General features: G+C 41.9%; 2 protein-coding genes across 2 annotated transcripts; both read right to left on the reverse strand.

Annotated features, from left to right (window-relative positions):
* Positions 1-2,199: 2,199 nt before the first annotated feature.
* On the reverse strand, positions 2,200-41,471 carry LOC115665646 (protein TIC 62, chloroplastic). Its single transcript, XM_056305070.1, has 15 exons — positions 41,248-41,471; positions 40,201-40,318; positions 40,046-40,118; positions 39,907-39,958; positions 39,569-39,745; positions 39,144-39,225; positions 38,985-39,057; positions 38,797-38,907; positions 37,825-37,968; positions 36,604-36,737; positions 36,212-36,286; positions 4,494-4,610; positions 4,009-4,200; positions 3,248-3,420; positions 2,200-2,344 (listed from the first exon to the last, which is right to left on the reverse strand). The coding sequence occupies exons 1-14, from the start codon at positions 41,423-41,425 to the stop codon at positions 3,324-3,326; spliced, it is 1,623 nt and encodes a 540-aa protein (XP_056161045.1). The 5' UTR covers positions 41,426-41,471; the 3' UTR covers positions 2,200-2,344; positions 3,248-3,323.
* Positions 41,472-52,327: 10,856 nt separating this feature from the next.
* On the reverse strand, positions 52,328-54,454 carry LOC115667339 (GATA type zinc finger protein asd-4-like). Its single transcript, XM_030588933.1, has 2 exons — positions 54,101-54,454; positions 52,328-52,507 (listed from the first exon to the last, which is right to left on the reverse strand). Exons 1-2 carry the CDS (start codon positions 54,452-54,454, stop codon positions 52,328-52,330), a joined length of 534 nt encoding a protein of 177 aa, XP_030444793.1.
* Positions 54,455-72,089: the final 17,635 nt, after the last annotated feature.

Raw genomic sequence — 72,089 nt, forward strand, 5'->3', positions numbered from 1 at the left:
TGACCTGCTGTCTATCATTATCATTTGGAAATGAGTTAAACATTGTAAAAGTAACACAGAGGATTTAAACTCGAAAGAGACCCGTTTGTTGACTATAGTAGATGAAAGTTTTCTACATATACACCTGGGAGTTGTCAAAATATTTTCCTCGATCGACTTAGACTGCAATGGAGCAAACTCACTGCATTTAATCCAATGGGGATAATTACCAAAAAGTCATTAACTTATTGTACGGTGGCCAATTTAGTCCAAAACTTTTTAATTTGTACAATTTAGTCTTAAACTTTTTGGTGATTTGCCGATGTGGTCATTTCAGCCAATATTGATCAGAATTGCTGATGTGAATACTAGTTATCCTAAATGACATGAGCGCCTACTTACCAATTTCCAAGCAAAATTCGTCTAAAGAATTACATTAGCAAATAGTCAAAAAGTGTAGGACTATATTGGCTAAATTGAAAAGTTTAAACTGAATTGTCATACGAGCAATAGATTTAGGACTTTTTTTTTGTAATTTTCCGTAATCCAATGTGTTTAATTACTTTTGCAGACATAAGTTAAAAGACGGAAGTCTACATGATCTGTCTCGCGGGGTGACTATTCCTATTCATAAGACTTAGGTTTGTAGTGGAACATCATTATGCCATGTGAACTCGTTTTCGGAGGCTTGTAGCAAGGAATGGTTCTCCCGCATAGTCCTGACTCTCCAAGACGGACCATTACTCAGGCCTTGGATCCTATATAGTCCGCTTCTATATTTGATGGACCGATCTAATCGATAGACTTCATTCATCTGGGAATGAGTTCTGATGTGCTAATCGATAGACTTCATTCATCTGGGAATGAGTTCTGATGTGCTTTAGAAATCAGCTAGTTGATCTGCGGAGTAATCGAGGAATCCGGCAATGAGATCTAAACCCGCAACTGGGACATCACATACCTGTAGGCCTCCACCACTTTTTGGTCCGCGATCACAAGATAGCCAAAAAGGGTTGGCTTCATTGCTTGGTTTTGGAAGACCGGAGAGATGAACTTTTCCACTACTTGGTAAGAAAGTCGATTGGACATCCACATGTGTAAGTTCTCGAGTTGAGCAAGGTATTCAGGTTTGGCATGATCGAAGTGCCTCTATGTGCGACTGCACAAGGAATGAGATAATCTGCTTTTCTAAGCAGCCAAGCTTCCTTATGATTCTAAGATCGTCGTCTGTCGATATATCAACTCTCGAGTTACCGAAACTTTTAGATCTCCCCACTCCCTGTATGTGTCCGGAGTGCGTTTACCGATCCACCCAGGATATTCTTGAGTTTTTGTCCTATGCTTGACATCCAAACACTGGATCTCACGAATTCAAGCAGTTGCTATCTGTACTCAATTCTGCTAAGACGAACACAGACCAAATACATGTGTAATGAAATGTAAGCAATGCTCGTTGCCTTGTGTACATCCATTTAAATTGCGAATAAAGTGCTAATTGTGATGCATGAAACACTCATATATCGACAAAATTTGTCGCAATGATACGAAGGCAGAAAGGAAAATTGAGCTCACAGGTAATTTCAAACAATTGAATGATGATCAATCTTCGACGGCCAGCCCCACTCATTCTTCTCCAGCATGAATGGCCCTGCAAAACACAAATGATCCCAAGGTGCAAGATGCACTTACATTCTGGCCATCCGGTTGCAATAACAAGAGACAAAAGTTACAAATAATATAAATTTTAACTGATTGAATGAGCATAATCTAACTGCATTACCTAATTTGGAGCTTAAAAGTGAATATATGCGAAGATTCAACAGTTTTTCGGGAATGGTGTCGGGGTTGTTGGAGGCTTCAGGTCTTCATACCTGCTCAGGAGAGAAACAAAAGGCAAATACATATTTTATTAACATGATAGCAGAGAATTTGCATACAGTAGTGTGTTGATACAGAAATTATGATCATAAGCAGTTCAAACATAAGGTAACATTCAACTAGTTCGCTCTGACAAGCCAAATCACATTTATTAAATACTGAGCAAGCAAGAAAGGGCAATGCACCTAAAGGGCTGCCTGCTGAGGTATAAGCAAATATTTTTCATTATGCATCTAAACCCTCAAATCATAAAGGATCTCAATCTCCAAGAAGCACGTATTGAGACTACTAAAAAGCTTACGCTGTATATGGAGAAAGTGGCCCCAGTTTTCTCTCTTCATGTTCCTCCCGGTCTTCGGGATTGTTTGTCATCAAAGGCTGAGGCGGTGGTGCACCATTTCCTGATACGTTCACAGAGACTGAAGATGGAGGCTGTGTGATTGGTACACTGGGAGATGGTGAAGTTGGGGGCTTCAAATCTTCATATCTGATGACAAGGTAAAGATAATGTACCAAGGCTAGGGGCAATTACGACATAAAGTACAAAAGTAATGGTTCCAATAGATCAGAAATCCAAACATTACAGGACAAAATGGAAGATCGGACAAATAGAATTCTTTCCACTCAAGTGAAGTGTTTAGAATAGAATGAAAGGAGTAGAGCCAATTCCTGACAATGCCAATTGCAAATAATATCATGTAAAGGCACTCACCAAGGCTTCAGATTGTGCCTTACCCAGTCCAGGCAGAATTCAATGTATTTCATTGGGTCAAAAGTTTTGCTACCTTATCCTCTGATCCAAATGAAGAAGATAGGTAGAAGTAGAGCAACATGAAACTTAAAGGTGGACACTAGAAAGGAACATAACCAGATGATGCTCGCGGTAAGAACTTCGGAAGTCGCTTTAGCTGATGGATCTATGGATTAGCTTTTCTAAATGCCCTTATTTCTCACTGTGAAGAATATAATCTCAAAATCTTACTATAACTTGGTTTACAATAGCTTTTGGTGGCAGAACCTCCTATGATAAGTGCTCTAACCCAAGAACTCATTAGAAACTTCCATCAGATGTGGAACGAAACTAAGTTTCCTGTTCTCGCGACTTGCTTCTTCAGCATAATCATGTATTTGCTGGTGCATGCAGAAGTTGATTCACCACATCTCTCCCATCTTATGATGCATACAGGTCGAATAGAGCTACAATGTTAATGTAGCTATAAGAATTTAGCAGGTGCGTTATACGAATTTCACTTAACAACCAAGAGCTACGGGTAAGAGATCAACCAATACTTATCATCATAATTAGAAAAACTAAAGGGATTGGCAGTACAGTCACACTGAGCTGATATGAAAATTGTGGACAACTTGTAAGAGCAGGAACAGCACTTACACATAGTAGGGTGACCCATAACTTTCAACAATCGTAGCACTTTCAATTGCCACATCGTTGCCTCCAACAACAGGGGTCAAAACGTCATCTGTTTTAGCGATAATGGGAGAGGCATGGTTGTGGGACCACTTGGTTTGGGACTAGGTGAGCTTGGTGGCTTCAGTTTGTTGAATCTGAAGATAATTCAGCCATTAGATGCAATTATTGAGTGACTCAATTGGCGGAGGAAAAGAAAGAAATTTTGCTTACATGACGTAAGGGAGAAAGCAGTGTTGCGGTTTCTCAGCTGCTACTTTCATTTTTATTTCATCAATGCTAGATAGAGATTCTGGTCCACTCATTGGACTGTCGAGGAGTGCAGAAGGGTCACGCGCCGTGTAAGGGAGGAAGGGTGGGAGGACCGAGGGCGAGGGGAGGAAGGCCGGCCAGCTTGCTGAAGAAGAAGGTGAGGGTACGCTTTGCTGAAGAATTTTTTTTTTTTTTTTGGGGAACAGTCAGCATTCCAAATGCTACCAAATGAGCATTTGGAACTCCAATGCTGAACCAAACGGTTCAGCAATTTGGAAATGCTCATTTACCCGGGCCGGTTCCGGGCCAAAACCGGCCCGTGGCCATGTCTAAATGGAAGGCACTGTTGTGGGACCACTTGGTTTGGGACTAGGTGAGCTTGGTGGCTTCAGTTTGTTGAATCTGAAGATAATTCAGCCATTAGATGCAATTATTGAGTGACTCAATTTGGAAAAGAAAGAAATTTTGCTTACGTGACGTAAGGAGAAAGCAGTGTTGCTTTCTCAGCTGCTACTTTCATTTTTATTTCATCAATGCTAGATAGAGATTCTGGTCCACTCATTGGACTGTCAGAAGGATCGATCTTAGAGACAGTATCAGGATTTTCTTGTTGTCCACTAGATGGAGTTGGAGCAGGTGATACAGGCGGTTTCAGATCTTTGGACCTGCAACCAAAAACAGAAAAGAAAGGAAAAGAAAAGATAAAGGGGTCCTTCAGTGCTTCTCTTGCAGTTATACCGATGAAGAGCATGGGAGATATGATAAGTATGTGCTTGCTCTGGAAACAGGAATCTGGTGCTTGAAGTACAATCTGTATTATTAAATTTACATTTTGGGACGACTTGGTGTGGGACTAGGTGAGCTTGGAGGCTTCAGTTCATCATAGCCGTCAAATAAATGCAGCATTTAGATAAATCACTAGATAATTCAATTTGCAAAAGGTTCGAATTTAGCCCACGCGACAAAAGGAGAAAGAGGTTTTGCTTTCTCAGGTGCAACTTTCACTTCTATCTCATCGACACTAGACGTAGAGTCTGCTGCACTCATTTGACTGTCTGAAGCATCTATCTGGGTGACGGTTGTTGGTTTTCTACGGAACATGCATAGTTAAAAAATATAAACGCAGCGGAAAGATATAACTACACAAGTATCTTCAAAGGCGTTGTTCGTGCGTTTCAATCAAAAATCGGAAGACTATAAGGGGTTAATCGGATTACCTCTCGTAACGTGCCCAAAACGATTTCGGTTCGGATGTTCTGCAGTTCGAGCCCTACAACCATCGGACATCTAGTTCAGACATACCATCAATCGCACGACGAACGGAAGGAAGAACTTGCGGATAATCACTAATAGAATTGTGCTAGCAATCTTGTGGCGACAATTCTCCGCACTCTTGATATTTCAGTCACGACGTCGAAAGGGAGAAAAAACTATTTTTAACTCTCACGCACACACATTGCACTCTTTCTTCTCTGTATTTTTTTATATCAGCAACTGTTGCTGATACCATTCTATTTGTGCGATCAGCAACAGTTACTGATCGCATGGATACTCACCACACAATCAGCAACCGTCGCTGATCGTGTGTGCATATAGCACACGACCAGCAACGGTTGCTGGTCGTGGATGATGCCCACGGTCAGCAACAGTTGCTGACCGTGGGTGATGCACACGGTCAACTGCTGACCGTGTGCATGCACCACCATCATCATCATTTTCATTTTTTTTTATTTTAAATTAAAACACACAACGATCAGCAAGGAGCTGATCGTGTGCTGCACACGGTCAACAAATGTTGACCGTGTACATTTTTAATTAATTTAATTTTATAAAATTAAGAGTGCAAGATCATATGGCACATTAACATGTGTCCACTTTAGGTTTGCGTGTGCATCATATGCACGCACACTCATGACTGAAATAAAATAAAATAAAATCACATTTAATTTAATCTCAATCTGACTAATCGATTGCTATAATTGCAAACATATTTGCAATATTGCATCTTCCGTACAACGTCATCCTAAATTGGTTATGGTGTGTGACATTCCTAGGTTCATCACTGAGTTGGTAGTAGGACTTGCACTAACACGTTAATACTCTCAAGAAAATTGATTGTCCCGATCAACCTCTAGATCTTACAAGCCATGATTGACATCTAGCAATATGTCATGGCTACCCAGACAGTGTGAATATTTTAAGAACATAATGAACCCGTCAGCTTTGGGTACAGTGTAATTCAATCCCTCTGCCTTACTATGTCCCGATCGAACAAAGACCATGGAATATTTGTCAAGTCATCAATTCGATCATATGCACAAATCTAATTGACATGCATTTTATATGAGACATGAACAGTTCATTCTCGGTTAGAACCACGGCCGAGGATTTTAATGCAATGTCAAGATTAGATTGCATAGGACATCATTATTGTACCTTGTGTATAACAAGGAGACAGATTCCATTTTGCGCACACGTGTAACTTCGTATGTGAACGAACTATGGCCATCAAGTATAGAGACGGATCAACGAACCAGCAATATGTGCACCTGTGAACCATAGCCATCCAACACACAAGTCAACATTGTGCCTCAGGTCTAAGGATTATTTACACAAGACCAGAGCATGAACGATTAGGCATTGACCACGCTAAAAGCTTCCATGTTGCTAATCGTTATATGCGTGTCACGTTCAGTGAACTTGTCTGATACAAACACCTGTGTTCTAGCTCGGGCATCACAATACCCAATGACTCGTGACTCGTCATTCCCTTAAATATCCAATACTTAATGGTGAAGCTAAGAACACACCGGTCTCAATAGGATTATTGATATCCACTCAATGATCCATCGATCGGGAACAATTTAAAGATTCAGTCTAACTGTGAACCTGTCACACATATTCTTAACGTCTCAAGAATAGGTCCAGTCACAACTGATCTTATGGAATCATTCATATATTTAAATAATTGGACAAATGAATAAATACGTCATTGCCATTAAATAAATAATGAAATTGAAAATACAACTTAAATCCCTAACATGTAACTATTACATGATGACTTTAGGGCATACATCTAACAATCTCCCACTTGCACTAAAGCCAATTTGTTTGGTATCTCAAACCCATCTTGTCAATGTGTCTTTCAAAAGAAGACTGAGGTAAGGCCTTAGTGAAGGGATCTGCCACGTTTTCCGCTGAGGCAATTTTCTGCAAGGCGATATCACATCTCCCAACAATTTCTCTAACGAGATGGAAGCGTCTCTCAATGTGCTTGGACTTCTGGTGAGACCTTGGTTCCTTCGCTTGAGCTATTGCCCTATTGTTATCGCAAAACAATATTATTGGTTGTTCAATGGAAGGAACGACTCCAAGTTCAAAAATGAACTTCTTCATCCAAGCGGCTTCCTTTGCTGCTTCTGAAGCGGCTACATACTCTGCCTTGTCGCGACCTCCCTAAACCGGCCCCGCCGCCTAAGGGGTTAGGCTAATAGATTACTAAGTTAAACCTAGCTCGAGCTCTCCCAAGCTCATACCAATTCGCGACTTAAGTTAAAGTTATTAACATGGAAATCAATTTCACCTAGGAGTCGCCACTAATCAGTTTTTGGTGGGTCGATTAGACACCCAAGCAAAGCAGGGGAGAAATGCTTTACTTCTACGAACCAGAGATTCAATGGGTACGGGGACTTGATTACACTAATTGACCAACTAGTGCCCTTTCGGTACCTAATCTTGCTCAATTCACCACCTAACGTGTTCACACTAACTGGGAGTTTAAAAAATTCATTCCTAACCAAGCTAAGGGAAGCAACAATCACTACATGAACCTAACATGCATAATCAACCACATGCGAGTTTAAATTAAACATGCAATTCAAAGCGTGCGAATCAAGCGAGGAGCAATCAAACATACGCTAATCACACAAAAAGGGAGAGAAAAGCAATTCTGAAACCCAATTTCCAATTTTTGGATTTTCGAAATTTTTCTATTTTTTTTTTTAATTTTCGTTTTTTATTTAAAAAAATAATAATTCCCTAAATCGGCCTATGCTCGGTTTACGTGAACATGAAACAACTCAGAATATGAATATTACGAGAACCGGGCTCAAATCAACCGTTTCAAGATCGAAACTTGGTTTGGGCATTTCGTCGAGCATTTGGTGTGCATTAAAATGCCCCAAATGGCTTCCTCGAGCCATATTCGTGGCCTTCAATCTTACTCCGTGTGTAATATCAAGTGGAACCAAAGTATCAAGGTTATGTTATCACATGCAAAGAACAAGATTAGCTACAAATCACAACCTAAAACGCACGAGAACCAAGTTGGAAACGGCCTCCAATATGTGGGTTCGGGCTGCTTTTGCAAATTTGGGTTTAAACCCAGGTCAAGCAAACCTGTTGCATGCCCAGGTTTAAGCCCCGACACTCATCACGTGCAAGATCTATGGGAAACATCACTTCATCTGAGAGAATATACGTAACATCTACTTTTAAATGAAACAAACATCATGGAGAATGATCAAGCGAACACGTCGAAACAACCCCCCCAAGAAGCATACATGCATGGTTCATAATGACTAGCCATGAATCAATGTGGGTTAGCTTGGCTTTTGACTCAAGTTGCAAGCGATCTCATGGTTCACACGGGGCTTCAAAGACCAAACCAAGTGGATCTCAGCCTAATTTGTACACCCATATAACATTCATCAAGCTCACGAAGGTAGAAAACGCATGCAAAGAGGAGTAGCAAGTCAAACATTTAGGGCTCATGAAGGAGCTCTAACACAGAAAAATTCCAGCCTCAGAAATCAGTACTCTGGGCTGGTTTTCTCTTGATTTTTTCATAACTAAAACATATTCAAAATTGAACAAAAATACATGTAGGATACTCACCTTACTTCCTAGTTTCTCTTTGAAGTATCCCTTGGCCGAGGGAACCAAAAACCTGTCTTCCAAGGGCGCGGGGAACTAGGCTTCTTCAAATTGGAAAATGAGATCTGCAAAGAAGGAACTGACAACGAAGGTTTTTGTTGGTCTCTAAAACCAGAATCAACGACCTCCTTTTCTGACTAATTTGACACTAAACCAAACTAGATGTATTCTAGTTTAATTTTCAAGTCACAGGTATCCTCATATATTCCTCATGTCTCTCAAAAACTCCCACTTTCCCTCACTAGTAACCGTCTGACTTCAACACTAAGAAGATTTCTGGGTTTCTCTCTTGACCCGAGAATGGGCTGCTTTTCGAGGGGATTTTGGGTGGCTTCCCGACATCCATTTGGGGCGTGCGACCTATGGTTAGAAATCCCTTTGAATGTAGTTCCACTCTCTAGTTGAAGGTTTTGGCTAATTTTGGCTCGAAGTTCACGAAAATCTCACTTTCCTCTCCAAAAGTCAGTCTGGAACTTTTCTGGGTTTATGTTTTTTGAGTTGCGTCTGAGGGTGAGTTTTTGGAACGACCGTGAACCCCCTTCCTCTTGTCTCGTCCCTTTATTTTTATCCCCCCAAAATAACGTGCTTCAGAGATCCTATCCATCAAATCCAACCCGATTTTTAGCCCGTGATTGCCCACTTACCAAGCCTGCAAACTGAGTCTCTTCACCAACTTTCTGACTCCAAAATCATCATAATTTGCAGCTGTTGAGTGAGCAGGTTTGACTGAGATTATCACGTGTCTTCAGCAGCTTATCCCTGGCAAATTTTTGTCCATTTGCACTCCTAATGATGGTCTCACACCTCGGCCAGAGTTCACGCTGATCGGCTGGCTGAGTAGGATATGGTGGGGCCACAAATTCGGCTACTCAGCAGCCTCGAATTGAGACCAAATCGTGGACCGGTTTTTGGAAGCTAATTTAAGTGCTTTAATCCATTCATTTGGTCGGAATTTTTGATCAGTTTGAAAGTTGAAGTATATTAGTTTAAGATGATAATCAGAATTTGCAATTTTCCATGCCCAAGTTTGCAGGAAAGTCCCTCAAAATTAGCCACTTTCTTGTCCGAGAATGCCCGATTTGAGCCAATTTAGTCCTTTTGGCTTGATCTGATCAATTTTACCTTGCCCGTTTTCAATTTCAAGCTTGATTAGGGGTAAAAATGATGATTTAAGGGCTTGGGGGCAAATTTTACAAATTTTGCGATTTGGTCCCCCAACTTTTGGAAATTGTATTTTGGCCCCAACTTCTCTGGTTCATTTGCAATTTGATCCCTCAGGTCTCGGTTAGCTACACTCGAATCCTTGGCCCTTGCTCTTCAATTTTTTTTTTTTTTTTTTATAGAATAATTCCAAAATATTTTTGTGGAAAAACAAGCTCCAATTTTTTTGAAAATGATTTTTGGGCAAAAAATTTAGGTGTCAACAGCTGCCCCTCTTTGAAGGGGAGCTTGCGGAGGTTCCTTTCAAAGACAAGAGACACCTAAAAAGTTTTTGCGGAGGGCATGGGATGGCGCAATGGCTAAAGCATGAGGAATGATTGATTTTTTTTTTTATCTATTTTTTTTATTATTATTTGGATGTTTTGTTGATTTTTGATTTTTTTTGCTGATTTTTTTTTTGTTGATTGATTTTTTTGTTGATTTTTTTTTTTTTAGGGACAAAATTAAAATGACTTTTAGGGACTAAAACCCTGTAAACGTCGGAAAATCCACCTAGGGATTAAAACCCTGTGAGCAGCTAAGATCCCGTCTAGGGACTAAAACCCTATGAACGGCAATAGGAACAACACCTTGAAGGAACGCCTAGGGACTAAAACCCTATGAACGTCAAAGATTTTGCCTAGGGACTAAAACCCTATGAACAACAAAGGACGCCATACCGTGTAAGAACGGACTTTTGGCTACATGAAGAGGTTGTGCCGTGTAAGAACGGACTTTGATCGAAAACAAAGCCATACCGTGTAAGAACGGATTTTTGGCTAAATAAAGTCTCACCATATAAAGAAATAAACTACGGGCTACGAAAGCTCGCCGAGGTTGAGGAAAAGACTCGAGACTCTGAAAGCTCGCCAGGTTGATGGGGTGCTTCGGGGCGAAAGCTCACCGGGCGGGGAAAAAGCAGGACTACTGGCGCGAAAGCTCGCTGAGTCGATGGGGTGCTCGGGCTACGAAAGCTCGCGGGCAAGGAAAAAGACTCTGGGCTGCGAAAGCTCGCCAGGTCGATGGGGTGCTCTGGGCTGCGAAAGCTCGCCGAGCAAGGAAAAAAGGCTCTGGGCTGCAAAAGCTCACCAGGTCGGTGGAGGTGCTCCGGGCTGCGAAATCTCACCGGGCAAGGAAAAAGACTCTGGGCTGCGAAAGCTCGCCAAGTCGATAAGGTGCTCCGGGCTGCGAAAGCTCACCGTGCAAAAATTCTGGACTGTAAATATATCAAGCAAAAAGTTTCCGAAATGGCCATTGCACATCTAACGGAATATGTTATAACAGGTGCTCTGATAGGGAAAGCATACCATGCGAGATCGATGTTATTCGAATGTCATGAATGACACTATCAAAAGAATGCATTCACGGAGAAAGTGTTGATTGCATGAGTGAATCTAACTAAATTCAATTGTTTGGAAAACAGTCAATATCATTCAATATCACAAGATTGTCATTAGGCTTGAGGAATGTCATTAATCATCAAATTCCCTTAGGAGAAAATCTTTTGTCAAAATGATCTTAACTCGTGAAAAGGGCTTGTTAAACATGCCAAACAAGAGCTCCATAGTCGGAAAGGGCTTCTCACAACTCTCAAGAAGGCTGTTTGATCCCATCCATTAATGTGGGAAATGGTCTGATCACTCAGTATACCTCACATGACCACTGTCGAAGGTTTTGAGAATCATTTGCAATAAGTACACGTTGACCAATCTAAGAGGTCTTTTAAAGGACCGTAATATAGGTTTGGTCACGGCTTCAACAATGGATGAGTATTATCGGCTAAGGAATGCAATTATTGTGGATCAGCATCTCCGCCAGGTTTACAAGTCAAGAGACCTTAAGATGAGATAAGATAACCTTGCCCTCCACTTCTTCAAGCGGTAGCTTCTTTGGAAATCCAAACTTCTGCTCGAACCATCCCAATCGGAAGAGACTTTGGAAAGGGTTGTAAGATTGGTTCGGTGAAAGGCTCAAAAGGCTCGAGTTTTTCAGAAAAGATTTAAGAACTGATGATTATCGTGGCATCATTACCATATCTCGTCTTAACTCGCCTCGAGAGTCGATCGGCAAATCATTTCGACATAAGAACTTTGCTCTTTTTCTAATGGCTTTCGCCTTTGCAATGGTTTTTCTTTCATGCAAGCATTTTTCTTTCGACATCTTTTTTTTTTTTTTTACGAAAGAATTCCTCTCGAGATGCTTTTTTTTTTTTTTACAATGGGCATTGGCCTTGCTTTTACCAGGCACACTGCTTTTTCATGCCCTCTAGTTTTCACTTGACTTTTTCTCTTTTGATTATTTTGAGCCCCTAAGACTTTCGAGATTCTTCCACACGTTGTCACACAAGCACCAGTTGCTTTGGTAAATCATGTGCATTGCCCCAGTGTAGGGAGATAATCACCACTCGGGCTTTAGAAATGAATATTCAGGCTCAACTTGGCTAAGCAAAGGGCATAAGTGTTTGGGTAGAGAATGAAACGCTCTTCTTCACTTTGGGATGCTTTGAGCTTCCATTAGGACTCACCTGAAGTTATCACAAAAGATTAATGCAAGTAAGAGCAAAGAAGTCTTTCCCATCTTCTTCGCCAAATGGTGTCAACCAGAACCTCCAAATTTGCTCCATTGTGGGGTGGTTCTTGACAGGGACATTTTGTGAATTCTTTACATTTAAAGGCTCAAATGGGCTTAACTATGATCACCTGTAGTGTGTAGGATATATGAAAGAAATGCCTCTTTTCACTTTGATCCATGTACAATTTGCGAATGAATCTCTCGTCCTAAAACACGGTTTTTGCACCCAACTTACAAAGTATTTATAGGACGTGTTTGGGAATGGTTCGCCTTTCTTCATTCTAAGTGCTTCTCGCTTGGCATATTTAACATATTTCCTCTTGTTTCGTCAAGATCACCTGAGTTGATTGATCTCCATTGGGGATTTTGATTCGAAATGAACGTTCCACCAAGCATCGAGGCAACTTTGGACAAGCATGACATTCAAAATTTCTGTGAAAAATTTATTTTCACAATTTATGCTTGCTTTTCTCAAACTCGCCGAAAACCTTTTTTCTTTTATTATTGTGTTTTGTTGTTTTTTTTTTTGTTCAAAGCAAATTTTCCATTCGACCTTCTTTTGGCATTAAGAAAAAGGGTGCTTACCTGCGGCCTAGTGACTTGGTAACCCCCTCCTTCACATTTAGCTTGTTGGATGCTTGCCAAGACGGTTCAGTTATTTGCGGATCAATTTGCGGATTGTTTGGGACCTGTAAAGTAAGCATGTATGCATGTATGCATGATATGCATGATGTGAATAACTTACAGTGATTCGGATTGCATCGAAAATGGTTCTCGGGCCTCGGATTTCATTCAAGGAAAATACTTTTTCACCGAATCGGCGTTTACAGGCTTTGGCAACTCTTGGCCATCCATTTCTACAAGAATTAAAGCACCCCCAGGTAGAACCTTTCTAACGACATACGGACCGTCATAATTTGGAGCGAACTTCCCACCTAATTCGGGTGTGATGGACAACACTTTCCTTAGTACGAGATCTTCGGTTTTAAAATGTCGAGGCCGGACTTTACGATTGAAAGACTTGGCAACTCGCTTTTGGTAACATTGACCATGGCATAAAGCCTTTAGTCTATTCTCATCGATCAAGTTCAACTGATCATATCTCTGTTGAGTCCATTCTTCCTCAGAGAGCTCAGCTTGTGAGAGTATCCTTAATGAAGGAATTTCAACCTCCACAGGCAAAACTGCTTCCATACCATAAACGAGCGAGAAAGGAGTCGCCCCTGTCAAAGTGCGGATCGAAGTTCGATACACCATCAATGCATAAGGTAGACGTTCATGCCAGTCTCGGTAATTGTCGGCAGTCTTCGACAAGATCTTCTTTATGTTTTTATTGGCTGCCTCTACAGCCCCATTCATTTGTGGACGGTAAGGTGAGGAGTTCAAGTGACGAATATGAAACTCGTTAAGTAAGCCATCTACAACCTTGTTGTTCAGATTTGAGCCATTGTCAGTGATGATCACCTCCGGGACTCCATAATGAGCGATGATGTCACGGCGAATAAACTTGGCCACATTCTTGGCGGTGACATTAGCATATGAGTTCGCCTCGATCCACTTGGTGAAGTAATCGATGGCTACCAAGATGAAGCGATGTCCATTGGAAGCCTTAGGATTAATTGGCCCAATCATATCGATCCCCCACATTGAGAAGGGATATGATTGGGCCATGGCTCGGACATTTGATGCAATTCATTTGGCGGTACATTGATTTTATCTGTATAGATTTGGCACCGATGACAATAACGAACATGCCGAATACAGTCAGCCTCCATAGCCATCCAGAAGTAACCTAGTCTCATGATTTTTCTGGCCAAAAGATGACCGTTCATGTGCGGACCGCATTCTCCTTCATGAATTTCCTTCATCAACTGATTAGCTTCTCTGGCATCGACGCATTTCAACAAAATTGAGTCAAAGGATCTTTTGTAAAGAGCGTTGCCACTAATGAAGAATTTTGACGCTAGCTTCCTTATGTATTTCTGATCTGTTAGTTCACTTCCAGGAGGATATTCACCCCTTTGAAGATAGTTCATGATGTCGTGATACCACGGCTTCTCATCAGGTTCATCTGCGATCGCCGAACAGTAAGCGGGACGTGTCAGTATTTCGATTTTCAGTGGCTCAATGTCTAACCCTTCCATGACTTGCAACATTGATGATAACGTGGCCAGGGCGTCGGCAAACTGATTCTGCGATCGGGGTAAATACTCAAAGGAAATCTCATCAAATTCCTTTATTAACTCCTCAAGGAATTCGTGGTAAGGAATCAATTCGGAGTCACGGGTTCGCCATTGGCCTCTGTACGAAGAATGATGAGGCGGAATCGCCGTAAACCCGCAGCCTTCCTAACTTTCATGTCGACGGCCAATTGCAATCCCGGTATGCAAGCCTCGTATTCTGAGATATTGTTGGTACAAGGGAATACCAACTTGGTGGCCACAGGGTGATGTTGACTCGTCGGGGAGATAAGAACTGCTCCAGGTCCCAGAACCCAGCCCGGGTTAACGGCACCATCGAAGTACATAGTCCACTTATCGTCCACTATCTCGAAATGCGCTCTTCTATAGGATCGATCGATCATGGTCTTCCGACCTTTCGAAGTTTTCTGTCAACATGTCAGCTATAGCTCTTCCCTTGATGGATTTCTGCGTCATGCTGTGGACATCGAATTCGGACACTAGAACTTGCCACTTTGCTAACTTTCCGACCAACGCAGGTTTTTCCAGCAAATATTTGATGGGATCATTCTCAGTTACGAGTAGGATCCGATGATGGAGTGTGTATTGGCGTAAGCGGTGTAATACCCACACCAAAGCCGCACATGTTTTTTCAACTCCGGGGTAATTTATTTCGGATGAAGTAAACTTCTTACTGAGATAGTATACCGCACATTCTTTGTCATCGCTTGGTCTCTTCTGAGCTAGCAAGGCCCCCAACGACTCATCATGAATAGTCAGGTAGAGTATTAACGGCACTCTAGGGACGGGTGGCACCAGGACCGGCGAATGAGAAAGATATTGTTTTATTTTCTCAAATGCCCCTTGACAATCAGTATCCCACTTAACTTTGGCATTTTTCTTCAAGAGCTTGAAAAAAGGTTTAGCCGTCTCAGACAATTGAGAAATGAATCTCGCCACATAGTTGAGTCTCCCTAGCAAACTCCGAATCTCTTTGACAGTTGAAGGAGGCTTCAAATCACAAATGGCCTTAACCTTTGACGGGTCAATTTCAATGCCTCGACTACTGACCATGAACCCCAATAGTTTCCCAGAGTTTGCCCCAAACATACATTTGGCGGGGTTAAGTCTTAGCTTGAACCTTCGAAGTCGGTCAAACAACTTCCGCAACACCTCGATGTGGTCTTCTCCATGTTTGGATTTGGCAATCATATCGTCTACGTAGACCTCCACCTCCTTATGCATCATATCGTGGAACAGCGTGACCATTGCTCTTTGGTACGTTGCACCGGCATTCTTCAAGCCAAAAGGCATTACCTTGTAACAAAAGGTCCCCCAAGGGGTAATGAAGGAGGTCTTACTTTTATCTTCTTCTTTCATCCGAATTTGATTATAGCCAGAAAATCCATCCATAAAAGAAAATAGCTCAAATCCCGCGGTGCTGTCGACCAACACATCGATGTGAGGCAGCGGGAAGTCATCCTTCGGACTTGCTCGATTCAGATCGCGATAGTCAATACAAACCCTGACCCGACCATCCTTCTTCATAACGGGGACTACATTGGCGATCCAGTCAGAATAGTGCGACACTTCTATGAAGCCCACTTTCAACAACTTCATGACTTCTTCTTCGATCTTCTTGGATAATTCGGGCTTTGTTCTTCTGAGCCTTTGTTTCTTCGGCGGGATACTCGGATCAGTTGGTAGAGCGTGCTCTACAATTTCTCTATCTAACCCCGGCATATCCGCATATGATCACGCGAACACATCTTGGTATTCTTTTAAAAGGTCAACCATCCTTCTAATCTTGATTTTAGAAAGGCCAGCTCCAATCTTGATTTCTCTAACATTCTCCGAATCGCCCAGATTTATTGTAATTGTAGGCTCTGCGGTCAATGGCTTAGACTCTTCATGCCGAGTCCAATCTTGTTCGATGGTTTTCCAATCACAGTCATCCTTGTCATCCTCGGTCCCAGAGGAATTTTCGTCGAGCAAATCCGACTCACATATACCCCTATCATGATCATGTGAAATGTTATGCCTGAGATGCCACAAAGAAGGTTAGTGATTAAATTGGCAAATGTTATTGCAACTAATGATATGCATGCGTTTTGAAATCATTTTGAAAGAGTTTTTGAAAATGATGGATCCGTCCTCATATCCTTGGACGTCCCTATTTGCAAATGATTTTGGAAATCAGGAAGCGTGCGGAAGTCCAGGCCTCAAAGCATCATCATCAGTCTGGTTTGGGTACTTCCACACGTTCTTAATAAAACATGACTATGATTTCATTAATAAGATAGGGCCGTTTACATGACTCGAGGTCCTGGACCGACGGCTCGCAGTCCAGGACTTTGATTACAAGGAGAAACAACACCTAGACCTAAATGAACTTCCCATGGAAAGGATGAACACGGACACAAACTAGACTAAACGGGAAAGAAAAGCAGCATCCCTACTCAAAAAGGTTGGCGGTGGCAATAGAAGGCTCGGCCTCTTCATTTTTTGTGATGGTACAAATGCACTCCCCCTCGAAAAGATCGACGAGACTAAGAATGGCCTCCTCTTCTGTAGCAGCTTAGGTGGCCCGGAAGATTTCCTTCGGCTACGCGAGAAGTAGGCCCTTCTGACCTTCCCCTAATCCAAATAAACTTCCTCGACCTCCGCAACTTCCCTGATTAGCTAGGCCTCCGTAATCACCATGGTCTTTGTTGCTTGCCTGGCCGCTATAATTAGTATGGCCACCACGACCACCACGGCCTCCCTGTTGACCTGCGCCACTTGGAGACCCGGAGGGGTTCTTTGATACCTTGTCCATATAATCCCAGGCCGGTTCCGGGGACATGACCATTTTCGAGCAATACCTTGCTCGACATGAGCGACGGCTTAACCATGTCTAGGTCTCGCATGATGGTCCCAACGGGCACATGGACCATCGAGACCAACTCCAGAGTTTGATAACTCGATTCAGCCTTGTCCTCGGGTTCTACATATGGGATTGCCGTGTCGTGAAAAACCTTAAAAGTCAGTTTCCCCGTGAACAGTTACCAGCTTCCCGTCCACAATGAATTTAACCTTTTGGTGTAGGCTCGAGGGTACAGCTCCGGCGGTATGTATCCACGGTCGTCCCAGTAAAAAATTGAAGGCACTAGGAATATCTAGGACTTGGAAGCTGACTAGGAAAAGGGAGTTGGACCAATCAGTAGTTCAAGCTCAACCTCACCAATTACTTCCTTTTTCATACCGTCAAAAGCACGAACGGTAGATTTGGATACTAGCATTTTTTCTTCATTTACCCCCAGACGACGAAGGGTAGCAAGTGGACAAATATTTAATGCCGATCCATTGTCAATCAATACTCTTGCCACCATCCTATCACGACACTTTACCGAGATAAGTAGCGCCTTGGTATGGTTGCGACCTTCAACGGGGAAGTCTTCATCGGCAAATGAGATTTGATCTTTCAATAAAATGGACCCTACGAACTCCTCTAGCTGACTATCATCGATATCTTCTGGCACATGCACTTCATTAAGGACTTTCAGTAGTGCATTTTTGTGCTTCTCGGATGTTTTAAAAAGATCCAAAAGAGAGATCTGGGCAGGCATCTTTCTCAATTGGTTCACGACATTAAATTCGCTCGTTTTGACAATTGCCAGGAACTGCTTCGCCTCCTCGTCCGAGACGGCTTTCTTCTCGACTACCCCAGCAGGTGCATAGCAACGGCCTGAACGTGTGATGGCGTCAATCTCGTCCGTCTTATAACTCCAAGGGACTGCCTTGGGGTTGTAACTTGGGGTTTTCTCTATTATCAAGTCCTCTTCATCCTCAGGCGGGAGCTCAATCACGATTGGCTCCATGACACCATCACCGATCTCTAGGGTAGCGAACTCCCTGGCCATAAGGTCGACGACTAGATGCTCGACATCTCCCTCGTCCGGCATCCATAAATCCTCCTCGACAGATAAATCAATTACCACAGGGGTAATCGTGCCAACCATTTCTTCGTTAGGCTCGAGCGGGTCGTCCATACCTCCCCACCCATCGGGAACGACATCCTTGGGATCGATGAAGAAACTAGGTGGTGGTGAATACTTCACAAGATAGTCCAATTTGCCGCTAGGCTGACCCAGTGTGTCAACCACTTCCCCTTTCTTACGAGCGAGTTTTATGAACTCACGATGCACACTGCTAACTTGAAGCCCAAGGTCAGCACGCGAGTTCTCTTCTTCACCGGCGGTTACGATTAGACTCTCCGACACACCCTCGTCGGTCGGCTCATTAGTTTCTACACGCTCAGCGGGCGTGTCCTTTGACTTCTCCTCAGCCGTGATGGTCGTCACATTACCTTCCTTCATACTATATATTACCCCCATGTCCACCATCCGAGCGATACATTTCAACTTTTCTCCCATCGGAATATCCTCCCCATCCTCGAAGTGTCCAGCTGACACTAGTATTTTATAGAGTCTGTGAACATCCACATTAAATGTGTGCTTACTCTCGCCGCCCTTCTCAATAACCACGTTGACATTCTCAGCATGATTAGGCAACGGGTTTTGTTGAACATTAGGGGTCGGATCCTTAAAGGATAAAATGCCTTTGTCGAGCAGATTCTGAATCTTGATCTTAAGAGTGAAGCAGTTGTCCACATCATGACCTTTTTCGCCTCTATGGAACTCACAGGACTTTGACAAATCGAATCCGGGGAATCTTGGAGGATTATCCCGAGGCACTTCTTTAGCTATCATTCCCCTTCTCAACAGCATGGGCAACAACTTGGATAGTGGCCTAGGCAGGGGAGTAAATTGCCTCGGTGCTCTCCTTTTAAATTCAGGATTCTGATATGCCCTCTCTCGAAACACAGAGGGGCCTTGAGAGGATGAGGCAAGGGGCTTCGTCGTGACTGGCGCTTGTACATACGCAATCTCCACATCCTTTTCTTTTCTATTCGGGACCTTCCGACTAGTCCCTTCGTTCAATCTACCATCATGCATGGCCCCTCTATCCTCTCTCAGACATCTACCGGTGAGAGAAGGTCAAGCATCCAGAACCCACCAACTTTAAATAGAAATCATTAGGCAAGGCTTTGAGGAAAAGATCCAGTAGCTCCTTTTCACTGAGCGGGGGTCGAACTTGAGCGGCGAGAGTACGCCATCTTTGAGCGAAGGCTCTGAAGGATTCACTTCTTCTCTTTTCAGTTCGAGTCAACACTTCGCGTGTGGGGGCTATCTCGGTATTGTACTTGTATTGCAGGACGAATGCCTCAGCTAACTCCTCCCACTTCTCGAACTTCTCGGGCTCCGACAACACGTACCATTGCAATGCAGGCCCTGTCAGACTCTCTTGGAAAGTCTGAATCATTAATGGGACATTCTGGGCATACCTCGCCATCCTGTTCAAATAGTACTTCAAGTGGATCTTTGGATCTCCAGTTCCATCATACTTAGTGAAATCAGGAATCTTGAACTTCTCAGGAAAGCTCATCTGTGCATATCGAGACAAATCCTCGATCATATGCTCTTCGTATCCTCGTAGCGCACGGAGTTTCTCTTCTATCTTCGCGAACCTTTTGTTGTGTTCTTCCTCCAAACAGGCGGTGACGGCTTCCGAAATGGGGTCTAGTTCAACCACTACGGGTGTAGAACCCAATGCCTCCTCAGTAACATTCCTTCTTGCGGGTCCTTCTACGGGCTCGGGAATAGCTTGAGGTGGGACTTGACCAGCATTCGGCGCTGCTAACGCGGTCCTCATATCATTAGCGAATTGAGTGAGCTGAGCCGCAAGATCATTGATCTTGTCATCGAGAGCAGCGAAACGGGCGTTTTGCTCTTCAATATTCATTTGCGTGGCCCTTGATCGTGTCCGAATTGGCAATTGCCTCGAAGCCGTAGTTTCGGCACCTGTTTTTTTTTAATAAAATAAAACAAAAAGAATGAAATTAGTACGCGGTGAAGTGACAACACGAAAGTTGCATACCTTTTAATTTTATATTTTCTTACGATGAAACTGAGATAAGAAACTTTTTGCACAAGTTGCATCTCATGTAAACGGTTTCTTATAAAAATTTCACTGTAAGAAATCATACAATTAAAGGGAGTAACACATAGTGATTGATTAAAATGCTCATGTCATGTTCCATTCAACCTACAAAAGAGGGAATTTCACTAATTACATCAAAATTTGTGAAAGGAGATCCCTATACATCCGCTAAATAGTAAAAAGCATACCTAGACATTTGCCCTAAAAGTTCATGAAAAGAAAAAGCAGTATACATCAATTCCAAGATAATTAAAAGAACACCCTAAAAGAAACTAATAGAACATGACTAGTCTTGAATATAGGGCCTCTTCATAGCATGTTGCGGACGCGCTTGTAAGCTTTTACGCCAATGTTACGCCTCAACCGGGGCTTCGTCCCTTTCTCTTATGATCCGCCCCATTTGAGTCTCCTTGGGGGTTGCAATCACGGGGAATTTTGGGATAGTGACGGCGAGCTCAGGCTCGACACGTCGCGCTATGTATTCCTTCGATGCATGGTGCTCCTTCATGGATCCTTCTAAGTCGGTGGCTCGCTCCACATCCTTCGGTTGGCAGCGGTAAAGTAAATCGATGATTCGTTTCACCTCGTTCTTCAATTCCTCGAGTTGGTCTCCCTTGATAACCCCATTGCGAAAATCGAAACGAAATAAACCCGACTTTAGAGGAGGAGGGGTTTCTTGAAGCACATAGAATTGACGGGCGACTCTTAAAGGATAATAAGAAGTCGATCCCGTCAAACCTAAGAGTGGAATTGGGTCACTATGGCCGCTTGTAAGGCATGCTTTAGGAAAATGAACCCAAAGGGCTTGCCAAAGAACTTGTTTAGGTGTAAGATTCTCGAGGAAGTCTACCCAATTACGAAAGGTCCAAGGACGAAGGAATTTTTCTATCTCTTTGAATTGGGTAAGGGGATTTATGTCCTTACTAACATGAGGAATGGCTAAGTTTCCACCGAATTGTTTCAAGTGAGACACAAACCAGACTTGGAGAATACCTAAAGGGGCTCTAAGGGCTACACGCTTGTCCTTCTTGAAACGATTGAGAGAGATGAACATTTCGGCAAGGATCATGTTGGTAAACCCTTTGAGGACGAGGATCCCATCGATAACATGGATGACAGTGGGATCCATTGTTTTTTGAGTGAAGGGAAAGATGACAAACCCGAAGAAGGCTAATAGGAAGACCTTAGCGGATTCGGCTCTAGGACTCGAAAGGAAGCTATGGAATCGTTGTTCAAGGAAAGCTAGTGGGAGACCCTTGGAGTTTCTATTGAGGAGTGTCCTAATTTCGGGCGGCGGGACCCCTAGAATTTGACTCAAACGAGGGACTGGATCCACGCCTAAAGAAGGATCGACGACACTAAGGAAAGGGACATCGCCTATGATGATTTGAATTTCCTCCAAAGTCGGGGTTAATTTGTGACGATCAAACACAAAGGTTGAGGTTTCGGGGTTCCAAAAGTGGGCCAAGGCCTTGATCAATGTCACTTGGGGTTCTATATGTAAGAGAGAAAGGAGGTGGCCGACCTTCTTTTCCACGTAGTTCTTCTTGCTTGGGTCGAGAGCATCCCACATGTCCAACAACACTCGCTTTGGGATCGGGAGGATCCGAAGTTCATCGAGGCCCATGATATCTAAGCCTAGGGGCATTTAAATCAATCACTATTTATTACGAAGTAAATTTAAATTCGCATGAAAAAAAAGGGTTGCGATTATTGAACGCGAAGGAGGTACAAACCTTTACCCAAAAATGGTGGATATGTCAAACACAAAAACAAATCGCATGCCGACTCGTGAAGCTCACTAGAGGTGGGAGTTCTAAAGGCTAAAGGTCCCCATCCCAAATAGATCAAAAGAGTTTTTCCCATTCCGCACTTACGTCGGACAGTCCTCTTTATCACTATTTGAAAATGGGCGGAACCAAAAGGGGATAACCATGGGTCCTTCCCCGCACGGTTTCCACACTTTTGGCACCTCCTATGGATTTCCTAAGGCGATCGGGGTTTTAGATCGCGGTTTGTGTGTGCAAGGTGTAGTGCTAAATCAGGTAAAAGCATGCACAACAGTTGATATCAAAACAACACTTCAATTTTCATTCACATATACGTACACCCTTTACACCAACCTGCAAAACAAACATGTCAACAATCAATTCACCCCTTATAACTCCTAACCTACAAAACCATTTAACACAATGTTAGTGGACTTACCTTAGCCTTCACGAAGCGCTGTCACAAGACCACGTTAGTTAACAAACAATCAAGTTATATTAGGCCTAAGTCCTCAAGTCCCCAGCGGAGTCGCCAAACTGTCGCGGCCTCCCTAAACCGGCCCCGCCGCCTAAGGGGTTAGGCTAATGGATTACTAAGTTAAACCTAGCTCGAGCTCTCCCAAGCTCATACCAATTCGCGACTTAAGTTAAAGTTATTAACATGGAAATCAATTTCACCTAGGAGTCGCCACTAATCAGTTTTTGGTGGGTCGATTAGACACCCAAGCAAAGCAGGGGAGAAATGCTTTACTTCTACGAACCAGAGATTCAATGGGTATGGGGACTTGATTACACTAATTGACCAACTAGTGCCCTTTCGGTACCTAATCTTGCTCATTTCACCACCTAACGTGTTCACACTAACTGGGAGTTTAAAAAGTTCATTCCTAACCAAGCTAAGGGAAGCAACAATCACTACATGAACCTAACATGCATAATCAACCACATGCGAGTTTAAATTAAACATGCAATTCAAAGCGTGCGAATCAAGCGAGGAGCAATCAAACATACGCTAATCACACAAAAAGGGAGAGAAAAGCAATTCTGAAACCCAATTTCCAATTTTTGGATTTTCGAAATTTTTCTATTTTTTTTTTTAATTTTCGTTTTTTATTTAAAATAATAATAATTCCCTAAATCGGCCTATGCTCGGTTTACGTGAACATGAAACAACTCAGAATATGAATATTACGAGAACCGGGCTCAAATCAACCGTTTCAAGATCGAAACTTGGTTTGGGCATTTCGTCGAGCATTTGGTGTGCATTAAAATGCCCCAAATGGCTTCCTCGAGCCATATTCGTGGCCTTCAATCTTACTCCGTGTGTAATATCAAGTGGAACCAAAGTATCAAGGTTATATTATCACATGCAAAGAACAAGATTAGCTACAAATCACAACCTAAAACGCACGAGAACCAAGTTGGAAACGGCCTCCAATATGTGGGTTCGGGCTGCTTTTGCAAATTTGGGTTTAAACCCAGGTCAAGCAAACCTGTTGCATGCCCAGGTTTAAGCCCCGACACTCATCACGTGCAAGATCTATGGGAAACATCACTTCATCTGAGAGAATATACGTAACATCTACTTTTAAATGAAACAAACATCATGGAGAATGATCAAGCGAACACGTCGAAACAACCCCCCCAAGAAGCATACATGCATGGTTCATAATGACTAGCCATGAATCAATGTGGGTTAGCTTGGCTTTTGACTCAAGTTGCAAGCGATCTCATGGTTCACACGGGGCTTCAAAGACCAAACCAAGTGGATCTCAGCCTAATTTGTACACCCATATAACATTCATCAAGCTCACGAAGGTAGAAAACGCATGCAAAGAGGAGTAGCAAGTCAAACATTTAGGGCTCATGAAGGAGCTCTAACACTTAGAAAAATTCCAGCCTCAGAAATCAGTACTCTGGGCTGGTTTTCTCTTGATTTTTTCATAACTAAAACATATTCAAAATTGAACAAAAATACATGTAGGATACTCACCTTGCTTCCTAGTTTCTCTTTGAAGTATCCCTTGGCCGAGGGAACCAAAAACCTGTCTTCCAAGGGCGCGGGGAACTAGGCTTCTTCAAATTGGAAAATGAGATCTGCAAAGAAGGAACTGACAACGAAGGTTTTTGTTGGTCTCCAAAACCAGAATCAACGACCTCCTTTTCTGACTAATTTGACACTAAACCAAACTAGATGTATTCTAGTTTAATTTTCAAGTCACAGGTATCCTCATATATTCCTCATGTCTCTCAAAAACTCCCACTTTCCCTCACCAGTAACCGTCTGACTTCAACACTTAGAAGATTTCTGGGTTTCTCTCTTGACCCGAGAATGGGCTGCTTTTCGAGGGGATTTTGGGTGGCTTCCCGACATCCATTTGGGGCGTGCGACCTATGGTTGGAAAGCCCTTTGAATGTAGTTCCACTCTCTAGTTGAAAATTTTGGCTAATTTTGGCTCGAAGTTCACGAAAATCTCACTTTCCTCTCCAAAAGTCAGTCTGGAACTTTTCTGGGTTTATGTTTTTTTTGAGTTGCGTCTGAGGGTGAGTTTTTGGAACGACCGTGAACCCCCTTCCTCTTGTCTCGTCCCTTTATTTTTATCCCCCCAAAAGAACGTGCTTCAGAGATCCTATCCATCAAATCCAACCCGATTTTTAGCCCGTGATTGCCCACTTACCAAGCCTGCAAACTGAGTCTCTTCACCAACTTTTTGACTCCAAAATCATCATAATTTGCAGCTGTTGAGTGAGCAGGTTTGACTGAGATTATCACGTGTCTTTAGCAGCTTATCCCTGGCAAATTTTTGTCCATTTGCACTCCTAATGATGGTCTCACACCTCGGCCAGAGTTCACGCTGATCGGCTGGCTGAGTAGGATATGGTGGGGCCACAAATTCGGCTACTCAGCAGCCTCGAATTGAGACCAAATCGTGGATCGGTTTTTGGAAGCTAATTTAAGTGCTTTAATCCATTCATTTGGTCGGAATTTTTGATCAGTTTGAAAGTTGAAGTATATTAGTTTAAGATGATAATCAGAATTTGCAATTTTCCATGCCCAAGTTTGCAGGAAAGTCCCTCAAAATTAGCCACTTTCTTGTCCGAGAATGCCCGATTTAAGCCAATTTAGTCCTTTTGGCTTGATCTGATCAATTTTACCTTGCCCGTTTTCAATTTCAAGCTTGATTAGGGGTAAAAATGATGATTTAAGGGCTTGGGGGCAAATTTTACAAATTTTGCGATTTGGTCCCCCAACTTTTGGAAATTGTATTTTGGCCCCAACTTGCTGGTTCATTTGCAATTTGATCCCTCAGGTCTCGGTTAGCTACACTCGAATCCTTGGCCCTTGCTCTTCCGTTTTTTTTTTTTTTTTATAGAATAATTCCAAAATATTTTTGTGGAAAAACAAGCTCCAATTTTTTTGAAAATGATTTTTGGGCAAAAAATTTAGGTGTCAACATGCCTTAGTGGTGGAATCAGCAGTTATGCTCTGTTTGGAACTCTTCCAACTAACTGCGCCACCATTAAGTGTAAAGACAAACCCAGATGTAGACTTATAATCATTAGGATCCGATTGAAATCGGAATCAGTATAAGCTTCAACTTTAAACTCTCCTTCTCCATAAACCAAGAATAAATCCTTAGTCCTTCGCAAGTACTTAAGGATATTCTTGACTGCCATCCAGTGCTCTTCCCCTGGATCAGACTGATATCTGCTAGTAATGCTTACAGCATGTGCAATATCAGGTCTCGTACATAGCATAGCATATTATATGCTTCTAATAGCAGATGCGTAAGGTATCTTTGCCATCCGCTCTCTTTCTTCAGGAGTGTTGGGACACATCTCCTTGGAAAGATGGATTCCATGCCTAAAAGGCAATAATCCTCTTTTGAAACATTGCATGTTAAAACGTGTTAACACTTTGTTTATGTACGTAGAATGTGAGAGGCCAATCAATCATCTCGATCTATCTCTATAGATCTTGATACCTAAAATATAGGCTGCCTCTCCTAAATCTTTCATGGAGAATTTCTGTGACAAGAATAGTTTGATTGATGATATCATCGGTACATCGTTCCCGATCAAAAGTATATCATCGACGTATAAAACTAGAAATGCAATTGCACTCCCACTGACCTTCTTGTATACACAAGGTTCATCCGGGTTTTTGACGAAACCAAACGATTTGACTGCTTCATCAAAACGGATGTTCCAACTTCTAGAGGCTTGTTTGAGTCCATAAATGGATCTCTTAAGCTTACACACCTTCCGACGTTCACCATTGGATTCAAAACGCCGTGGTTGTTCCATATAGATGTCCTCCTCAAGAAAACCATTTAGAAAAGCCGTTTTGACATCCATTTGGAATATCTCATAATCTAGGTGTGCAGCTATAGCCAACATAATCCGAATGGATTTTAGCATGGCTACAGGTCAGAAAGTTTCGTCATAATCGATTCCTTCTTTTTGACGATATCCTTTCGCCACCAACCGTGCTTTGTAAGTTCCAACTTGACCCTCAGCATTCATCTTCCTCTTAAAAATCCATTTACAGCCAATTGGTACAATACCATCAGGCAGGTCAACTAAGGTCCAAACTTCGTTGGAATACATTGAATCCATTTCAGATTTCGTGGCTTCTAGCCATTTACCAGAATCGATGTCCGACATCATCTCTTCATAGGTGTTTGGATCACCAGGTTGATCACCATCATTCACAATGAATAATGGTTCAATATGTTCAACCAAGTGTCTATAACGAGTAGGTGGACGAGAGGTTCTCGCACTCCTCCTAAGAGGTTGTGTATCAGAAGCTCCCACTGAATCAGAGATCGGTGTTTGAACTTGGTTATTTGGTACTTCATTGTTCTCTTCTTGTAAGACTATTTTCCGCCTAGCTCCACCTTCCTGGACGAACTGATTCTCCAGAAAAGAAGCATGCCTGCTGACCGAAATTCTTAGGTCAGAGTGAAAATAGAAATAGTATCCAAAAGACTCCTTTGGATATCCAATGAAGCGACCTTGTTCAGATCTAGCCTCCAATTTTTCCATTTTCAGCTTCTTGACGAAAGCTGGACAACCCCAAATCTTAATATGATTAAGACTTGGTTTCCTACTATGCCATATCTCATAAGGCGTAGTTGGAACAGATTTGGATGGCACTCTGTTCAGTACATATGTCTCGAGGGCATATCCCCAAAGAGATATAGGCAAATCGGTGTAACTCATCATAGATCGCACCATATCTAATAAAGTGCAATTTCTTCTTTCAGATACACCATTGTGTTCTGGAGTTCCAGAAGGTGTCCACTGTGATACAATGCCATTATCCTTAAGATAGTCCAGGAATTCAGTACTAAGGTATTCACCTCCTCGATCAGATCGAAGAGCCTTAATACATTTTCCTGTTTGTTTCTCAACTTCAGCCCTGAATTCCTTGAACTTTTCAAAAGATTCGGATTTATACTTCATTAAGTACAAATACCCATCCCGTGACTGATCATCGGTGAATGTAATGAAGTAAGAATAACCACCTCTAGCATTTTCATTTATTGGTCCACATACATCTGTATGTATCAATCCCAGTATGTCAGCAGCTCGCGCACTATGTCCCACAAAGGGCGCTTTGGTCATTTTTCCTAGAAGACATGCCTCACAAGCCGAGTATGGCTCAAACATTGATGGATCAATATACCCATCATTACTCAACTTGTTGATTCTATCTTCTCTAATATGACCTAATCGAATATGCCAAACATACTTTGGGTTTGGACTATCTCTAGGGCGTTTATTAGTTATGGCATTTATATCATTATTTTGTTGCTTATTGGCATTGGTAATCGCATTACCGGACATTGTAATGGTATAAAGATTATTGGTTAATAAGCCAGAACCAACACATCTCCTATTATGATAAATAGAACATACATCATCAGCAAAAGAAAATTCATAATTCTCTTTACTCAAACGAGGTATAGAGATGATGTTCCTAACAGCATTCTCATAATGCAAGCAATTTTTCAATACCAATACATGTCCAGAAAGCAAACATAAACGAAAAGTCCCTACAGCTAACGCAGCAACTCTTGCTCCATTTGCAAATGTTAGGATAATTTCATTTCGCCCCAGCATCCTGCTTATTTCCAGATTCTACAAAGACATACAAATATGTGAGGTTGCAGCAGAATCTAGAACCCATAAGTTGGATTCAACACTAACGATAAGATTAGTTTCAATAAGCATAGACACCATACCTTCGCAAGGTTGGTCCTTAGGCTTGACCTTCAAGCTCGCGAGGTACTTCCTGCAATTCCTCCTCCAGTGCCCTTTGACATCACAGTAGTGACAATTCCCTTTTTCAATCTTGGACTTTGATTGCACAGCATGTTTCATAGGCCTCTTCCATTTCTTTTTCTTCAAAACAGTCTTACTCTTTGAAGAAGAAGCCTTAGCCATAGCCACCACATTGGGCCTCGTGTTGTGTATTTCCTTCTCATAAACTACCAACATGCTATGTAACTCAGCAAGAGTTTTCTCCATCTTATGCATGTGGAAGTTTTGGACAAAGCCAGAGAAGGAATCGGGCAGAGATTGGAGCATCAAATCCACAGCTAACTCATTATCCATAACAAGATTGAGCCTAGCCAACTCTTCGATGTGTCATATCATTTTCAAAGCATGATCATTAACCGATGATCCTTTAGCCATTCTCATACGGTACAATGCTTTAGATATCTCATATCTAGAGGTTCGATCATTCTCATCAAAATATTCTTTTAAGTGCAAGATGATCGACATAGCATCTTCGATAGTTTCATACTTTTTCTGCAATTCATTGTTCATTGAAGCAAGCATGTATGACCTAACTTTTAGGTCATCATCACGCCACTTATCATAAGCAACGCGCTCCTCTTGGGTCCCACCCTCAGGAAAGGAGTTTGGCATCTTTTGATCAACCACATACCCGATTTTCTCCGAATTGAGAACAATTCTCAAATTCCTCACCCAGTCAGTGAAATTGGGTCCAGTCAAACAATTCTTGTCAAGTATAGAAGCGAGTGGGTCTGTGGTCACCATTTTCAGAGTAATAATATATCTGTGCAGAAAATAAATTGTTAGCCGTTATCTTTCAAAATAACCATTTCATTTTGGCCTTTAAATGAAATAGTGCCTCCCACTAAATTTTTCGAATCCCATACTCCTTAAAATGGGAAAACGGTAATCTTTGTTGGGTAAAGATTACTAGTGGGGATTGGAGTCCCACTAGCCCATAGCCCGCCTCACCTGACAGTTATTGGTGTTCTATGAACTTAGTGAGTGAACCAACTTGTTCAACGCATCATATGCGAGTCCCAATCATAACTTCGGCCTCTAGACCATGAAAGTCTCACCTGACAGTTATTGACATCATGATCATAGTTAAGTCTAACCCATCATCTCATGCAAGTATTGAAAACACAAACGATCCCCTCACCTGACAGTTATTGGAAATCGTTCGGCTTCAACCCCACAACATCATATGCATAATGGAGTGATCCAATATTATAAATGGCAATTGACCCCTATGTATCCATAGCTGGTCAATCAACCACTATAATGTTGGACCAAACCACGACGATGGAAGGCCACGAGTCCGAAACCCGTTTCGACTTAATATAATTAATAAGGAGATTTGGGTCGTTATTAATGGTCTCACTTTGCACATTAATCGGCTTCACATGTATAACAACTGAATAAATAAATAGATATTAAATGCATAAATATCTATCCTACGTGGTGATCATGGAATTATGGCTCAATGGGTCTCTAGCCAATGAGCCCCATTTAGCCATTTTAATGTTTTAATAATAGAGACATGCTCTTCACTTTTTCTTGGATCCTTGAACTTTTCACGGACCGGGCCCATAGAGCTCTCCCGCTTAATGGCTCCTCCTCGTGTAATGTTTACATCAACAATTGATAATACTAAACTATACTAAAAAATACATTACATGGAAAATAAAAAGAAGGACGCAGCCTCCATTTAATAATTACAACCCCAAAAATACCTATAATCATCATACATTCATCCATACATCAATCATATTGATTAGGGGTTTTTCCATGATCACCACCCTTCCTCGCGAGCCATAAATTCTAAATTTAAAGATTTGGAAGGCACAAATAAAATTCTGCACTGAATCAAATTCATGGCCGAGCAACGTAAGCCACGTTAAGAAATCAAAGCCGGTGAAACAAATTTCACGTGAATGATTCCAAGTGACGGTAGCGTTGTCGCCTCTAGATTCATAGTTGCGAATCATTTTGCAAAAGACAAAAGCAAAAGAAAACAAGCTACGGATTTTTTATTCAAAATTGATTTAGTTCCAATTTTTGCTCAGTTGATCAAATTTATCATATAAATTAGTCAACTTCTATAGGCCACTTAAGAGTAAGCAATTCTCTCAACAAAGTAAATTGGCCATTGGATCGCAAAAATATATATGAACCAAAATCAATTAAACGCACGAGAACGCCTAAGGATTGGCTCTGATACCACTGTTGGTTTTCTACGGAACATGCATAGTTAAAAAATATAAACGCAGCGGAAAGATATAACTACACAAGTATCTCCAAAGGCGTTGTTCGTGCGTTTCAATCAAAAATCGGAAGACCATAGGGGGTTAATCGGATTACCTCTTGTAATGTGCCCAAAACGATTTCGGTTTGGATGTTCTGCAATTCGAGCCCTACAACCATCGGACCTCTAGTTCAGACACACCACCAATCGCACGACGAACGGAAGGAAGAACTTGCGGATAATCACTAATAGAATTGTGCTAGCAATCTTGTGGCGACAATTCTCTGCACTCTTGATATTTCAGTCACGACATCAAAAGAGAGAAAAAACTATTTTTAACTCTCACGCACATACATTGCACTCTTTCTTCTCTGTATTTTTTTATATCAGCAACTGTTACTGATACCATTCTATTTGTGCGATCAGCAACAGTTACTGATCGCATGAATACTCACCACACAATCAGCAACCGTCGCTGATCGTGTGTGCATATAGCACACGACCAGCAACGGTTGCCGGTCGTGGATGATGCCCACGGTCAGCAACAGTCGCTGACCGTGGGTGATGCACACGGTCAACTGCTGACCGTGTGCATGCACCACCATCATCATCATTTTCATTTTTTTTTATTTTAAATTAAAACACACACGATCAGCAAGGAGCTGATCGTGTGCTGTACACGGTCAACATTTTGTTGACCGTGTACATTTTTAATTAATTTAATTTTATAAAATTAAGAGTGCAAGATCATATGGCACATTAACATGTGTCCACTTTAGGTTTGCGTGTGCATCATATGCACGCACGCTCATGACTGAAATAAAATAAAATTAAATCACATTTAATTTAATCTCAATCTGACTAATCGATTGCTATAATTGCAAACATATTTGCAATATTGCATCTTCCGTACAACGTCATCCTAAATTGGTTATGGTGTGTGACATTCCTAGGTTCATCACTGAACTGGTAATAGGACTTGCACTAACACGTTAGTACTCTCAAGAAAATTGATTGTCCCGATTAACCTCTAGATCCTACAAGCCATGATTGACATCTAGCAATATGTCATGGCTACCCAGACAGTGTGAATATTTTAAGAACATAATGAACCCGTCAGCTTTGGGTACAGTGTAATTCAATCCCTCTACCTTACTATGTCCCGATCGAACAAAGACCATGGAATATTTGTCAAGTCATCAATTCGATCATATGCACAAATCTAATTGACATGCATTTTATATGAGACATGAACAGTTCATTCTCGGTTACAACCCCGGCCGAGGATTTTAATGCAATGTCAAGATTAGATTGCATATGTAACAGCCCGAATTTCGACGTAATTCCGGGATCAATAAAATTGACAATATTTCGCATTTCATTTTAGTAAGTCTCGCCCAGAGCTGATCACTCTCGGGATACTAACCAATGGGGTATGGCTAACTAGGAAACGGTACGTGGACTAGGGACTCGATAGTGAACGGGACACCGATCTCGAGATACGATGAGTGAATATTTTGGGCCAACGTGGGCCGATCTTAGGAAAGGTGATGGATTTGGTTTGGCCAAGGCCAACGAGGTACAATCGGATCGCAGGTGATTCTGCAAGACCGAAAGTGCACGTGGCCAACCAGTCCTGAACCTGAACCGAACGATCGTGATCTTTGGAACTAATGATAATTTCTCATTCTCTCAATGATCGGGACCGTCGTAATTCGAATAACCCTAGGTCGATACGCGTATGTCCTAAACAGCCGCCCGTTAGCCAGAGACCTGAAATTGAAACTCGAGCGAGTTTTGATCACGAAATTGGGCCCGAATTTCGATGTCGATTTTCGAAGGCTTAAGAGACTATTTTTGGGAATCTGACGTCATATTACGCTGACCACACACGTTTGGAATTAGTACGAGTAAAAAGTGGAATTTCGGTCCGGGGGTGAAAAATTACGGTTTTGCCCCTGTGGGCACCGAGGCTGGATTCGGAGGCCGTTTGAGGTTATTTTTCGCGGCCAAGGTTATTTTGGGGTGGCCACGCACATTTAGAGTGGTTTTGGCCAAAAATTGGAATTTCGATAAAAATTGGAAAAATAATATTATTTTATTCCCGAAACTTTGCAGTCAATTTTAGAGGACTTAAAAAGTGAATTTCGCGATTCCGACGCCATATTATGTTGGCCACGCACATATGGAACGTGTATGTGCGAAAATTGGAATTTTGACCCGGGACCAAAAAATTACCAAAATGCCCTTGGACCCATTTTTGGTAATTCCGAATTTTGGATTTAATTAGGGGACTAACCAAGGTGAGTTAGGACTAAACCAGGTCTGGTCAGCTTGGGTTAAGGATCAATGATCATTTCACCCCTAAATTATTGGATTAGATTGAATCCTAACCCTTGGATCAAGGGCAAAATTGTCCAATAGCCCTAGATCTTGACACTTGGATTCCACCAAGGCAGTGTTGACTCAGTTTGACCAGACTATATATCTCTCTCTCTCTCTCTCGTGAAGCTCATTCCAGCCATTTCCCCCGAAAACTTCTTCCTTTTCCTCTGTTTTACGTTCCGCCGTGACCCATTCTATCCATACGTGCATTGTTCACGAAATGCACGCCCGGAGCCGCCCCGCCGAGCCAAGACCACCAGCGTGACCTACTCCCGCCTCTGTCCAGCCCTTTCTCTCTCCCTTTCCCTCTCTTTCTCTCTCTTTTTCTCTCCCAGTAAAGCACCGCTGCCGCGTCCGAGCCTCGCCGGAGCTTCGCCGGAGCTCTGATCGCCGTTCCGTCGCCACCCAACCGTCCAGCCCGCCCGTACGTCGCCGTCCAGACCTGTCCGTATGGTGTCCGTACAGTACTGTTCATCGCGTCCGTACGGATCACTGTTCACGCCGGACCGTACGGCCGCCGTGCCGTCACCGCCACTTCGCCGGCCACCGTTTTCCTCCCGTCCGTACAAGTCCTTACAGCGTGAACAGTACACTGTGAACAGTGCGCGTGAACAGTGCGCGCGGGGAATTCGCCGCCAGTTTCACTGTTCATCAATGATCGGCCGCCGTTCCCCGTCGCCGTGGTCCTGAAATTAAGTTAGTAAAATTCCTAAACCCGGATTAGGACTGTTAGTGCGTTTTTCTGGACTGGTTTAGGTATTATCGGTACAATTTGGACTGGCTTAGATAGTATCAGTGTGTATTTCAGACTGGGTTGAGGACGGATTGGTAGAAATTATAATTTGGAAATTTAGTGGATTAATGAGAATTATTTGGGGAGATTAATTGGATTAAATGACCAATTTAGGAGCCCGTTGGAAAATTACCGGGTATGTCCGGGTTGACTGATTGTACGTCAATTGTGCTTAATTGTGATTGATTTCGTACTGCTATGTCATATGTGGTGTGGCTGATTTTATGGAGTGCGATTGGCCATTGTTTGGTTTACAATGATTTACTGGTTTGTGAATCGCACGTTAGGCCACACGGTATTAATTGGGCTAATTAAGCACGTGTTGTGACATTGAGTGTCTGAATTATAGTGGTGCTCGTGGTGCATTGCATTGCATAACATGGACACGCATTGCGTATGCCAAGAGTGAGGCATGTGATGAACTTGCGCGAGAATGCGTGTCTGCCATGAGCATGTGATCACCTAAAATACCCTGAAGCGTTATACGCTGGGTTCAGATAATAATGAGTTGTGTGATCACCTAAGGACCTTTGGGTCATGACCTTCGGGTCGATACCGTCCTCATGCACTTTGAAGCAGGATGATGCCCGGTACGTCCGGAAGGCGACCATCCTCATGCACTTTGAAGCAGGCTCTGGTTCGCAAGGAGAACAGTGTTGCGCCTCATGCACTTTGAAGCAGGCTAGAGACACTGGGCCAGATCGGTTGCTGCGCCTCATGCACTTTGAAGCAGGCTAGACGCACCGGGCCGTGAATGTTGTTGACTCGAGTCGTAATAAATAATAATAAATTGGGCGATTGCCAGTGTGCCAGTGTGGGCCAGTGGGCCGGGAAATACACGTGACATGTCGACGACATTTGCATGCATGAACATGCATGGACTGGCATGCGAGTGTGTGAGCCTCGGTGCATGAGCATGTGATTGGCGTACGTGTGATAATATGTGCCACGTACGTGTCGTGATTATTATATATTGAACTGCCTAACCTGCAGGGTCGGAGGATTATTTGATTGTTGTTGCACTATGGTTTCACATATTTATTTTCCGGTCAGGAGATTGCATGCTAGCCTAGCCTAGGATTAGGGGTTGAACTCACTGAGATTCGTCTCACGGTTGTGTAAACCGAAACATTTCAGACCCCCAGCCGTAGGATGCCGAGGAGAGCGCCTCTTTTTGGTATACCGCAATTCATCCAGCGGTCATCTAGTGTGCACCCTTGTGGGGATGGACCTGCAGCCATGGTCGAGGAAGCTGAGGAGCCCGAAGTGATATACGCTGACCCCTTTTTACTGAGTGGCTGCTGATTGTGTGTTTTCTCGGCCGCTGTATAAATGAATTTTGTAAAAAGTTTCCTATGGTAATACTAGTATACATATTTTCAGAGGTGCTGTTTACTTAATGTACTACCTTGGTCTCGTGTGTTTTATTGTCAGGGTGTATATATATATTTATATACGTGCTTCTGCATGTGTTTGATCTCTGATTGGGCGTTGGGTCGGCGATGCTTCCTGGGAGCATCGCACCAAAATCGACCGTGACGGGATGTTGCGTTCCAATGGGGTACGGGGCGTGACAGCATAGGACATCATTATTGTACCTTGTGTATAACAAGGAAACATATTCCATTTTGCGCACACGTGTAACTTCGTATGTGAATGAACTATGGCCATCAAGTACAGAGACGGATCAACGAACCAGCAATATGTGCACCTGTGAACCATAGCCATCCAACACACAAGTCAACACTGTGCCTCAGGTCTAAGGATTATTTACACAAGACCAGAGCATGAACGATTAGGCATTGACCACGCTAAAAGCTTCCATGTTGCTAATCGTTTTATGCGTGTCACGTTCAGTGAACTTGTCTGATACAAACACCTGTGTTCTAGCTCGGGCATCACAATACCCAATGACTCGTGACTCGTCATTTCCTTAAATATCCAATACTTAATGGTGAAGCTAAGAACACACCGGTCTTAATAGGATTATTGATATCCACTCAATGATCCATCGACCGAGAACAATTTAAAGATTCAGTCTAACTGTGAACCTGTCACACATATTCTTAACGTCTCAAGAATAGGTCCGGTCACAACTGATCTTATAGAATCATTCATATATTTAAATAATTGGACAAATGAATAAATATGTCATTGCCATTAAATAAATAATGAAATTGAAAATACAACTTAAATCCCTAACATGTAACTATTACATGATGACTTTAGGGCATACATCTAACAACGGTATCTGGATTTACTTTTTGATTACTGGGTGGAGTTGGAGTCGGGGAAGTAGGTGGTTTCAGATCATCGTAACTGCAGCGAAAATCAAAACAAGAAAAGAGTTACATAAATACTTCTCTTGCAGTTATGTAAATAAAGAGTGTGGGAACATGATAGGTATGCACTTGCTCTGTAAACAGGAATATGATGCTGGAAGTAAAATCTATTATTTTGAATTTTTCATTTTCTTCATATTTGAAATGGCAAGAGCCTAGCTTGCACAAACGTGCATGAGTCTGTGGGTACGGGTGGGTGTGTGTGGGGTGTGTGTCTGTGTGTGCGTGGGTGTGTGCATGGGCATGTGCGCGTGCGCACGCGTGAGAGAGATGCAGCCATATGGAATGACATACGTGGGATAAGGAGAGAGTGGCCTAGTTGCAACTGCTTTGCCTGTGGAAATTTCCTCAACAACTGGGATGTTTGGAGGCACCGGTGTGGTTACATTAGAAGGTGCAGGAGAAGTATAATCAGAAGCATCAGGTTCCTGCCAAAAATTTCTGAAAAATTCAGCGTGGACTTATAAAAGCACAGTGAACTAAATTAGATTTTTCACCTCTAAAAGATCGATGAAAAATCTCATTTCGCACTTCTAAAAGTGCAGTGAGTTAAATCAGATGAACTTTATATGCAGAACTAGACGTTAAAGTGTGAACTGGAGTTCCTGAAGAGTTTGCTACATTTTAAAAAAATAAGAATTACTCATCCTTCAAATCTAAATTTCTAGTTCAGCTACATAGTTACTGCACAAAAAGGACATTAATTAACAATTAAAATACAAAGATGTGTCTTCATAGGAGATTTAAATGAATGGAAGCTTTCGTATGATGCACAACCGAATCTAATCCACTAAGCATGAAGAAGAAAAGGACAAGTCACTTCATGACTATCCAGATATATGCTTGACAGAAATTTTGAGCACATTTTGTTAGCTTATAATTTTCAAAAAAATAGTTGTTCAACATGGTATCGTAGCTTCAGGTGAAGGGTTTGAATTTTGTACTCCCTCTTGTTGTCATTAAGTCTGTTATGCTTGTTTGTCCTCGGGCGACTATTTGATGGCTACAATTTATGTTATCGTATAAGATAGCTTAAACACCAAAGGAAGTACTCAGACATATTTGAGCCTGATAGACAATGCTAATATATTTCGCCATACCTCAAACTTTTGGGAGCAACGGTTGATCAACAATGACTAATTTCTAACTAGGAGGATTTGACTGTGTCAAAAAGCATGCTTAACCAAGAACAGTTTTTGCAGAATTAGCGCTTATAACATCAGCTTCAGAGTTTTTCAAAGTCTGAAGACTAAGAAATCACCATTAGCAAGGAAACAAAATTTATAGACATGTCTTGCTTAACCATGACAAATGTAAACCTCGCTCTCATTACTGCAAGCATGTTAGATATGCCTTTCGCTACCTTTCAGTGCCACAACATGCCAAGACAAACAAAAACACTCTAAAGGAGAAATGAAATTCTGGATTTCCTCTCGTGAATAATTGCAAAAGGCTTTTTAATAATATTAACAGAAAGTTCAAGCATAGCAGGTTATATATGGAAGAAAGATATACCTGTGGTTCTTGGCATTGAGATGGTATCCTAGCAAGAAGCTCTTCCATGGGAGTCAGTGGAGCAGTCGTTTCGGCAATTACTTCCACCACTTTACAGTATGAAAGGCCACGGTTTTTGGCCATGACTGCCATGAGTTCTGCCACCTGAAATAGTAAATCAGAAATGCCTTTCCGATCATTGGCATATTTGCCTTTCCTATCATTGGTGGATTCTCTTATCACCGCATCACTTTGGCTACGTTAAAAATGCGTGACACTATCCCTGACAACATTTTCCACCACAAGTGCTGAGAGGGTGGAAATCTTTTTCATTCGAAAGAGAGAATAAATTTGTGCAATATTGATTCAGAATGCAGACTGAAACACTAGCAAAAACAGTAAAAGTGACTCCTCAACATTTTTAACAAGTGCAAGACCTCATACAGATACTATTAATTCAGACAGATCTGCCAAGCAGTGTGGAGTATGAGTTGAAATGATAAAACAAACCTGATACACCTAAAAGGCGAGATGAAAGAAATTAAAACAGAACATACAATGTGCGCAACATTGTCCTGTGAGGCTGCGACTGCCAATAAGCCTAAATCTCGTGCAAAAACAAAAAATGAAGGCTTATACCACTAAGTGGGATTGGCTATATGAATCTTAAATCTCGTGCAAAGATGCAAAAATTATATCCAGAATGTTGCTTGGCCTATCTGCTTCATTCACTCGGACCAAAAGCAAATAGAATAGATCTCCCAGAAAGGTGCTCTGTATATTTCACAACACAAGAAAACCCAATATACCAAAAGTCCATACAAGAAAAGTGCTCTGTATATTTGGCAAATAATATCTTTACTGTCTTTAAAGTTATATACCTTCTGTTTTCTCCCCTTCAGTAAAAAAGAAATGTCTTCAGTTTATTGATAGCAAGAAAATCTATAACTGCTCGCTGACTTATGCATATGCAAATAAACTTGACAACTTTACCTGAAGGTTTGAAACTTGGCCTCCAAATAAAGTATCTTCCTCTGAAAGAGTAATATTATGAGTTTCTTTATAAGCATCAGTTGGCCGCTCCATTCCCCCTGGCCTCACTATCTGAATTAACACTTGTAGATTAGTAAGATTATTCGAAAACTGTGTTTGACTGAAAAGTTGATTCAAGAAATACTCACAGTGTAAGGAATACCACTGGCTATGAGTGCTTCTTCAGCTTTCCTTTTCCAGATCAACACTCCCCAAAACAAACTTAAGGGGCAAGAAAGCAGTCAACAGATCATGCTTACATATTTTCACGAATAGAGAAAAGTTTACAAAAGAAAAACCCCGCTTACTTCAGTATAGCCGCCGGAAATCCAACCTTATTTGTTCCCAAAGATGAAACCATGATGAAGTGGTTAACTTTGGCCAAAGTTGCTGTCCAAAGAGAGATAATACAATTTGATGGATCCAACTCCAAGAGCAGGAACAAATAACAACACTATTTCTCTTTCATAAAGTTCAGTTTCACTAGGTTATTTTAACAAATGGAAAAGATCCGACAAAGATTTCGCGAATTGCTTCCTCAATCCTCCTGGTCGAGTCTTCATTTGTTACTCTTGTACTTCAATGATCTTACATAATGCAGAAACTTAATGATCTAATTGTTGCAGAAGAATCCTGAGGCACTAAGGAAAATGATCTTTGGTGGCCAGGACTCAAGAGACCCCCCTTAATCTTGAAACTAATGAGCAATTATATGGTGTACGACTTTATCTACCTGCATCAACGAGGTTCTTCGTAGCCATATAGTCAATTCTGTATGGGCCCGTCACATCAAACACTTCCTTTTCGCTGGCACCAATGCAACATATAACCACGGAAGCATTGGCTAAGGCTGGTCTAATCTGATCGGGCTTCTCCAAGTCACATTCCACAACTTCAAGCTTCTCTACAGCTGGGCTAAAAACCAGAAAATAGCCGTTATTTGTTATCACAGAGTATCTTATAAACAATAATGGATCTATAGTACTTTTCTTTCCTCTAAATTCCACTTGGAATTATCTAGAAAGAAAGAAACAGAACATAAATCCCAGCTTTTCATATATATTTTCTTACGTTTAAACCCCTCCTTTAAGTCATCCCCCTCAAACTTCATCTGTTTAACACTCTGCAAGAAGTTTGTCATTAACCGAGTCATTATAGCAGAAAACTGGTAAGCTATGGAGAGCAAGTTCAGATCAATTAAAACATCTACCTGCACAAGAGCTACTGCTCTTTCAGCACTTCGCACTCCGGCTCTGACTCGATACCCTAATTTCAAAAGCTCCCTAAAGAAGAATCCATCCCGCGATCAAACCAGAGTGAGGTATAAAACAATTCGCATTGGAAGTATAAGTTCTGAAATGCAACCTCACAGTCCGTGATCCAACTTTTCCAGTCGCACCAGCAACAAATACAAGACCCTCATCTTTCTTATCAACATTACTTGGTATTGCTTCAGTTGTCGCAGAGCTCATTCTGGTTGCACCTACGGGATTGATGAAAATTAGTTATCATTGTGCAGATAGCTGCATTTGATAAGACATGATATTTCGGATGAGTTTAGTACTATTAGTCTAGCTCTGGCCAAAAGAAAACAATAATAGTGACAGTCTTGCTTCCCCAATTTTTATTAATGATTTCAATATCTAGACCAGAAAATGATACCCAAATCTGCCGCCACTGCAATATTGCGTGCAAACAAGCGACAAATACATTCAGTGATAAAACAAATCAAAAAATGCGTACGGCCTGACTGGGATGCATGAAATCCGAGCCGCGATATTGAAATGGGACCCTCCATTTCCAATTACATGCCCATTTAAGCATTATGCCCATAAAATTTTGGACTCGGCCGCAATCCTACACGCTAGGATTGGAGAATCGGCATTCCTCACCTCACTAATCCATGATAGCATAACCACACACTACATAAAGCCTATCTCCGTCAACACCACACCATCCCTCCCAAGATTGCCCATCAACCACAACCTCCTTCACCACCCATTCCCCCAGCAACGTTGCCATCATAATGGCCACCACCCTCCACTACCATCACCATGCGTTACCTCTCCCCAGTGTAATCACATACCGCCACTTCAACCGCAGAACATACCGCATTCAGCTTCATCTTATTACTTCTAAGATTAGCATTACCAATGCAAGTGCAAGTCGAACAAAGTACAGATTACACTAGACTGTTAAACTTCACTATCTCATTAGCACAACAGAACCTAGAGTCACAAAAAACACACTGCTTCCATGTCATCTGAACGACATTGCCACAACGACATTGTGCCGAACCATCTATCTTCCTTCCACGCCTCCACCAAAACGTCATCGAGGCAAAGTCCTCGCGTTTTCAGGCAAAAGAGCAAAGAGGCAAGAGATGGTAATCGGCAGAACTGCCACACGGACCTGAAGCTAGAGCTCTGAGCTCGAGAGGTCTCGCCTTCCCCACGAACCGATAACGCTTCGCATGGCTCGGCAACTGCAAGACCTGGCAGCGAAGGAACGGCTTCTCGAGCGGCCCAGCTCGTGAAGAGGCGATCGCGTTCGCGCTCGGCGTCTGTAACGAGCGAAGCTCCATTGCCATGAGAACTCCGGAAGAAGAAGAAGGAGAATAAGAAAGAGAGTTGTTTTTTTTATTTTATTTTATCTAATTTAAATTATTTTTCCGAATTTTTTGCTTTACTTTTTTTTGTCCTTTTGCTATCTATATCAGTGACTGCAAGTTGTGACAGAAATGGAATTCTGTGGATATGATGGGTCCCACGGTAGTCTCGTTTGCCTATGATGTTGTGTGGTGGCTATGGCTACTTGTTTTTATTTTTTATTTTTTTTATTTTTCCCTCTCCAATCTATTATTTATAATTATATTTATAATTATCTTCTTTTCTTCCTTCCTCCAATTATATATTGAGTTACTCATCTATGGTCATGTTATGCTAATGTCTATACTAGTAACTAAGTTAAATTTAGTGGGCACTTCAATCGCAAATATTTACACAAAAAACAAAAAATTATAACAAATCCACACATTTTTTTGTGATACGATATGACCGCACATGACCATAGATGAGCAAAATCGTGTTTTGCGATAATTCATATGATTGGCATCCAAATCTTTTACGTATTATATTATTTCATTAATTAAAAATGCATGGCGCAGTATAAAATACATGTGTTTGTACGAATGTAGATCGAGTGAGAGATCCAAAGTTAGACCCATTGTGAAGCACATCATTTTGTGATGGCACGTAAACTTTCTAGTGGATTGACAATTGACAACTTCTTCATTTATTGTTTGGCAACCTTCACGGAGAGTACTATACGACACTACTTCAATTCTTGTTCAAAACCGTATGTGTACTTTTTAAAAAGTGTTATCGGTCATCCTTAATCGGTCCGATGACGGAATTTGTTGACATTAAGGCCGTTAGAAATTTCATGACGTGGTTTAATGTCGTTAGAAATTTGTTGACTTGAATTTATTTTGTTGTTTTTTTCAATGTTATCTCTCCAACTATCATCATCTTCTTCCTCTTCTTCTTCTTCAACTTAAACCCAACCAAATCGAAACGAATACCCACAAATTTAACATCCCTCCCAAATGCAATATCCGGAAAGGCCATGGCTGCGAGCTTGAAAAAGATTTAGCCACCACGGTCGTGTTGGATGAAGCTCATCAGGGCATGGCCGTAAGCTCAAAGAAACTCCATTTGCCATTGTGTGAGTTTGATGAAACTCGGTTAGTAATGGTTAAGCTTAACAGAGCTCGAATGGCCGTAGTCGAGTACGACGAAGCTGAGCAGCCATGGTAATGAACTCATATTGGATATAGTAAAAAAAATATCAATAAAATTGGATATATTAAGCAAAAAATATCCTAACCAAATGCTCCAATTTTTTAATATAATGATGTCTTAATTCTAGGATTTGAAACATTATTTTCCATCTTGAAACCATTAGCTGGCACATGTACATTAATTATTCATTTTAGGAGAAACCTTATAACACCAGCCAAAGAAAAGCAAAATATTCTATCAAAATCCATTATATAACTTTTCAAAATGGCTTTTTCTTAAATGCTAGAGTTCGATCTATCCCTAGCCTTAATGGCAATTGCCCAATTGCCCATTTCGCCTATATAATTTTCCATTCTTGATGCTTTGCACATCCGATGTCTTATACATTTTTGTTAATTATGGTAACAAAGTCTTTTTAAGTAGGTAAATCCCAAATACCATGAAATACATCACTAACTTTTTATTGCATCTTTATTATATGGTAATGTGTTAAATGTAAAATATGAAAAATCTCCATTATCTTTACCACAATTACTCATTCTTTACCTATATAAGCTATAGCACTTAGGAACCTTAGATATCGAATGTGTTATGTCTAGAGAAATGTCCTCTCTCGAAACCTCACTCCGTTACTGACGATGTTCCAGACTTACATGAATCTCAATTAACTTCGTGATTATGAACTTAATACGAATTTCAATTGCTCCACCAACGAAGCAATCCGATCGGCAATTTTTCAGAAGCTTTAGATTCATGGTAAAAACTATGAATCTTCTCTCTCCATCTGTCATCATTCTTTTTCATGGCAATTGACATAATGCCTTTTTTTTTTCTTTCTAATTTTCAATGCAGAAAAACGAAATTATCCAAGAAATGGGTGTGCAGGACGTGCAGGGAGTGACTTTTTTGGGATCTTAATTATCAGTTCTAGAGTCTTATGTCCCTTCATCTGATAATTAGGACTCCCCACCACCTTCTTGTGAGAAGGAAGGGGAGCAGAACCGGGCCAAACTACCCCCAATCACTACGCTATCAAAAGTCCATAATCAGAAGATAGACTGAAGGGAGAGAAAATGCTTCTAATTAGATTTGTGATCCTCAAGACCTTTGGTCTCTACCTGGATTCTGGTATTAGAGTAAAGTTCTGCTGAGAGATGTTATAGCTAGCATTCTACATCGCTTGTTCGGTTTTCCTAGTTTTTCTCAATGTCGATTGAGAAACTTATGTTATTAATCAACATGTAAATCCCATTTGAAGATGAAATATTAGATTCTATTCCGCTATTCGCATTCTCTCGAACGCACTCATATCGTCCATACCATAACAATTACAAATTTGAGATTTTTTTCTGATAATATAGGCCAATAATATACTAGTGTGGAATAATCTTAAAAAAATTTATCAATCTGTGAATATGATGGGTCCCATATTAATCTTGTTGTGTGACATCCCAAATTTCACAGTAACATTATATGAATTGCTAATTGGAGATGGCCAATAATTGATTAGTTAATTATTGAGATACTTTCGGAATATCGATGATTAGGCATTTGACATATTTTGATGCGAAAATCTTTGGAATGCATTGGACAATTGAAGAGATCAACGCGTGGCCATATGCATAAGATTGGTGATCATTTGTGATAATGGGGAGTAATGGTTGTTGAGATAGGTCTTATGTGACTTTAGGTGTATTTGGATTGGGTAATTAGGACACAAAACTGTGCCCCAATTAACCCCCATGTGTGGCCGGCCATCTAGGGCAGAAATTCAGTATGCAAAATTGAATTATTAAGTCTATTTAATCATGTTTACTATCCACATCAGCCAATCAGATTTCATGCAAGGTAGGAGGCTTGTTTGACACACCATCTTGGGGCTCATGATGAAGAATCATCATTACGCTCCTTCTCTCTTTCCCTTGACCCCGCGGCAGCCCCCAGCCCTTATCTCTCTCTCTTTCATTTTGCAAGACACCACAAGCCACACTTCATTTCTCTCTCTCTCTCTCTCTCTCTCTCTCTCTCTCTCTCGCCGCCCCCTCTCCCTCTCGGTTTCCTCTCCCCCTCTTGGCCGCTCTCTCTCCCGCGCCTCACCTCCATTTCCAGCTCTGTTCCAGCTCGTTTTTCTTTCGCTCCGGTGCTGTGAAGGCGTGAACAACACCCAAGAGGAAGAGTTTCGGCCTTGGATAGTTCAAGGCAAGGAGATAGGGCTTGTTTCTAAGCCTACCCATCTCTCTATGCCCTTGGTTTTTCTTGTTTGTTGTTGTGGATGGATGTTTTGATCTTTCATGTGGGTTTCATGATGTTAGAAGGGCATGCATGTGGCTGTTCAGACCTGGATTGAGTGTGCTTGTGGCCCTAATGGTCTTGCATGTGGGTGCTCTAGTCTCTAATGGCCTTGCATGTTGGTATATTAGCTCCTAATGGCCTTGCATGTGGTTTCTAGGTCAAGAACTTGTGTTGCATGTGACATAGATGGGCAAAGGTTGTTAAATAGAGATGGAAATGGGTGTTGCATGTCTATTCAAGTTGCTGGGTATGAGTTTTGTTGAAGTAAATTGGATGGGTTTCCATTCGGATTCATCTCCTTGAACTTTGTTCTTGAAACCCGCTACTGGACCTCTTCTTATTTCCATTTTTATAGAGATTTTTTTGGACCGAATTTTAAGAAACTTTATTCATCAAAGTTTCTCCCAACATCTTGAAGTATAACATACTTTAAATAGAGATTTTTATAAGCTGAATTGTTTTGTACGAAGAACCATTTTCTAAACGAGTGTGAACCGTCTAGTGTTGATGTTTCTGTGACCATTATACTTTCTTGATTGTCCACAAGTTTTTTTAGAACGAATCTTAACAAATTTCCTCCACAAAAGTTGTTGAGAACTTCCTTCTCTATAACATATAAAAATTTTGGAATTTTTGGAGATGATTTTGGATTCTGAAAAGAGCTTATTTTGAGAAGCAAGGATTCTGTTCCAGCAAACTGTTTTTGGTATGTCTTTGAGCTACTAAAAGTTGTGTTTACAGAAAGATCCAGGCTTCGTGTTCTTATGAGAAATGTTTGTTAGGATCTTTTTTATGACGTATTCAAATTTTATAATTTTCGAAGTTCATTTACTATATTTTTAAGTCTGATTTCATGAACAGTGCATAACTGCCCAGTTTTTGCTAGATTGCAAAGATTCATCATTTTCTACATGAAAACGTTGGAATTTCGATTTGATGCCTTCTGGAGGCAAAATCCATATATTCTGAGCTTTCCACTGAGATACGATTGACCTTTATGTGATGTCAAATGATGGGACAAATGTAATTATTTATATGATGGTAGAATCTGGAATATGGTGTGAAAGTTTCCATGAGTTAGAAGGGTGTCACATTACCATAGTGGCATAGTGTTATGTATACATGAACTATTTTATTTGCATATTATGTCATGTAATTGGTACGTGTGAAATGTTTAGGCAATGTGATGTGATGCCTACGGTCAATGAACCGTGGATGCCCGACAGTGGACGTGTGATTCTCAGGAGGCGAATGCCTTGGCTAAAAACCAAGATACCCCAGAGTTTGGGATGCCCTTGTGTAGGATGCCTGCGATATTCAACTCGCGGAGGAGGCCTTGGCTAAAAACCAAGATGCCCCTATGTGGGATGCCTACGACATTCAATTTGTGGATGATGCCTTGGCTAAAAACCAAGATGCCTCTATGTGGGATGCCTGTGGTCTGCGCGCTGTGGAAGTTTGGATAGCGATTCGGAAGTGACCCGCACGGGCCGGCTTGCCACTGGTTGAACTGTGAGATGGGGGTGGACCCGATGACATGACATGAATACAATATGATGCATGTGGTTCATGCAATTCATGCTAGCTTGATACTTATGGTCTTCAAATATGTTATTAATCTTACTTGTTTACCTAAAATGCATATCATGTAGGTGTGTCCTAGGAATCGAGAGTATGTTAAATAGGTCGGTTTATAAACTTGCTTTATCTCTTGTTGAGCGATTGCTCACTCCCGTTGACTTATATTTTTTTTTTTCAGATAGCTAGAATGAATGTCCCTCCGCTGGCTCGGTATGGATCCACTTTATATTTTGAATGTACTTGGGAAGATATTACTATTCCGGGTTCGACCTTTCTGTATACCCGACACGTGTCTACTTTGTGGGTGGATGTTGGACGTCTACCGATGATACCATTTCGTTTTGTGGTGTGGTATGTCAACCGAGGCGGCAAGCTGCTAGGCCCCTTGCGATTCCTGGATGATGACAGTGATGGTGGTAGTAGGAGTAGTGATCGGAGTGAGTATAGTGATCCGAGCGAGCATAGTGCTCCAGAGGAACCTAGCGATCCTTAGATGAGTGGTGGTGGTTTATGCTGGATGGGGAGTCATTCCAGAATTTCCGCAGTTGTCATTTTTGGTTTAGACTGCGATAAAGGGCGATGATATTAGTAGTGACGTATGTAGAGGGTCACTGGGTCAAATGAAGGGGAGCGTATATCTTTTTGGTCCTCCCAAATGTCAGTCTTTTGATAGTACCGCCCATGTTTGTAAATGTTTGTAAATAAATGGAAGAATAATATCCCCGTTCAATTTTATTGATTGTGTTGTTTGGGCCTAATCCATGTTGTCTTAAATGTTAATTTTCGCCTGTATGATAACGCTAAAGAAGATTAAAGAACCACATTAGTAAGGTGGCGTGCCTGGGGCGCCACATGTTGCATATGATGTCGTGTGGTGGCCGTAGCTGCTCGTTTTTTTCCCTCTCTAATCTATTACGGTTAATACTATGAAAAATCTCAAACTGGTATACTTCTGACAATATTACCCCAAACTAATTTTTTGACGGTTAAAAACTCCAAACTGGTGAACCTATGATAAATTTACCGTCAGTTTGTTTCTGTTAAAATTTTCAGTCAAATTGCTTTGTTAAATGACACCCGGCAGTTAACTGATGTGCCAATTTTATGTTTTCCCATCCGTTTGTCACAGGTGTACCGGTTTGTGATTTTTTGTGTTATTAATTCAATTTAACGGAAACTAGTAGAGGGTAAATTTATCACAAATATACCAGTTTGGGGTTTTTAGTGGTCAAAATATTAGTTTTGGGTAAATTTGTCACAGGTGTATTAGTTTAGGGTTTTTTATGGTAAAAAAATTAGTTTGGGTTAAAATTGTTATAAGTGTACCAGTTTGGGGTTTTTCGTGATATTAATCCAATCTATTATTTATAATTCAATTGGGAATTATCTTCTTTTCTTCTCTCCTCCAATTATATATTAAGTTACTGATCTTTCGTCATATTATATACTTATATCTATACTAGCAATTAAGGTAAATTTAGTGGGCACTTCAATCGCAAAATTTACAAAAAACCAAATCATAAGAAATCCGTGCATTTTTTTGTGATAAGATATGACCGCACATTACTATAGATGGACAAAATTGTGTTTTGCGATAATTAAGATGATTGGCATCCAAATTTTTTACGTATTATTTTATTTCATTAATTTAAAAAGCATGACGCTCCTGTTCTAATATAAATATACATGTGTTTACACGTATGTAGATCGAGTGAGAGTTCCAAAGTTAGATCCATTGTGAAGCACATCATCTTGTGATGTCTCGGAATCTTTCTAGTGGATCGACAATGGTCAACCTCTTTGTTTATCGTTTGGCAACCTAGAAGGAGAGTGCTATACGACCCTACTTCAATTTTTTTTCAAAACCGTCTATGTACTTTTTAAGAAGTGTTGCCGGTCATCTTTGGTCGGTCCAATGACGGAATTTGTTGACATTGAGGCCATTCGAAATATCATGACATGGTTAGTGTCGTTAGAAATTTGTCGACTTGAATTTATTTTGTTGTTTTTTCAGTGCTCTCTCTCCAACTATCATCATCTTCTTCCTCCTCTTCTTCTTCTTCAACTTAAACACCACCAAATTCAAACGGATACCCACAAATTTACCATCCCCACCAATGCAAAATCCTATATGGCCATGGCGGCGAGCTTAAAAAAAGATCCAGCCGCCATGGTCGTGTTGGATGAAGCTCATCAGGGCATGGCCGTAAGCTCGAAGAAACTCCATTTGATGTTGTGCAAGTCTGATGAAACTCAATTAGTAATGGTTGAGCTTAACAAAGCTTGAATAGGCATAGTCGAGTTCAACGAAGCTTAGCGGGCATGGTAATGAGCAAAAATTGGATAAAGTAAAAAACAAAAAAAAAATTCCAACAAAATTGGATATATTAAGCAAAAATATCCTAACCAAATTCTCCAAATTTTTTTAACATAATGATGTCTTAATTTTAGGATTTGAAAGATTATTTTCCATCTTGAAACCATTAGCTGGCACATGAACATTAGTTATTCATTTTAGGAGAAACCTTATAATACCAGCCGAAGAAAAGCAAAATATTCTACCAAAATCCAATATATATCTTTTCAAAATGGCCTTTTCTTAAATGCTGGAGTTCGATCTATCCCTAGCCTTAATGGCAATTACCAATTGCCCATTCCGCCTATATTGTCTTCCATTATTGATGCTTTGCACATCCGATGTCTTGTACATTTTTTTTATTATGGTAACAAAGTCTTTTTAAGTATGTAAATCCCAAATACCATGAAATACACCACTAACTTTTTATTGCATCTTTATTATATAGTAATGTGTTTAATGTAAAATATGAAAAATATCCATTGTCTTTACGACAATTACTCATTCTTTACCTATATAAGCTATAGCACTTAGGAACCTTAGATATCAAATGTGTTATGTCTAAGGAAATGTTCTCTCTTGAAACCTCATCGCGTCACTCACGATGTTACGAACTTATATTAATCTCAATTAACTTCTTGAGTATGAACTTAATACAAATCTCAATTGCTCAACCGACGAAGCAATCGGATCAGCAATTTTTCAGTAGCTTTAGATTCATGGTAAAAACTATGAATCTTCTCTCTACAATCCATCATCATTCTATTTCGCAGCAATTGATATAATGCTTTTTTTTTTTTCAATTTTCAATGCAGAAAAACGAAATTATCCAAGAAATGGGTGTACAGGGAATGGATATTTTGGGATCTCTCTTATCATTTTCACATTCTTATGTCCCTTCATCTGTGAATTAGGACTCGCCCATCATCTTCCTATGAGAAGGAAGGGGAAAAGAACAGGGCCAAACTACCCCCCGATCACTATGGTATTGAAAGTCCATGATCAGAAGATAGACTCAAGGGAGAGAAAATGCTTCCAATTAGATTTGTGATCGCTGAAGATCTTTGGTCTCTACCTGGACCCTAGTATTAGAGTCAAGTTCAGCTGACAGATGTAAAGCATTCTACATCGGTTGTTCGGTTTTCCTAGTTTTTCTCAATGTCAATCAAGAAACTTATGTTATTAGCCTACATGTACATCCCATTGGAAGATGAAATATTAGATTCTATTCCGCTGTTCACATTCTCTCAATTGCATCCATATCGTCCATAACAAATTTGAGATTTTTTTTCAATAATATCGGCCAACAATATACTAGTGTGGAATAATCTTAATCAAATTTATCAATCCCGTCAAGATTCCACTTGATAAGTTTCTCTTGGGTGAATTTAAAGAATATAAATTGGTGAAAAAAGAGGTTATTCTTTTCTTTTTTTCTTGTGAGGATCAAGTAATATCATGGATTTACTTTTATTTTTATACTACTGAGCCCTCCTCCATCCAGATTTATTTTTCTTAATTGGCTCCAGCTATACGTAACATATTGAAATTTTTATGGTAATCTGAAGGGCGTATAGATCTCATATTACATACTATAAGTAGGGGTGAGCATGGTCCGGGTTGGGCCGGTCCACCCCCTAACCCTAGGACCAACCCGCACAGTGTTGGTCCTCAATTTTGGGACCGAGGACCACCCGTCGGTTCCATGGACCCGCCCGGGAACCGGACCGGACCGGTCCGGTTCCCGGGCGGGTCCATGGAACCGGTCCCACCAAGTTTTCCTAGATAAAAAAAAAAAAATATGTGGACCAACATCGGATTAACGGAACAAAAAGAAAAGAACACAACTTTCCATACAATTCCTATACTATGATCGGTTCTATTAACCACATCATCCATAAATCAAGTGGGTACCCATCAAATGAGTGTCCAGAGATAAGAGAGCAGAGAGTTATGAGTGTCTAGTTACGTTTTTTTTTTTTTTTTTTTTTTTTTGGTCAGATTTTTTTAATTAAAATTTTAAAAAATAAATATATTATTATTATATTACCGGTCCGGTCCGGGTGAGCGGGTGGGCGGTTCCACATCGGGAACCGGGAACCGGACCGATACCCACCGGTTCCAAAAAATTGGAACCGGGAACCGGACCGGTCCCCTTGGGAACCACCGGTTCCGGTCCGGTCCCGGGCGGTCCTGGGCGGTCCTGGGCGGTCCTGGGTTTTTTGCACACCCCTAACTATAAGGGCATGGAGATAACATGCGGTTAAAATAACTATTTTTGGTGAGGGCTTTGCGATAATCCTGCTTCTCATGGCCGCTTCTTCTTTTATTAGACAAATTTAAGAAGGCAATGACATGATGGACCCAATTACAAAAGAAAAAATCCGAACTTTTTTCCATTTTCCATAGATAGATTGATGAATCAAAAAATGCAATGGGCAAACCTATATCTGACCTACTAAAGGGTACTTCTTCGTCCATCCTTATATTACACTGAATAGTTCTTGATTTAGCACCATATACTGATTATAAGTCTACTCATATCATAGTATATCCATGCCTCCGATTGGTGAGTCACTTACCCTCTTAAAAAAATAAATATGGGTGATGCCCATAAAATTGTAGTCTAGATGTGGTCGGAGGAAAACCGAGGATGACGAAAAGCTTGGTTAGCTGCGAACCTTCCAAAATGAAACCCAAGAGAATTTAACAAATTGTTAGGCAAGCGCGAATAATCCTCTTGCAAGGTGTTGCTTGCATTAGGTACGGGCTCTCCCATGACCCACCCGTCGCAACTTAGCTTCTCATTCATTGTTTAATTAAATTTAGATTTAGATCCATCCCTAACCTATTTTGGGCCTATCAAGAGCCTAGTAAGATGGGAAACTAGACATTTCAGGTTTCAGAACTTGATTAGTATAGTTTTACCTAAAGCCCGTTACATTTTTTCTTTTAACGAAAGTGTTATTTCATGAGATTCTTTCCGAGTTTATCTCTAAACATGCAAACGACATGTCATGTATAAGTGCTTCAGCAATAAATTAAACAATCAATCATACAAGATAAAAAAAATGGAAAAGAAAAGTGAACCCTACCAACCGCAACTTAGTTTCTCATTCATTGTTTAATTAAATTTAGGTTTAGATCCATCACTAACCTATTTTGGGCCTATCAAGAGTCTAGTAAGATGGGAGATTAGACATTTCGGGTTTCGGAATTTGATTAGTATAGTTTTACCTAAAGCTCGTTACATTTTTTTCTTTTAACAAAAGTGTTATTTCATGCGATTCTTTCCGAGTTTGTCTCTAAACATGCAAAACGATTTGTTCATGTATAAGTTCCTAAGCAATAAATTAAACAATCAATCATAAAAGATAAAAAAAAAGGGAAAAGAAAAGTGAATCTCATCCGTATTGGGTAAAGTTTTCAGGTAAAAGAGCAAAGGGGCAAGAGATAATAATTAGCGGAACAGCCGTGCGGGCCTGAAGCTAGAGCTCTGAGCTCGAGAGGTCTCGCCTTCCCCACGAAGAGGCGAGAGGTCTCGCTTCGCATGGTTCAGCAATTGCAAGACCTGGCCGTGAAGGAACGACTTCTCGATCGGCCCAGTTCGCGAAGAGGCGATCGCATTCGCGCTCGGCACCTGTAATGAGCGACACTTCATTGTCATGATCCGGCAGAAGAAGTTTTTTTTTCCTAATTTAATTTATTTTACTGATATTTTTGCTTTTTTTTTCTTTGCTATATCAGTAACTGCAAGTTCCGGCAGAAATTGAATTCTGTGGATATGATGGGTCCCACGGTAATCTAGTTTGCCTATGATGTTGTGTGGTGGCCGTGGCTACTTGGTTTTTTAATCACTCTGTAATCTATCATTTATAATTCAATTGGGAATTATCTTCTTTTCTTCCCTCCTCCAATCAAATATTGAGTTACTGATCTTTGGTCATGTTATACTTATATCTATCCTAGTAACTAAGTTAAATTTAGTGGGCACTTCAATCGCAAATATTTACAAAAAAAAAAAGAAATCATAAAAAATCCGCGCATTTTTTTATGGTACAATAGGACCGTACATGACTATAGTTTGAGAAAATCGTGTTTTGCCATATTAAGATGATTGGCATTGAAATCTTTTACATATTATTTTATTTCGTTAATTTAAAACGCATGACGCTGCTTTTCTATTATTAATATACATGTGTTTGTACGTACTTAGATCGAGGGAGACATCCAAAGTCAGATCTGTTGGGAAGCACATCATTTTGTGATGTCTTGAAATCTTTCTTGCGGATTGACAATTGACAACCTCTTCGTTTATCGTATGGCAATCCTGACCGAGAGTTCTATACGGCACTACTTCATTTTTCTTCAAAACCGTTCTTATAGATTTAAAAAAGTGTTACCGGTCACCTTAACAGGTTCGGTGCAAATTTTTTTTTACATTAATGCTGTTTAGAAATTTCATGATGTGAATTAACGTTGTTAGAAATATGTTGACATGAATTTAATTTGTTCTTTTTCTCAATACTCTATATCTCTCCAATTATTATCGCCATCATCTTCTTCAACTTAAACTCCCCCCTAATCCAAACGAATACCCACAAAAATTAACATCCCCACCAATTCAAAATCTCAATTGGCCATGGCTTTGAGCTTAACAAAGCTCATTCTGGCATGGCCACGAGCTTGAAGAAACTTCAACCGCTGTTGTGCGAGTTCGATGAAACTCAATTGGCAATGGTTGAGCTAGACAAAGTTTGAATGGCCGTGGTTAAGTTCGACGAAGCTTAGCATGTTGGATATTTTAGCTGTTACGCCCCGAACCCCAACGGGCTCGCGACACCTCTCGAAGGTCGTATTGAACGCGACGTCCCAGGATGCGTCGCCGACCCAAACGAAACACACGAAGACGAACGCAAGCAGAAGCAAAAATAAACAACCCAGACAATTAATAATGACAAAAGGGGTAGTACTTGCACAAATCAATAAACTCATCACATTAGCTTGAGACCATAAAATTCATACCTTAGGCTTCTAGGGTTAGTATCCACCTTCGTCATAAAAAAGGAACAGGTGGCCGGGTAGACTACGGAATACACAAAAAGGCCCTACCAAAAAGCTCCTAGGCCCCAGCACCCAAATCTTCCTACGGTACCCAATCTGAATCAGACCCTGAAGGCTCCGACTCCGTGTCCGAGTCGATCTCGATCGGCTCCTCCTCGTGCTCGGACACCATAGGCTCCTCCTCAGGCTCGGACTCGGGCTTTGGTTCTTCGAATTCTTCCTCGATCTCGGGCTCCATGGGTTCCTCCTCGGGCTCGGGTTCGGACTCCTCAAACTCCTCTTCAAGCTCGAGGTCTGCAGGGGCCACAGGTTTGGGTTCGGGCTCCGGTTCAGGACTAGGGTTTACTGGGGCGTCTCCGGCATCCAAAACCTCACCATCGGGGGCAAGGACAGCTGAGGGGTCCCACTCGCCTCCCCCATTAAACGGGACATCAAAATGCCGGAGCGGTCCATAGGCTCTGTATAAATCCCGATAACAGTATGCCCGGTATGTATTGGGTTGCAACTCTGGTTTTACCCACATCTACCCACACCACTGTGGTATGCTTAACATAGGCCTCCCCGTTCCCTACAGGGTACTCCACCGTCGAGTGCTCAGTATGCCTCGAGATCCCAAAACGTTCAGGCGGATCACTCATGGTCGGGATCGGGGGTCTGAAATGGTTTGCATTACAGCAATGATAATAAATATCAATAAGCAGACAACCTATACCCCACCTAGGCTAATGCGTACCCAGACGAGTCTAACATGCGATCTAACAACCAACACAATCAATTTCACACAACATACTTACCTCGCCTCGAACTACATGCCAACTCTGCATAACAGTCAAGTCACTATAATGCAATAAAATCACATGAACATATCAAAATCATACAAGCACCATACTCACGTGCGTTCACCCAATTCAATCAAGCACATTCTACATGCGTGTCGAGCCAACTTTCCACGACTCGCGTCAACAAGCCTCAGGCCAGCCCTCCGATCAATCCGGGCTCTGTCCCTCACTGGACATTTCACATTTTCTCACGACCCGCGTAAACACGCCTCAGGTCAGCCCTCCGATCAATCTGAGCTTAGTCTCGCGTAACCACGCCTCAAGAAATTTCTCTCGACTCGCGTAACCACGCATCAGGTCATTTCTTGCTTTTCTAGCCACACCCGCGTAACCACGCCTCAAGTAGGCAGCCCTCCGATCAATCCGGGCTCCGTCCCTCACTGGACATTTCACACTTTCTCACAACCCGCGTAAACACGCTTCAGGTCAGCCCTCCAATCAATCCGGTCTTAGTCCCGCGTAACCACGCCTCAGGACATTCCTCATGCACATGCACCACAACACAATTTGCCATCTAACACATTATACAGTTCACATTAAAATCACAAATTCACCACACTAACCCGCCAATCCAACACTCAAGTCGGCCTAATCAAACGTCCATTTCACCCACAAGCGCCACGACAATCTGGTCATCGCACCCACATAAATCAGCCACATAATCATCACAATTCAATTTACCAATTAACCACATTCACATATTGATCCTAATCCTAACTTAGCCACTAAATCGGTACTAATCATACCCTAAACAAGTCTAAATAATACCCATTATACTAGGTATGGTATAGGAAGTCACTTACCTAAATTTGGCCCGGGAAAAACCCGCACGGGCCCAAAATGGCTCGGGTGAACATTGACGACTCGGCGTGGGGGAGGGCGCGATAGGCGCGGTGGCCGGCAGTCTCGGTACAGCCCTCGGTACGACGCTCGGCCAGGCGTCGGGCGAGCTGGGCACGGACGAGCGACGGGCCGGGCGAGTGGGCGACCAAGCGGCACGGTCGGGCAAGCGGCTGGCTGGATGGGCGGGCGGCTGGCTTGGATGGGCGAGGTGCCGGGCATGAGGGTCGGCCTGGACGGGCGAGGCATCAGGTAGCGGCTAGGCGAGCTTGGCGAGCGACTGGCGACAACGACGGGCTCGACCACACGAGCTGCCAAGCGACAGCAGCGGCGGCGGCGGCGACGACGGTGATGAGGCGGAAGGGGAGGGGGAGGAAGCTGGGGCGGTGGTGGCGAGAGAGGGGGAGTTGGGGCTGAGGGGGCGAGTCGGCGGTGGTCGGGGGCGACACGGCGTGGCGGCTGGCGGGGCGGCGGAGCCAAGCAAGTGGCCGGACGAGCTGGCAGCGGCTCGGCGGAGCCTGGCCGCGGCGGCGAGCTACTGCTCACGTGCAGCGCGGGCAGGCCGGCGACAGGCGGTCGTGGTCGCGGGTGACGAGCGGCGGCGTTGCTCGGTCAGGGCGACGGCGGCGTAAGGAGGACGGCGGGCGGTGGCTGGGCTAGTCTCTGGCGAGCGGTGGTCGGCGTTGGGCAGCAAGGAGAAGAAGCAGAAGCAGCAGTGGTGAAGGGGAAGGGACGAAGAAGAAGAGAAGAAGAAAAGGAAAAGAAAGAAGAAAGAAAGAAGAAGAAGAGAGAGAGAGAGAGAGGAGTGGACGTGCATGGGGAAGAAGAGGGGGTAGACGTGCGCAGTGGGGAGGTGACCGGGAAGAGAGAGAGAGAGAGAGGGGGGGGGACAAAAGTCAAATTTTGTCCTTGAGTGCGATCCGACGGTCCTCGTTCAAATCCGAAAACGATCCAACAGCCCACGAATAACCCCAATTATAAATTAGGAAAAATGGCCAAAAGATATTAAATAAAACACACTACGAGGAAGGTCTACTAGTCCAAATCCGCACCCGGTCAAAATTTCACTTTTCACTTATCTCGGCCAATATCGAGGCTGGCCATAATAATATCAACACCGTCCAATTAAATTCGTCACGAAATTCCGAGAAATTCGACACCAAAGTTCGGGCTCTAAATAACGGCCAAATTCGATCGAGTGCGATTCTAGCGAAATCTCTAATTAAAAAAAAAATAACCCAAGAATGATCAGTTCCGGGCGAGATTTTATTATAAGCGCACTGACGAAATACACGTTTTATAAATTCCAAAAATGAGCTGAAATTCGGAATGTCACATCAGCAGTTTTGAAATATTTATTATAATTTATGATGGCCATAAAGCCATTATTTTGTAATAGTTTTGCAACGGCCGTATAACGGCTTTCTAACGGCGTTGTAACGTATGATTTAATTGTTCTTAAACCCTCTACTATTTTACAATGGTTTTTAACGGCTCTCTTTCTAGCACCTATAAATTGTTACTTTGAGCATAATTGGAAAGTGATAGATATATATATACATATCAGAACAAAAATATTATTTATTCATTCTTTTATCTATCTTTCCTTTCTTTGCTGGGTTATATACATAATGTTGTTCCTGTTTCCTTCTAAAATTCAGTACGGAGTATAGAAGAAGGTCTATTGTATCTTGAGAGAATAGCCGCTAGAGCCTTATGCACCGAGTTTCGTACTCTGAGAGGCGGAATTATCCTTAAGGACAGTGACTTTCATGCCTCAGACATTGATATTATTTTCTCATCTTTTTCAATAGAATTCCCACAAGTATTCTCATTTTTCATGTTATCTAACAATATTTCCAACAATCTTAAGGATAAAGCCTTACAGATCTCACCTGGAAGTGCCGCTGCTGCCACCGCTTTTAGAATTGAGCGTGGAATTAGAGATGGTGAAGGACAATAATGGCATATTCGTGGGCGGTTGTCGTGGGACATTACCGAGCATTCAACATAAGCAAAAATGCCTTTCAAGATACGTAGAGATTAAAAGGGTCGCTCTCACCAACTATGGTAAGCTTGTCGTGTTCGATGATGTCATCGACCAGAACCAGGTATGCACTCCTCCTCTTTCTCATGGGAAACTTGAAATAAACCCTTTTCTATGGCTGTGAAGTGTTCCAATTTGCGAGAAATAATGTTGTCGTCTTTGAGTGATATTTGATTTGGAAGCAGTCTTTGAGAATGCTTGTGAGATTGTGTTCTAGCTGATTTATCGGGTGAATTTTGGTGAATCCCGATTTCATCCTCGAAATGCAATGCTCCAGTTTGATTAACGATGCCTCTTCGTTTTCATCTTTGAATTGTTCGATTGAGTGTGCGTGATCCTGTGTTTCCGAGGCTGATTGGGCTATGCGTGTTTGGATGGTTTAAATCTAATGTGCGTTGAACGTATTGTGGCATTCAATCTGAAACTTTTCAGATCGTTTCGCTTCCTTGAGATCCTGGTGTGATGAGAAGTTTTAGTTTGTGAATCAGTGGTGGTTTGACGAAATTTTCGTAAGTTTTTAGGGGATTGGTTCTTGTTTTGTGTCATTGCACTTTGCGTACAAGAGGATGTGCAAATGAGCACATAACAGTCATTTGAAAGAAATTAAGATAGGGTTTTGATTCTTGGTTTAATCTGGCAATTTTTGTGGATCAATGATGCGCGGTTTCGTTTGTTGGTTTGATTAGATGGGTTAGATATTTTGTTCATTGCAACTTGATTGCTCCAATTGTATTATTTGGTTGGCCACTTGATATTAGTCATTCTGTAGTGACCCCAGTTTATTCTTTAGTAATTGAGAAAAGACGGAAACACTGGATTTTTGTGAGTAAATTGTACTTTATAAGATGACAATAAAAATGGTTTCAAATTCTTACCATCAGACTGTCAACGACTTCTAGTATCCGTGAAGAATTTATTTCTGTAGGTAAGACAATAAGTATGTCTGCGAGCTTGAGTTGATCTCCACCGTAATGATGCTATTGTTAACGGGATCATGTTCTTTTTCTTGTTTACCTTGTTTCGGGAAATTGACGTGAACTCATTGATCTTAGTTTTTGAGTCAATTTGATGTCATGAATAGCTCAAGCGTGCCTTTACGCCCTTCATGCTTTATTATGTTGTCTTCTCGGTATGAATATGGATGAATTTGGTCCAGTATGGTTGTTCTTTCACTTGTTCACGGCTAGGGCTCAATGTATTGTTGATTTCCCTGTTTTTTAAGCATGTTTAGAAGTAATTTTGAGTTCATTTTGAATGTGATGTGTCGACTGTGTTCGTCAGACTTTCACTGTTATCTCTCTTCGGGAAAGAATTATAACGGTGTCCAGCCCATGTGGGTATTGTCCTGATTGCTCATGATGCAGTATTGTCGAAAAGTTAATTCTAGTCACCTTAGTATCTTTGAGCATCATTTGTCATGTGAAATTTGGGCTGTTATGTATGTCTTCATGCTGGATGTCCTCCGTGATGCAGTCCAAAAGGTGTAGTTATGTAAGCATCACAAACTGAAAATTGCGTGAATAGTTTCTCTCTTGTTTGGTGAATTTATAAATATTAGCTTATATGTCGACATGTTGTGTGTTTATTGCTTTAAACTTTAAATTGGCATTTCCGTGCATCCACTAACGTGCTTGCAAGTTTTAAGGATGTCTTTGTGCAAGCGTATTCATAAGTTGTGTAATCCCTAGTGATATGAAGCGCTCAAGACCTAGCCTTCACCTTTCAAGGAACAACTATGGCATCCTACGTAGTGAACTTCCCGCTGTATTAGAATGATATAGTGATGCTAATTGAATTTCAAATTCAGATTGGACAAAAATTGATTAATGGATATGTGTTCACCTTTGTTGAGGTGTTGTAGTTTGGAAATAAACCAAACAAACTTGTGGGGGAAATGATAATCCTGCTAAACCCAAAGTCGACTTGGTTGAAGTAGATGATCTGATGACATAGTTGCTACGGTCATTTCCCAAGCCAATATTATGGCCAATGTGAAAGAATGAGTGGTAGACTTAGGTGCTACCATGCATATATGTAAAGATAGAATGTTTAATCCTCCTACACTTTAGTAGGGGAAGGAGAAGAAAATATTTATCTTGGTGAATTGAGAGCTGCTCAAGGTCTTTGGAAAGAAAAATTCTTTTCAAAAACTCACATTTTAAATGAGGCTGAGTAGTTGAAAAACTTCTTAGCAGATTTCCTTTGGGAATAAAATGACACCTTCTATGTCTAGACATTGTGATTGCCAAGAGGCAATATCCATTGCAAAGAATGAAACTTTCAATGGTAAAAAAGAGACACATCCAATTAAAATGTGATGTGGTAAAGCATTTGCTTAAAGATGGAATTGTGTCCATTGATAATGTAAAGTCAGAAGTGATTTATTATACATCGAGGGGAATGGGGCAAGCCGGTTGAAGAAAATCAACAGTAATGGTAACTCAACCTATGTGATTGGCGATCCCATGAATTAGGTTCATATGGGTAATAACAAGTCACTTGTTGATATGTGGCGCACTATTAAAATTTTCTGTCCTTCCTAAGGTGAGAATAGTGCAAGATTGTAAGGAAAAAGAGGGTGAGCTAAGCTCTTAATGAAATTCCATATCCATTATTGGTGCTGTATGAAACTACATAATACACTTGATGGAATCACCCATATAAGTGTGGAGTGGGACCACTCCTATGAGAATTATTGGCGATAATCTCTAGAGCACTTATGAATAAACCAAGCATGCGTATGGTCTATTCACGCAAAACCGCATTGAACAACAAACTTTGTGGGAAGTGTAATGTGATTGGTGAAAATCATAAGTCACGAAAGGAATTATTGGTTCATAGAAGTTTCAAACATCACCAATGATGTCGTAAATTATATTTCATTCTTTCTAGGGCTGGTTCATAGCCTAACAAGCACCAGTTCTGATGTATTATGCTCCAATAACCCAACATTATTTTATGTTTTCATTTCAAAACCTTTTGAAATATGTGAGGGATTTTTGGATATTTAAGCAGTTTTGAAATATTTATTATAATTTATGATGGCCATAAAGCCATTATTTTCCAACGGTTTTGCAACAGCCGTATAACAGCTTTCTAACGGTATTGTAATGTTTGATTTAATTGTACTTAAACCCTCCATTATTTTACAACGATTTTTAACGGCTCTCTTTCTAGTACCTATAAATTGTTACTTTGAGAATAATTGGGAAGTGATATATATATAAACATATTTTGTCACGTCCCGTACCCTACAAACACGTAACATCCCGCCGCGATCGTTAAGAATGCGACTCCCAAGATTCGTCGTCGACCCGTTACCATCGAATAAGAGAATATACGCGGAAGCCAAACGAACACTCCATTCAACAAACATTCAAACGGGATAATAGAGAGAGACAATTAAACAAACCAACAAACCATTTTATAAACTTAACGCCACATACAGCGATAACATATACAAGCCTTCCTAAAGGCCACAAACTCAGACCACGCATACTCAAAAAGGGATAGGGTGGTCGATCTGCTCCACTACTCTATTCAAAAGAGGAGCTCCAAAAAGATAGGGATTTCTAATCCTATAAAAAATCTCCACAACATCCTGGCGGTGCTCCATCCTCACAAACTGGGTACTCAGTCTCCCAATGCTCCGTTTCCGTTGGTACCCCAAAACGTAGCGGAGGCTTAGTCATAATCAAGGTCGAGGGGCTGAAATGTTTAATAACGGGGAATGAGATAAAATCTCAATAAGTAAACTGCCTAAGCCTCGACTAGGGCAATACGTACCTCCGACACCCTAATCATGCAATTCTAACCAATAGGGTAAGTTCCTATCAAACGAACAATGGTACCATATACTATGCAAAGTCTCGAATTGCATCACAACCATGGCATACTATCAATATGCATAACAGCAATAATAATAATCCAGACATACTCAATCATTCACACGAGTCTCGATTATAAGATGAAATCACTTCGGTCCGTCCCATACCGTGCCTCACGATTTTATCCCATAATCAAGCGCAAAGCATGCCATATGCACATAACACTCGAAGTTGTCTAGATTATTAACGACCCACCATAGGTCACACCGAACTCCCACCGGTCTTCCGGCATAGCCAGGCATCACCCCACTACTTTGGGCGTGGCAACGTCCAGGATCGAACTCCCCCGACTAGTCGGGTATTGGACGGCATTCCATTTAGGAGCATCGATCCAGCCTCCACCGCGATCGGCAATGTCTTGGATCGAAACCCCCCGACAAGTCGGGTACCAGACAGCATCCGAACTACCGCCGGGCATCATCTAGAACTCGTCTTAGACGGAACTCATCATGGCCATACATGTAAACAACCACGCATTGCCAATTTTAATCTTCCTTAATTAGCTAATGCAAATGTTTATGACGTGCAATTTACTACGAATAAACATGCCATGAATTGCACTCGTTTTCATATCAAACATCAATTTCAACCATACGATCTTCGTTCTAGGCCACGAAATCATCATTTCAACCACATGATCAAGCCTTAGTCAACTACTCAGCCATGATTAAATAAATTAACCATGTGATTAAACACTTTAACCATGCGATCGGCATTAAACAACTAATCCACCACATGATCGTCATTAAACATTTAATCGGCACATAATCGACTAATTAACCATGCGATGTCAATCAAAGTCACACGATCAACTTCAAATCTCTAATAAGCCATATGATCAAATTTTATCACATCCTAATTTAATTTAAACCGTACGATCAAAATTAGCATATAATCATGTTAATTAAGCCCTAAAATTAACTCTAATCAATCTAGAATCAATGGGGGCCATAAGATCAATGTCCAAATCATCCAATTTAGCCACTACCACATGATTATCGCAGCCACAAGACTAACCCACGAATTTAACTAAAACAACCAATAAACAATCATAATTAGCCAAATTAAGCACAATTAGCAACATTAAACATATGCTCAAGCTCAAGTCACCTAATCTACCTATCATAACATTCAAATCAGCCATATAATCATCAAATCCAGCCACCAACAAATCCTTAATTCAGCATCTACCATAACCCCTAAATTAACCCCTAAAATAACCCCTAAGTTGTAACATCCTGAATTTTGACCCGTTACCTGGACCAATGAAGTGTATGTTAATGCTCGTTTGATTTTAGTAAGTCGCGCTCTAAACACAATTTTGGACTTCGGGTATCGACGGGCGATTTTGGGCGAAATCTGTATAAAGTTAGGTGCGGAATTGTATGATTTGGTAGTGGAAATTTTATGGCGGGCCTTGGGATTTAATTCGGGCATTAATTATTGGAAATTAGAAAATAACAGTGGCTGTGATCTATTGTTCATGGGGTCGTGATGGGCCGATCGGGACGCAAGTTGGGTTTTTAGAATCGGTATTTTATGGCGAGAAAGTTCCGTGAAGGATCGGAATTAATCCGACGCCGTTTAGTGGGAGAAAAATGAGAATTTACGGTTTTACCCCTCAAAATTTCCGGACTGATTTTCGAGGGCTTAAAGAATGATTTTTTTAAGGATCCGACACCATATTATGCTGGCCATGCATATATAGGACCGGTATGGACAAAAATTGGAATTTCGGTTCGGGATCGAAAAATTACAAAAATGCCCCTAGGGCCATTTTGGCTAATTCCGAATTTTAATCAATTTTGGGAGTTAACCAAGGTTAAATGGAATTAAACCAGGTCTGGTCAGCCATGGTTAAGGACAAATGACCAATGGGTCCCTAAATTATTGGATTAGATCAAATATGGGCCATTAGATTAGGGGCAAAGTTGCCCAATTGGCTTAGATGTTAACACTTGGATCCCACTCACACCAATTTGACCCATATTTAACCTCTCTTTCTCTCCCATTTCTGATCAGCCGAGACATTTCCCCCCATTTCCCCTTCTTTCTCGCAATTTCGTCCTTGGACGTTATCACCGCCGGGAAGCCACCCACGCCGGACCGCCGTGCCGGAGCCGCCACCACCGAGCCAGCCACTGCCTCAGCCACCGTCAACCTCCCTCTCCTCTCGGTCGCCCACCCACGTAGCCGTTTCGGCCCCAAACAGAGAAGACCGGCCACTAATCGTCACCACCGTCGGCTGCCGTGACCGGCACGGCTTGCCCCCGGAAAGCCGCCGTCGATTTTACCGCGCGTCCGTGATCGACCGCTCGTTCCCGTCGTCCCGAGTTAATATTAGGCGAGTATAAACCCCTAAACCCTTAATTAGTCTAATTGTACTTTTAGAGGGTAATTATGAAGTTAATTAAGCTTAATCATGGCCTAATCGTGTCTAATGTTGTGTGGGGTGATTAGGGGACCTAATTAGTGCTTAATGATGTGGTTTAGAGGTGGATTAGGGCCTAAATAGCTCACGCCCTAGTATCGTTCACCAAGATCGAAAATGCTTAAATTGCCTAAGTGTTGCACTAATTGGATTCATGGATTAAAGGTTTGAAATTAGGCAATTTAGGGGCTTAATTGGGCTTAGTTAAGGCTTAATTAAATGTATTTGGTGGTTGGATGGTTAGGGTAGGTGATTAGGCCCTAATGAGATTGTTTAAGTGTGGTTTAGTGTCTAAATAGTACTGCTCGTGCATTTGTTCACACAGTAACCGAGATTGTGCAATTTGCCTAAGTTGGGACTTATTTAGTCCATTGATTAATGACTTGGTGTTAGACAATTGGGTGACTATTGAGAGCTTGTATAAACCCTATTGGAGAAATCCGTGATGGTGAGGTTGTCTAATGAAATCGTTGTGTCCAAAGCGGACCTTAGGCGTATTAAATTGCCTTGGAATGATCGAGCGGAATGAGTGCCGAATTGATTGAATTAGAATGGGAATTAATTGGATTTATCGAGAGTGTGTCCAATTCGTTGAATTGATGGACATTAGTATTTGATAATTTGGCTTTGGTAATTGGCATGAATTCCCGGGCATGTGAAATGCATATCGTGTTGTTAAATAACCGGATTGAATGCATCATTATAAATGCCTATCGATTTATCAGACTGTTGGCCTTCGGGTCGGGCCTACGGGTCGATTTATCAAACTGTTGGCCTTCGGGTCGGGTCTACAGGTCGATTTAACAAACTGTTGGCCTTCGGGTCGGGCCTACGGGTCGTTTTATCAAACTGTCGGCCTTCGGGTCGGGCCTACGGGTCGTTTTATCAAACTGTCGGCCTTCGGGTCGGGCCTATGGGTCGTTATATTCACTGTTGGCCTCCGGGTCGTGGCCTCCGGGTCGTTTTCATTGTGGACCTTCGGGTCGGAATAATTGCACGTAAGTATTATTGTTGTTGAACGCCTAATCTGCAGGGCTTCTAGATAATGTATTAGGCTGTGAGCCTAGGATAATCATATTGTTTACTGGTTCATTAATTGACATGTTTGAATTACTTGTCTGGAGGTGCACGTTAGCCTAGTTTAGGATTAGGGGTTTTGTACTTGCTGAGTTTTATCTCACGGTTGTTGGAAAATCGATATTTCAGACCCCCCGGCAGTAAAGATGGCGGAGCCGCTCGTGCTTTTTAGGATTCCCCACTTCATTGAGAAGACGATGTCTCGTACACCCGATGGGGACGGAAATATGTACATTAGGTATTATACTTTCGCATGGGCTATATCTTTTGACCGAAGCCCATCTTAGCTCGATTTAGTACCCCGGCCACTGATCCTTTTAGTTCGTCTTGGCCGCGACTCGTTTTTGATTTTGGCTCTTTGTAAATGGATTTTGTATAAGCTTCTATATGGTTATAAAAGAGTATAGTTGCTTTTATTTGCTGATCACTCGTGTGCGGCTATCCTTGGCTCGTGTTTATTTTGTCTGGATGATATATATTTATTTATATATCGTGCTTTCGCTTGTGGCTTGATCTCTGTGTTGGGTTTTGGGTCGGCGACGTGTCCTGGGAGCGTCGAACTACTATTTCGACCTATAAGCGGGATGCTCATGCTTCGTGGGGTACGGGGCGTGACATCCCCGTTTGAATTGGTATCAGAGCAAGGTCAGCTCGGTCCAATCTGGTCGAACCCTGGAGTGATAAGGAGTAGTGACCATGGGTAGCCGTAGGGTGACCTTGTGTGCTAAGTGTACCTCCGGACTGCTTGTGTTTGAGTGTTTTAGTGATTAATTGAACTAGTGTTATGCAGGTGCGGCATGACCCAAGGTAAGTGTGCAAGCCCTTGGGTGAAATCTTGGTGTCGTTGTATTAAGCCGCATGCTGAGTGTTTGATTGCTTTTGTGTTGATACCTGCCTAGGACTTAGATCGGATAGTTGGTTTAGGTCTCTAATTCCTGAACGGAATTACATCAGGTAGTTGAGCACTCAGACTTGAAAGAATGAGCAGAAGAAGGGGCAAGAAACTCAAGGACAGTCCAGTGCAGTAGGCCAAGGGGCCCGAGAACCCAAATAGGTTGAGCTTGAGAGGTAGGTGTATTTAGGGCCAACCAAGTTTTAAGAACCAAGCAATAATTGACCCGTGAGTGGTCAGGGTTGTGAGGACATTTGAGGAAGTCAGCAACCTTCTAGGTAGATAGGCTCAAGAGCGAGCTGCCACTAAAGTTCAGGCTGTTGAAGCCGCTGCAGTTGTTGCTATTAGTGATGATGAAAATCCTGACTGAGGTCAAGGAAATGTGATCAGACAGAAGTATCAGTGGTTGAGCAGTTTCTGAGATTTAGGCCCTTAAGTCTGATGGAAAAAGGTGACCATGAAGTTGCGTCACTCTCGGTAGAAGAATTGGAAAAGACTTTTGAGGTATTGGGGTGAGTGGATGAGGAAAATGGGATTTTAGCAGTATACCAGCTGCAGGGAAATTTAAGTGATTGGTAGAAAGCCACCAGAGGAAGAGTATTTCCTGCTGGTACCGCTCAGAGTTGGGTTGTGTTTATTGAGGCCTTTGAAGGCAAGTGCTACCATGAGAGGCATGAGAGCGGAAGTTGGCTGAGATTATGAGGTTTCATCAAAGACAGATGACAGTACACCTGTATAAAGTTAAGATTGCTAGGTTATCCAGGTTCGTCCGAAAAATAATGAAGGACCCATTGGATAAGGTCCGGAGGTTCCGTGATAGATTGAAGCCGGATCGCCGAAGTCGGATAGTATTACTGAGTCTGAAGGAGTATAATGAGATTTGTGAGCGGGCCCAGGCAATCGAACAGGAAGTGATAGAAAGGGCTACCACTTTCGTAATTGGTGATAGAGAAGAAAGGAAAGACCTAGTGGTTCTGCCTATGTGTGATGCTAAGGTAAGGGTGGGCATGGATTGACCAGTCAAACCAAAATGGCGTGCTGGATTGCAGTGGCTGGGTGATTCAGTTTAGTTCGGCTGGACACCCTAGATCTGAGTTAGTGGGGAGTTGAGGAGGAACCTCGATCCCATAAGTTTTGCCAGTAAAAGCAACTAAGTGGTTGGATGAGGGTTGTTAAGGTTACCTAGCAAATATGGTAGATTGGACGGCAGAGGAAGTGTGGCTAAAGGACATGGCAAGGGTGTGCAATTTCCCGATGTTTTTCTCTCAGGAATTGCCGGGATTGCCACCAGGAAGAGGAGCAGAGTTTGTTATCGAGTTTATCTCGAAGCCGCCCTATGCGATGTCATTGTCAGGATTGAAAGAATTGAGAGTTCAGATGCGGGAACTACTGGACAAGAGTTTCATTTATGCTAGTGTGTCTCTATGGGGAACGCCAGTCCTGTTTATAAGAAAAGAGGGACGAGACATTGAGGTTGTATAATGGTTACCGGCAGTTGAATCAAGGGATGATTAAGAATAAGTAACCACTGCCGAGGATTGAGGACTTGTTTGACCAATTGTAAAGAGCCTCAGTGTTCTCTCAGACTGGTCTACGGACCGGATATCATCAGTTAAGGGTCAGGAAAGAGAATATTCCTAAGACCGCTTTTAGGACGCGGTATGAGCAATATGAATCCGCCGTGATGCCCTTTGGTTTAACTGATGCCCCTGCTACCTTTGTGGATCTAATGAAGCGGGTGTTTAAGGAGTTCTAGACCAATTTGTCTTAGTGTTCATTGGCGATACATGGGCATAGTCGAAAGGCTCAGAAGAGCGGGAAGTACATTTGAGTAAGGTACTACGAACCTTAAGAGAACACGCACTCTGTGCCAAGTCTAATGAGTGTGAGTTTGGCTTAACAGAGTAGCGTTCATTGGATATGTAATGTCAGGAAATGAAATTTCTGTGGATCCGTCAAATATTGAGGTAATGACTAAGTGGTTAAGACCGGTATCAGTGACGGAGAATTCGAGGTTTCTTAGGCTTGGCTGGTTATTATCGACGTTCGGTAGAAGGATTCTCGTCGATAGCCACGCCGTTGACGCGGTTGTTTAAGAAAGAAATCAAGTTTGAGTGAGGTGAAAAATGTGGAAGGAGTTGTCAGGAGTTGAAGCATAGTCTGACAACTGCCCCAATCTTGGCTATTCCGTTTGGATCAGGAGGATTGAGGTATATAGTAAAGCGTCATTAAGAGGACTAGAATGTGTATCGATTTAGCTCGAAAAGGTAGTCGCGTATGCGTCGCGCCAGTTGAGACCGCATGAGATGAATTAGCCGACTCGCGATTTAGAGTTGGCAGCGCCGATGGATAGAACTTCTTAAGGACTTCGACTGCATGATCCTGTATCATCCGGAGAAAGCGAATCGAGTAGTGGATGCACTAGGCTGAAGTTCGAAGTATGGCGCTTATGATGGTTAAGGAGTAGATCTTATTGGAAAGGTTAAGAAACTCAGGGTTTGAGTTTGAGGTGAGTCTGATGTCTAATCTAATGACTGCATTGAGAATTGAATCGGAGATCCAAGCAAGGATTAAGGCGTTGCAATCTACAGACCCTAAAATTTGGAAGAATCTAGAAATGGATGGCATTAAGAGGAAACCGGACTTCCAAGTGTCCGAGGATGAAATTCTGAAAGTTCGAGGACGTTTGTGCATGCTCGATGATTTAGAGCTTCAGGAAGAGATGTTGGCGGAAGCTCATAGGAGTAGTCATAGTATTCATCTGGGCAGCGCGGAAATGTACTAGAAAATATGGTAGCATCATTGATGGAATGGAATCGAGGTGGATGTGGCCAAGTGTATGGTCAAGTGTTTGACGTGCCAACAAGTGAAGGCACAGCCCTGTAAGCTTGGAGGATCGTTGTGACCGTTAGAGGTCCCTGAAAGGAAATGGGAACACGTCACCGTGGATTTTGTCATGGGACTACCAGGGAACCAGAGGGGACACGATTCTATTTGGGTGATAGTGAATCGAGTGTCTAAGTTAACGCACTACCTGGCAGTACGAAAAGACTTCGAGTTGGAAAGGTGTGCGAAATTGTATATGTAACAGATTATCTGGTTGCGCGGAGTACCGGTAACAATCACACTGGATCGTGACCCGAGGTAAGGATTGGTGATATGGCGTATAGGCTTGCCCTGCCACCTAACTTGTCTCAGGTACACAACGTGTTCCACGTGTCGATGTTGAGAAAGTACGAGCCAGATCCGGCATACGTTCTGAGATATGAAGAAATAGACGTGGACGACAAGATGTCGTACGTGGAGAAACCAATCAGAATTGAGGACCGGAGAGATCGAGTATTGCGAAATAAGACAATCCCGATGGTCAAGGTAGTCTAGGAACACCACGGGACAAAAGGCGCTACATGGGAAAGCGAGGAGGCCATGCGACTTCAATACCCCCAGTTGCTTGAGGAGCAAGTTTAGAGTACAAATTTCGAGGACGAAATTTTTGTAAGGGGGGAAGAGTTGTAACATCCTGAATTTTGACCCGTTACCGGGACCAATGAAGTGTATGTTAATGCTCGTTTGATTTTAGTAAGTTGCGCTCTAAACACAATTTTGGACTTCGGGTATCAACGGACGATTTTGGGCGAAATCTGTATAAAGTTAGGTGCGGAATTGTATGATTTGGTAGTGAAAATTTTATGGCGGGCCTTGGGATTTAATTCGGGCATTAATTATTGGAAATTAGAAAATAACAGTGGCTGTGATCTATTGTTCATGGGGTCGTGATGGACCGATCGGGACGCAAGTTGGGTTTTTAGAACCGGTATTTTATGGCGAGAAAGTTCCGTGAAGGATCGGAATTAATCCGACGACGTTTGGTGGGAGAAAAATGAGAATTTACGGTTTTACCCCTCAAAATTTCCGGACTGATTTTCGAGGGCTTAAAGAATGATTTTTTTAAGGATCCGACACCATATTATGCTGGCCATGCATATATAGGACCGGTATGGATAAAAATTGGAATTTCGGTTCGGGATCGAAAAATTACGAAAATGCCCCTAGGGCCATTTTGGCTAATTCCGAATTTTAATCAATTTTGGGGGTTAACCAAGGTTAAATGGAATTAAACCAGGTCTGGTCAGCCATGGTTAAGGACAAATGACCAATGGGTCCCTAAATTATTGGATTAGATCAAATATGGGCCATTAGATTAGGGGCAAAGTTGTCCAATTGGCTTAGATGTTAACACTTGGATCCCACTCACACCAATTTGACCCATATTTGACCTCTCTTTCTCTCCCATTTCTGATCAGCCGAGACATTTCCCCCCATTTCCCCTTCTTTCTCGCCATTTCTTCCTTGGACGTTATCACCGCCGGGAAGCCACCCACGCCGGACCGCCGTGCCGAAGCCGCCACCGCCGAGCCAGCCACCGCCTCAGCCACCGTCAACCTCCCTCTCCTCTGGTCAGCACCCACAGCAGCCGTTTCAGCCCAAACAGAGAAGACCAGCCACTAATCGTCACCACCGTCGCCGCCGTGACCGACGGCTTGCCCCCGGAACGCCGCCGTCGATTTTTACCGCGTGCCGGTGATCGACCGCTCGTTCCCGTCGTCCCGAGTTAATATTAGGCGAGTATAAACCCCTAAACCCTTAATTAGTCTAATTGTACTTTTAGAGGGTAATTATGAAGTTAATTAAGCTTAATCATGGCCTAATCGTGTCTAATGTTGTGTGGGGTGATTAGGGGACCTAATTAGTGCTTAATGATGTGGTTTAGAGGTGGATTAGGGCCTAAATAGCCTGCTGCCCTGGTACTGTTCACCAGTACCGAAAATGCTTAAATTGCCTAAGTGTTGCACCAATTGGATTCATGGATTAAAGGTTTGAAATTAGGCAATTTAGGGGCTTAACTGGGCTTAGTTAAGGCTTAATTAAATGTATTTTGTGGTTGGATGGTTAGGGTAGGTGATTAGGCCCTAATGAGATTGTTTAAGTGTGGTTTAGTGTCTAAATAGTACTTTGTTCTGGTACTGTTCACACAGAACCGAGATTGTGCAATTTGCCTAAGTTGGGACTTATTTAGTCCATTGATTAATGACTTGGTGTTAGACAATTGGGTGACTATTGAGAGCTTGTATAAACCCTATTGGAGAAATCCGTGATGGTGAGGTTGTCTAATGAAATCGTTGTGTCCAAAGCGGACCTTAGGCGTATTAAATTGCCTTGGAATGATTGAGCGGAATGAGTGCCGAATTGATTGAATTAGAATGGGAATTAATTGGATTTATCGAGAGTGTGTCCAATTCGTTGAATTGATGGACATTAGTATTTGATAATTTGGCTTTGGTAATTGGCATGAATTCCCGGGCATGTGAAATGCATATCGTGTTGTTAAATAACCGGATTGAATGCATCATTATAAATGCCTATCGATTTATCAGACTGTTGGCCTTCGGGTCGGGCCTACGGGTCAATTTAACAAACTGTTGGCCTTCGGGTCGGGCCTACGGGTCGTTTTATCAAACTGTCGGCCTTCGGGTCGGGCCTACGGGTCGTTTTATCAAACTGTCGGCCTTCGGGTCGGGCCTACGGGTCGTTTTATCAAACTGTCGACCTTCGGGTCGGGCCTACGGGTCGTTTTATCAAATTGTCGGCCTTCGGGTCGGGCCTACGGGTCGTTTTAGCAAACTGTCGGTCTTCGGGTCGGGCCTACGGGTTGTTATATTCACTGTTGGCCTCCGGGTCGTGGCCTCCGGGTCGTTTTCATTGTGGGCCTTCGGGTCGGAATAATTGCACGTAAGTATTATTGTTGTTGAACGCCTAATCTGCAGGGCTTCGAGATAATGTATTAGGCTGTGAGCCTAGGATAATTATATTGTTTTACTGGTTCATTAATTGACATGTTTGAATTACTTGTCTGGAGGTGCACGTTAGCCTAGTTTAGGATTAGGGGTTTTGTACTTGCTGAGTTTTATCTCACGGTTGTTGGAAAACCGATATTTCAGACCCCCGGCAGTAAAGATGGCGGAGCCGCTCGTGCTTTTTAGGATTCCCCACTTCATTGAGAAGACGATGTCTGTACACCCAGTGGGGGACGGAAATATGTACATTAGGTATTATACTTTCGCATGGGCTATATCTTTTTGACTGA

Source organism: Syzygium oleosum, unplaced genomic scaffold (assembly GCF_021117445.2).
Source record: "Syzygium oleosum isolate NSW1041296 unplaced genomic scaffold, Sole_v2.1 Sole_v2.34, whole genome shotgun sequence".
Classification (NCBI taxonomy): Eukaryota; Viridiplantae; Streptophyta; class Magnoliopsida; order Myrtales; family Myrtaceae; genus Syzygium; species Syzygium oleosum.

Bases quoted from the DNA above. Each gene is read 5' to 3' on its own strand.
- LOC115665646 (XM_056305070.1), bottom strand. From the start codon at position 41,425: ATGGCAATGGAGCTTCGCTCGTTACAGACGCCGAGCGCGAACGCGATC. The intron at 38,908-38,984 runs GTGAGTATTTCT...GTGTTAATTCAG, and splicing joins CCAGTGGTATTCCTTACACT to ATAGTGAGGCCAGGGGGAAT. The intron at 36,738-37,824 runs GTATATCTTTCT...AATTTTTGGCAG, and splicing joins CTCAATGCCAAGAACCACAG to GAACCTGATGCTTCTGATTA.
- LOC115667339 (XM_030588933.1), bottom strand. From the start codon at position 54,454: ATGTGGGTAAAACCAGAGTTGCAACCCAATACATACCGGGCATACTGT. The intron at 52,508-54,100 runs GTGTCCGAGCAC...CGCTCATTACAG, and splicing joins AGCCTGAGGAGGAGCCTATG to GTGCCGAGCGCGAATGCGAT.